The 72,089-nt window shown below is 41.2% G+C and overlaps 1 protein-coding gene and 3 long non-coding RNA genes across 4 annotated transcripts in view; 2 read left to right on the top strand and 2 right to left on the bottom strand.

Moving 5' to 3' along the window:
• The window catches only part of LOC121724467, a 36,626-nt gene extending 27,322 nt beyond the window's left edge, over positions 1 to 9,304 (top strand). Inside the window, exons 3-5 of the long non-coding RNA XR_006035212.1 lie at positions 8,656 to 8,758; positions 8,898 to 8,952; positions 9,243 to 9,304. This is a non-coding gene — a long non-coding RNA (uncharacterized LOC121724467). The remainder of the gene's footprint in view (positions 1 to 8,655; positions 8,759 to 8,897; positions 8,953 to 9,242) is intronic.
• A 135-nt stretch (positions 9,305 to 9,439) lies between these two features.
• Positions 9,440 to 10,850, bottom strand: LOC121724466. Its single transcript, XR_006035211.1, has 2 exons — positions 10,603 to 10,850; positions 9,440 to 10,117 (listed from the first exon to the last, which is right to left on the bottom strand). It is a non-coding gene; the product is annotated as an uncharacterized LOC121724466 (long non-coding RNA).
• Positions 10,851 to 50,840: 39,990 nt separating this feature from the next.
• Positions 50,841 to 63,180, bottom strand: gnrhr4 (gonadotropin releasing hormone receptor 4). Its single transcript, XM_042111119.1, has 4 exons — positions 62,885 to 63,180; positions 61,744 to 62,411; positions 55,125 to 55,326; positions 50,841 to 51,640 (listed from the first exon to the last, which is right to left on the bottom strand). Exons 2-4 carry the CDS (start codon positions 62,278 to 62,280, stop codon positions 51,120 to 51,122), a joined length of 1,260 nt encoding a protein of 419 aa, XP_041967053.1. The 5' UTR covers positions 62,281 to 62,411; positions 62,885 to 63,180; the 3' UTR covers positions 50,841 to 51,119.
• LOC121724516 lies at positions 51,837 to 52,522 on the top strand. The gene is made up of 3 exons (XR_006035221.1): positions 51,837 to 52,065; positions 52,148 to 52,221; positions 52,471 to 52,522. It is a non-coding gene; the product is annotated as an uncharacterized LOC121724516 (long non-coding RNA).
• Positions 63,181 to 72,089: the final 8,909 nt, after the last annotated feature.

Genomic DNA, 72,089 nt, shown 5'->3' with positions numbered 1-72,089 from the left:
GGAGGATTGGGATTGGGTGGGGGGCACCAACAAGGAGCACCCAAGAGCAACAGGGGCAAGGAAAAACTCCCTTACCAAGGAAGAAACCTTGGGCAGATCCACGGCTCAAGGGGCTAACCCAACTGCCAGGGGTCTTGGTGTGTGTGTTGGGGGGAGAGGGCAGTGTGCAATATGTGTGTTGGAGAAGCTTCCTCATGAGACAATGTGCTGTGTATTGGGGGGGGGGGGGGGCAGTGTGCTGTAAGTATGTTGGGGATGTGTGTTGGAGAAGCTTCCTGATGAAATAATGTGCTGTGTATGTAGGGGTGGGGGGGGGCAGGGACTTACTATTGCAAGCAGAGTACTGTATGTAATGTATGTGAGTGATGACAGTGAAGATGTGTGTGTGGGCGGGAGGGGAGTGGAGCAGTGACTGTGTGTGTGTGTGTGTGTAGTGTGTAGGTGGGTAGGTGGGGGCAGTGTGCTGTAAGTATGTAGAGGATGTGTGTTGGAGAAGATCCTGAAGACAATGTGCTGTGTATGTGGGGGGGGGGGGGGGGGGCAGTGTGCAGCAAGTATGTAGAGGAGGCTTACTGTAGCAAGCAGTGTGCTGTATGTATGTGAAGTGATGACAGTGATGATGTAAGTGTGTGTGTTGGGGAGGGGGGGGGGGTCAGGGACTTACTATTGCAAGCAGAGTACTGTATGTAATGTATGTGAGTGATGACAGTGAAGATGTGTGTGTGGGCGGGAGTGGAGCAGTGACTGTGTGTGTGTGTGTGTAGTGTGTGTGTAGTGTGCTGTAAGTATGTAGAGGATGTGTGTTGGAGAAGATCCTGAAGACAATGTGCTGTGTATGTGGGGTGGGGGGCAGTGTGCAGCAAGTATGTAGAGGAGTGCTGTATGTATGTGAAGTGATGACAGTGATGATGTAAGTGTGTGTGTTGGGGATGGGGGTGGGGTGGGGGGTGGGGGGGAAGAAAGGCTAGGCAATCAAGGACATGGGTAGATGGAGGAGAAATCAAAAATAATAAATAAAAAGTGTGCAAAAGTTGGAGAAAGTCAGATATGTGTGTGTGTGTTTTGACGTGTGATGAAATAAGAAAATAAATAAAAGGTCTGTAGCATAGGGAGAGGGATGTAAAAGTGCTAAAAGTCTTGTAGTTGTGTGTGGGGGTGTGTGTGTGGGGGGGGGGGGGGGGTCATGAGTGCTGAGGAGTGAATGAGTGCAAAGTCAGTATAGTGTGAGTTCAGAGTTCGGATGGCCTGGGGATAAAAACTTCTCCTGAGTCTCTCAGTTCTGGCTTTGTGACTACATAGGCGTCTTCACTTGTTAGTGGTCACGGCACTCGGAAAATTGCCTTGGAAAAAAAAACATAAATAGAATACTGTACGTATAAAAAAGACTAATCCCTGTCCTTGCATCTTCACTGAATGACATGGCAGTGGACATCCATTAACTTTGACATTAAAGCTTTTAAAGCCATTTGGATCCCAAAGATATCAGCACTGACATGGAAAGTGAATATGCCATGGACTGACCTTGAACCATGTCCATTATCACAAAGCCAGAAGTCAGTGAAGTGCAAAGTGTGGACCTTTACATTGATGTCAAATATCAGAATGACATATGACATGAGCAAGCAAGAGATAGAGTATCAATCTTTTTCGCTCTAAATTGGTGATGGAAACTATTAACGACACTGGTGCAAAGCTATCAGTCGTGCATTTCACACAAATCACAGACAAATATACTCATATCTCATGGGAAATGGTTATAACATTTACTTCCAAATAATCATCCTACTCTAAAATGCTTCGATTTCTTTGCAAGGCATACAGTCTACTGCAACTATGTAACTTGACATATATAACTTAAAGCTACATTGTGTACTTTTTTGAGTTAATTCTTAGCAAAAACCCATTTGTTCTTTCAAAAATATGTGCTCATTCATGTGTAATTATTTCCACCTACTAATCAAAGTATTCTCGTAAGTGTAGAATCTGCTATTCCAAATCATACACAGTAAAAGAAATGGACGAACAGACTCCGTCGTTCTAAATGGGAGGGCACCGAGTCATTTTTCAGTTGGTCCCCCCAGTACTCGCACTGAACTTGTTAGCCATCGAACTGAATCTTGTAACTCATATAGATACACAGAAATTCTTCTCACACTTCCTTCGCCTTCAAAGTCATCATAGTTAAACATTTATTTATTTATTTATGTATTATTATTAATATCATCCTCACAAGTGATATCAAGTCGTGTTAATGTTGAAACTACCACACATGATCATCTTCAAAAACAGTCATGGTAAAACAAAACAAAAAAGTTATAGCTTCTAGTCTTGAAGCTAATCTTCTTTCCACTTTTCTGACCTACGGTCAATCCAGCGAAAACCTCTGAAATGATTATCGTTAGACTACCTAACGGTAAAACTACTGTTTTTCATTAGGTTTACTTGCCTTTATGCTTTACCTTAACATAAAATGCTATTGTAGGCTACATAGCTTTGTTCACGAGTTTCCGTGCTGGCTGGACTACGCTTCTTATCCAAACAATACGGTTATCTCCCTTCAGTGCGTTAGCTTCCCTTCAACCGGACATGCTAAACATTCTTCTTACGGGAACCTAACGTTACGTACGAGGTAGTCGAGTCTTGTTTTGCCTTTTATTGTTTATGTAGATAACACAGAAGCTAAAATATCGGCACATGATATATGTTATATGAAGTTATGGGAGTTCAAAAAAATCCTAAATGAATGGGCGTTCTATGGGGTTTCAGAGAGTTGATAACCACCGCTACATCGATGCTTCTACTTCCGGGAATTCGCCTGCCCCCTTGTTCCAAACATAGACATAATATACATAGACGCCGCATTGGCTGCTGGAAACGAGAAATGCGGCCGCCATCTTGGACCGGTCATACTCCTCGTTGCGTTGCAGCAGAAGACACAAGATGCCAGTACTGTGCAGCATGTTCCTGCTCAAATCGACGAACCATCGCAAACAGGGCTCGGGGGATTTACTTTTCTCAAGTAAGATTTAACATTACCGTACTAATGGTTGTATTTTGTGAATAGAATATTACCAGAGAGTTGAGAAGGAGCAAGGATCTTTGCTGTATGAGAATCGTAGCCAGCTAGCTAGGCTGTTTACTCGGTGTTCACCTGGCTATGAACTGAGACTTAATAAGTCATATTCCATAACACTGACTTAGATTACAACTGACACAAAAAGGCTATTGTAGAAATAAATCATACTAGATTTGGCTGGCGAATTTTACACAAGTGGCACAGACTGTAGCCTATATTATTGGGCAATCGCTAGCTGCTACTTGTAGCCTAAGCGTGTTGGTAGCTTCACTATTTTCTGAATAAAGTAACTTTTCAATAGCTTAACTTCTTTATTTATCAAGTGGCTTAGCCACACAAGCTACACTTTTCTTGTCATGTGTAATTGGCACAATTTAAAGTAGCTTACTATGTAGAGAACTAGCCTACTGCTGTGTTTGTGTTAATAATACATTTGACTGGGTGGTAGTATTGTGTAGTGTTTTATTCATAGCAGAGTAACTGATAGTTTAGCTCACTACAATGTCTAAGTAGCTTGCCCAACACTGTATTATTCACATGTCATTTACCCTAACAAGAATAAGATGCCTCTCAAATTCCTTTATTCATTTTATTCATTTATTTATTTTATATCCCCCCAGAACAACTGCCTTGCTCAAGGAGACTGTGATTGAACTGAATAGTCTCCTCACATCCCTGGAACTGAGGAAGGTGCAGCTCTTCATTGCAGTATTGGAGGGCATCTGCTACACTGTGACTGAATATTTTATTTATGAGCTCCACCTTCATCACCTGCATTCACCACTCTGTGTCCCATTTTCCCATCGTCTGGTTGACTCAGTCCTCTTTTAGGGAGTTTACCCAGTTTCACTATGTACTGCTATCTTATTTGCCCACCTGCTGTCTGAAGCACTTTTTTCTTAGCCAAAGTGTACCCAAGCAATTTTAGCAAGGTGGGAACATACAAAATTACATGCACCAGTTATCGAAATCATAGAACCAACTGCATGACAGTAACCTCTGTCTCACTGAGCCTGTGAAGACACTCCCCGATTCTTTACTGATTGCAATGAACGGGGCTGATCTTAGCAGTTTCTAAAATGTTTCTTAATTCTTATTTATTTAATCTCTTCATTGGGGCTGAAAGCTTTCTGTGAACTGTAAATAACAGATGCTGTTGATGAACCCATTGACACTGTACAAGTGACAAGTCACCTTTTTGTCTTGAATTGATGAAGTTACACTTACTATGCCAAACCAATGTCTGTTTTTTAAGGATCAGAAACAAACCTACAAACTTGCACTTTACAATATTTATGGAACTTGTCTAACAAATGCTGTTGATATTGAACCCAGTTACTCCATTTCCTTTACTTATGCCACACCAATGTCTGTTCATCAAACTTTATTTTTGATGGCACTGAACTGAAAATGTTAATGGATTTTTTCTGTCAATTTAACCCATTAAAACTTGTATCAAACCAGTTTCTGTCTATGCTGTCAAACATGGATTAGTTATGTTCCCAGTGTTTATATTGGATGTCATCACTTTATAATATATCATATATGAGAATATTCTATTACTATTAAGCCCACTATGAATATTAAAATACACACAACCATGTTTCCTGTATACAGCTTTTCTACTGGAAGGTTTACAACTTATTCTGTCAATTTACCCAAGTTTGTCACTAAACCACATAGGCCTACTTGGAATACCCCTCAGATGTCTGAATGGCACTGATCTCACTTAAATGTTTATAGAACCTTTCTGTGAATAATGCTGTTGATGGAACTTTTCTGTCAACTGTGAACTATGTTTAACTCATTAAACTTGTATCAAACTAGTTTTGTCTATGCTGTCAAACATGGATTATGTTCCCAGTTTTGATATCGGACGTCAGGTCACTTTATATCATATATCAGAATATTCTATTACTGTTAAACCCACTATGAATATTAAAATACGCTAAATCATGTATCATAGCTACATGTATGACCTTTGCAGCAAAAAAAACCGAGTGAGAATCTGTTCGGTATTCAGTGAGATATGATTAATTAAGTGCGCTGACAGCTCATCTCACAGGCCAAACAGATTACACTGAGTGGAGTGGATGACCGGTCCAAGATGGCGGCTCCAAATCTCGTCAGCGCTAGTAAGGAGTAGCGGTCGATGCGGCGTCTATGTATATTATGTCTATGGTTCCAAATACATACGCGCGAGTGGCTGAATCAAAGATTGTTAAGTCGGAGCAAGATACTTAGTCGTAGTTCATGTCTATGGGTGCGAAATGGGGATCGAATCCTGTCTGCATAAAGAGGCGTGTCGAGACGTATTAATGAGCGTACGTTGCAACCGGCCAACAGCAACGGCATAAATAACCGGCGTACACCTGATATAAGGTCGATTTTCTCCGGACTGGAATGTTCAAAAATGCTAAAATGTACTTGAAATGTTCAGAAGAGTTTGAGGATTATGAAAACGTGCACGAAATTCACATTCCTAACTCTATAGAACCAAGACCTTAGCACATGTGGTGAAATTCTGAGCTATGCCCATAGACTTCAATGGAGCAGTCGCTGCCTCTGCTCTGCATCCTCGTGCGATCCGGGTTCCCGGAAGTGGCTCCTGATGAAATATCTTGCTCCGCCTTAACAATCTTTGGCTGAATCCATGTTGCGCCTCCATCTTTGAAATACATTCGCCAACGAGGGACATTCCTGGAAATTCAGCTCCGCCTTTCGTGCTTGTAGGCAACACCAGAGCCCGTTTACGGAGAGCCGGATCACTCCCTATTAACTCCATTGTACCTGCAATATGTTGCAGTTCCGCTAGGGGCGATCACGAATAAGTGCAAAAACAATGGGGGTCTATGGAGCTAGACGGCTAAATGTGTCTCTTTCACCTGGTTGTCGTTGAGAAATTGAAGATTTGATTGTGGTTTCTGCAAGCTCAATATGGATTATAGGTCAAAAGTTGAGTAGTCACGTCCTTTCGATTTCTTACAGGTTGGGTTGTTGTTGCCCACAACACACTAGCTTTCTGCTATTGAATGACGTCATTGACACATTTGAAAGGCTTTTTAGAACAAATAAGTGACTCAAAAAATATAATACTCAGTGGTTTGTATTTTCTCTGCCCCCTCTTATGACTGCAACATTCGAATTTCTGGGCAAAAAATTATATCCCGAGAAAAGTGGATTTGAGGGGTACAGCTCCATAGGCCCCCATTCATTCTGCACTTATTCGTGAGCGCCCTCATGTGGAACCAGAGAAGGAACTGCACCCAGTTCAGAAACAGGAAGTTTCCCGAGAGTGGCGGTTCTCCCCTTATTAGACATTCTCTGGCAACACTCATTGCATGATTAGTCTACTCGCGACTGCCGGTGTTACATGGCAACTGGCACCTATGTTAACTGGCTGCGTGGGTGACGTTTCACGAGTGATGACGTTTCTTTGACAGATGTGGCCGCTTGCAATTTGTCACTTTCTGATGGAAACTGGAGACGAACAAATACAAATATGCATGACATATTTAAATGTCAAAATTGTCTGTAGTACGCTACATGCACTGGACCATGAATATGCCACCAAAAACATAAATACAAATAGCCTAATAATAACTCGTGGGTATCGAACCTGCTTCCTAAATGAAACCACTTAGGCTTCATGATAACCATTTGTCTACGTACTTGCACCACGAACCAGCTAATAAGTAAAAGTGAAATTTATTTGACTTAGTCTATACAATTTGAAGAAGTCAGCTGATGATTGTAAGTTAACATGCATGGCTGATGGTATTGTCTTGCTACAGTTGCCCAAGCCAGTAGGTCTTCAAAGTATCATGGTTTTCAAACATTTCACTGACTGCTGGTCAGGCTCTCTGTGGCCACTAGTATCTGTAGCCTAAATTGAGGAAGCGTTGCTGGTCTAAAAATAAATAAATAATAATAATTAAAAAAAACGTGTAATGGGGAGGATTGAACCCATGTCGACTGCGTGAAAAAGCAATAGGCTATATAAGCATTAACCTGTTACGCCACAGGAGAAGCATGAACATGCGAATTGGGAAATAAAATATCAATAAAATATCAAACCCATGTTTACATGTCAGCAACATTAACGTTAATAGCCTATAAGCCTAAGAGTTTTGACTCTCCCTGTGCGCAAATTTTGTGTAAAATATGGACACGTTATAAGACTTCTCCTGCCCATTGCAGTGTGGGTTTCAATGCCTGTGTTTCATGAACTGAATTCTTAAAAGAATAGGCTGGACAAAAGGATACACATTTTTATTTGATTTATTTGCTGATTTATTTGCTCTACAGACACTTCAGGTAGGGGCGGCCACAGCCTAACCTCAGTGAAACGTTTGTAAAACGTAACCATGATACTTTGAAGGCCTACTAAATGGCTTGGGCAACGGTAGCATGATAACATGGTAGCCAGATAGCATGAACAGCTATATTAACTTGTTACAATTATCATAACGTTAGCTGACTTCTTTTAATCATACAACTGAAGTCACTTTCTGTGAGTACCGTCAGCTGGCTCGTGGCGCAAGTTGTTAAACGTCTAATTACCAAGCAAACAGGTCAATTTATTTATGGTTCGATACCCACGTGAAGTTAATTTAGGTGTTTGTTTTTTGGGTGGCATATTCATGGTCCACAAACCTTGGCGTGCATACAGAGGGTGTCATAATGATCCTACACTTCCAATTTCGTGCAGTTTTGATTATGTTAGGTCACAGATACCTTCAATTACAACACCTCATTTTTACTTTTTTGTGTTTAACTAGGTGGCGCTATACATGAAATGAGTGGTTATGGAATGGGTTGACATGGCCCCTTGAGATCAACATACAACAAAAAAAAGTCTTCCTAAACCCCACGGTTTTCGAGTTATTCACAGAAAACTGTGTCTGCCCTACCCTCCTTTCGTGGGGTCCAGTCCAGCGGGGGGGGTACAGATCAAAACGAAAAACGATGGTTCCATGCTATCCATGTGGGGTTACATGCCCAACAAGTTTCGTGTACCCCGGTCTTTCAGTGTCCCGGGAATCATTGACGGAAATGTGGGGATGCGAAAAAGAAAAAAAAAAAAAATCGGACTAAACCTATATGACGCCGCTTCGCTGCGCGGCGGTCATAATAACTACAATTTACAGTGCCCTTTGCCTGTGTCATAGCAGATTTATGTTACAACGTAGAATAGACAATCCTTTTTCATCGACGCGAGGAAAAGTATCCCAGACGTCATTCTAGCGTTATGGACATTAGGCCTACTAATTACTAAATTGTCTGAAAGTTTTTCACCATATGAGTGTAGCCTACACCTCAGAATGGGGGAAGGGTAGACTAGCCTAGTCCATTACACTTGTGAATGAAGCAAGGTAGACCAGCCAGCCCATTGAGACTGATCATTGAGGGTCCAAGTCATTGTCATGCAGAACAATAAAATACGGACAGAACTGCTTTGATTGAACTTTAGTCAATGCATCTACCAAAATACATCTTTCCTCACGGTCATAAAATGAATGTACTTTGTTTGTAGTTAAAGTGAGACATTCTAACATGTACTGCTCTTTTTTGTCCAGCTATGAGGGAGAACTGAGAGCAGTCACATCAACACCAATGAAGGGAAAGCCCTCTAGTATTAACTACTCCAGAGGTGTCCAGCATTTCTAGTGGGACAGACAGGTCAGTCACTGCATGAAAACAATTGTTGATTCTATGTGATTGTTGTTTGATAATAACTGAAAGTATATTTTTAATATCTTGGTGTTTACCATTTTATGTGCTGTTATATGTTGTGAAACGCTCTGCTTATTCATTTCAGATGAGCATCTTTGCGCAATTGCAGAAGCCCCTGAAATTGAGAACCTTGAACAGAGGTAACCCATCAATGCTCATAATGTCTATACCCTAACCCTACATGACATTCTCTATTGTATATTTTCATGATATAAGCATTTATATATATTTTTTACAAAGCCTACATGAGATGAGCATCGTAGAGGAGGATGTGGACGAAATTCAATGGTCTTGTTATGTGATGCACGTGCATGCCTTCATTGTAACCTTGCCTGTAACTCAGTCTAGGCAAAATAGCACTATACAGATTAGTAACAATATGTTGAACTATATAAAATGGCGTGTATGTCTAACGACACTGCATCCACAGGATCAGCTTTCCAGGAGACTGCATATTTAGAATGATGGCCCATGTTGGTTCAAATGCACCATACAAAAAGGAAGGGTTCATGTGTAAATACCATAATTTGTTAATTTCTGTAAATAAATATATTGCAAATAACATTGTTGACCATGTTACTGTCATTTGGTGTTTCAAAATGGTAAATTACCACAACTTCTTTTTTAATTATAAGTTTGTGGATGTAATGTATAAGAGGTACAGCATGAACAGTCTCTTATCAATTCTAAAAGTTTTTATTTTCATGAAAGCAAAATATAGCGATGTACCGATGTAAAATAAATTAAATACAGTTTTAAAAGGAACAGGCAGTACAAGAACACTAATACAAAACTATTTACAATAACACAACATTACAACATTATAGGAAGGTGATATAAATTCCAGAGATGTCCCTGAGGGTTAGGGAATTTATCCCTTATCCTACACACACAGCTTGGGATCACTCTTCTATTACTCTGTCCTAGAGACCCATGCTGCCAGAAAATGAAATGTCTAGGTAGCATATCTGAACTCTATTGTCATCACCTGGCTCTCTTACATGGCCTAATGCTGTAATGTCTGTGATGTACTGCCTGTGAATCTGGAGAAAACCTTCATCTAGGCAGTGCTGTGTGTAGTGAGGCAGAAGGCTCACACAGGTGGCAGGGTTTTGTCCACAGCATTTTCTCTCCTGATCGGTTGGCATGTCTCTGCAGTGTGTACAAGTACACCAAGGCATCCCTGGCACAGGTGGGGGGACGACCTGTCTGCACTGATGCATCAAACACCAGACCTGGCTGCCTCACTAGCAACTGTGCGGTGAGGTTCCTGTGCTCTTGCAGGCTCATTCCATCCACAAGTCTCTGAAGAAATAAGACACAAGAAATAAGATCGATAGGCTTGTTTAGGTAGCAAAGTTAGATTGTTAGCAGAGTAGTAGTAATAGTACTCTGTGTCATTTTTCAAGTGTTCACACAAAATGATGAATACTATGTGTATGGACAATGAAAAGGTGAAAATGTTGTGTAACATTTTCTATAGACCATAACGTAATTATGTGTCGTGATTTCACTGGCAGACAACTCGCATCATGCAGTTGACTGGCAACAGCTAGAAATTGCTACATATAAACAATGGAGATACAAACAGGCAGGGAAGCTACACCAAGCACGTAACTGAAGCGTTCCGTTCACAACGCGTAAAATCAATTTTAGAAGAATGGTCTATTTTTTTTCTGGTGTAGTGGCAGCAGACGCAACGCAAACGAACGTGCCTGGTGCAGCTTCCGAGCTAATTTCGGTGTCATTGACATTGATACTGTTCAGAGAAATATATTAAAAACACAAACCTCCGTTGCTTCTCTCCTTTGTCTTTGAAGTTCTTCCACTCTCTCCTTGTCATCTTTGGAGTCTTACTTTTTCTTTGCCTAGGAGGTCTCACCGATCCTCTGCCACAGGCTCTTGGCTTTTCTTTACCTTTCCCTCTTCCTTTACCTTTCCCTTGCACCTCCGTTGCATCGACTGATCTCTGACTCTGCTCACTGAGAAAAATAGTAGGCTACGCTGTAAACATTGCCTTTACACTATTAATCTCGCACATACAGGATAGCACTGATACTGTACTAACATTAGCATGCATTCGTTTGGGAACCTGATAGCTGATGCTAGCAATGAAATAGTAGCCTACCAAAATAACGAAAACGTAAAACTATTAGGCTATTCACTTTACATAGAGGTCATACCCAACATGTTTACTGGCTATATAACTAAATGCAATGTGTAATTGTTTTCTAAAGTAACCTCATCACTGGAAGGAACACTGGACGAAGTCATAGTACTGGAAGCCATGTTAACCTTGGCATGAAACGGTCACCGTAGGAGTTAAAGGAGAATTCCGGTGTGATATTGACCTAAAGTCAAAGATTGTTAAGGCGGAGCACAATCTTTGCTAAAGTGTATTGAAACATGATACCGAGTGTGAACGTATGTCTCATAGCCCATCTCGGCTTGTCCCCTGCACTCCAAAATCTGGCGCTAGTTAGCCGATGCTACCAACAGCTTTTTCAATAGTGGTGCTTCGGCATCGGGCTAGCCATGCAAATAAATCACTGTTTTACACCCATTTACGAGGCTCAATGTATCTCCACACTTCATTGGTAGACTTCCGAGGGCCCTGACATTTAAAACGAGACATTGAGAACTTTGAAAAAGCACTGGTAGTTTACTTACAAGACGATTTATACAGACAGTATCTTCACGAAGTTTAGCGTTTGCAGCCATCTTGAATTTAGTCACGATAAGTCCAGCGATGAGTAAGAATGAACAGGTATGATAAGGGATCAGATTCCAAAAATAATTCAGTGGAAATGCATGGATTCCAGTTTCTTCCAGTAGCAGCAACTGGATTCAAGATGGCTGCAAACGCTAAACTTCGTGAAGATACTGTCTGTATAAATCGTGCTATTTATACAGACAGTATCTTCACAGTATCCCACTCTCACTCGTGCTATATTGCTTAATTAATTGATTTAGAAGGTTTCACTGTAATATTTCACGAAATAAATGAATGTCCTTGTGATAAAAGAAAACATTTCCATGGAGTTTATTAAATCAGGGGGGCTATAAAAAGTATAACTAAAAAAGGAAATGTGGTTTGAAGGCACACAGCTTTGCATGCCTGGATCAGAGGGCATGATAATGATGCCTTTGCATGCCTGGATCAGAGGGCATGATAATGATGCCTTTCATTTCTCGCGTTCACTGGCATTTGAAGACTATTGCATCATCATTGATTCCTCCAGGCTTGAGTTTGCTCTCCTACTCTGCTGACCTCTGCTCAGTCAGTCAGCTGCATGCATCCACTCCCAATTCTGTATCTCAGTAATACACATTTGAGGAAAAAGTCTGGATGTTATATTCAGTTTTTGTGATATCAGATTCAATCAGTCACATAATTCTGTCTGCCGTCTTGGTTCGGAAATTATACTCAAATGTAGACCAAAATCCCATCATCACATTTAAAGGCAAAAAAACATGCCCATTATAGATGCTTTGGATAGCTGCAGTAATTTGATCATTAGGATTTAAGTATGATGCTCAAAAAAAAAAAAAAAAAAAAACTCCACACAACTACAACACACCTTAACTAGATGTACCACAGAGCGGTACAAAATATGACCGCCGCCCAGTCCAGCACATTTTTTCCACAAAAAGAAATCACGCTGAAAGGCCTATATGATTCTAACTGTCTCACTAAATTGCATTATCCACACTCAATTCTCGTGAATGTAAAATTCATTTTATACAACCCCACCTCCATCTTGCCTGTTCATAATTCTGAGAAATTCTTGATTGTTTGTGTTATGTTTATGTTGTGTGTGTGTGTGTGTGTGTGTGTGTGTGTGTGTGTGTGTGTGTGTGTGTGCGTGCGTGCTTGTGTGTGTGCCTGCGTATGTGCCTGTGCATGCAAGCGTACATATGTCTACTGTGTGAGTATGTGTCATACGTATGATTACTGTGAATGTATGTGTGTGTGTGTGTGTGTGTGTGTATCTGTTTGTGCACATGTGTGCACATAAAATGGGTTAACATGACCCCTGGAGGCAAACATACGGAAAATGGTCATCCTAGGGCCTACAGTTCTCAAGATATTCACAGAGAACTGTGTCTGCCCTACCCTCCTTTCGGGGGGTCCAGTCCAGCGGGGGGGCTACAGATCAAAACGAAAAACGATGGTTCCATGCTATCCATGTGGGGTTACATGCCCACCAAGTTTCGTGTACCCCGGTCTTTCAGTGTCCCGGGAATCATTGACGGAAATTTGGGCATGCGAAAAAGAAAAAAAAAAAATCTGACTAAACCTATATGACCGCGGCTTCGCTGCGCGGCGGTCATAATAAATTGCCAGTGAAGAACACTTGTGTACTTATCATCACAAACATGCCTTTGCTCTGATACACCTGCTCACTGAGGTACAGAATAAAACATGTCATATGCTAAATGCGTTTGCCATGACAGTGTAGCCTATACTATAATATCTCACTGTGTCCAGCATGACAGGTACCAATTAGTGGCAAGATACTGGACACTGACTGTCAAAGAAAACAGTGATGAACAGTGTATGACATGTTGTTATGCACAGCCTCAAAAGATGTGATGTGATTCCCATAAATTCTTTAATGTTTGTTTTGCCAAAGGCAAAAACAAAGACAATCTTGTAAAATTCCCATCATAACAGTTCTGTATACATTTATATTTTAACAATATACAGAATGAGTATGCATAGCCTATGTTATGGTTATGTTACTGTGATAGCATGATTCAAATATCTGAGTATTCTTTTAAAACAGTATGGCAGGTTTGAAAAGCAATGTAAAAACTGAAGTCACATGGTTGACTGGCTCTGAAACTAACATTTACCTCCAGGGAGGTGTTAGGTAAATTGAAAACACAGTATTTTTCTCAGATCAAAAGTTCAGGAGAGATGAAAGAAAGATAGAAAAGAATCACATTAAAGTAGGAACTGGGGAGAACATTGCTCCATGACCCTTGTACCAAGTAATATTGAGCATGTGTAATAACATATAGATTACTGGTAGATCCAGATACAGTAAGAACTCATAGGGTCACATGGTTATTTCCAGGCTGTTTTGAACATGGGAAATCACACAGGGTTCAAAAACAGGTTAAATATAAGCAATCAGAAATTTAAACATGAACAAATTATGTACCTGATGTTTTTTTTTTCTTTCCAATTAAATTATGTGTTTCGACTCCGAAATGGCTTAAAGCAAAAACAATGGTTGTTTGTCTGCCTACAGAGACTTTACACTGCACTTTTGACCCTTTACAGTTAGGTTTCTGTGCAAATCACAGCAATGAAAACTGTCCTTATCGACATTTTAAATGACATACCTTTCAATACAAATGAGGGCAAAACAGTTTTAGTACTACTGGACCTTAGTGCAGCATTTGATACTGTCGATCACAACATTTTATTGCACAGATTTGATTCTGGCAGCTATAAATTGCCTGAAGTCATACATGCATGAAATAAACCTCACATGTGCTTCTTCACAACTTACTTTTATGTTATTGACACTGTAAAACACATTAAGTTGCCCTGTATATGAAATGCACTGTTTAAATCAGTGGTCCTCAAAGTGGAGTCCACGACCCATAGCCAAGGCAATTTGAGTTCATTTTAAAGATTCATTCATCTACAAATGACGCTCCTTTTCACCCATAAAACAAGCAAATTGTGTCTATTTGCTCCCACCCATATTAACATATAACTAAAAAAAGGTTATGGAGAACCATTCCTACTGCTGCTTTGCTTGGCTTATTTGTCGGCCGGCTAACTGATGAATGTGTAGAAATGTTTGAGTCAGTCCATTTCGTGATACAAAATCCAAAATAGATAAAAGACCAAGTTACACATCTGCCACAAAACACGGAATAGTGGACCTTGCCACAACTTCAGAGACTACAAATGGCATGCTTAATCAGTATGGTTATGAGGAGGTCCTCGAAAAATCTTGTCCCCCAAAAGGGGTCCTTGGTACCAAAACAAATTAAGAATCCCTGGCCTGCCTTGCCTCATTAAGATTAAAATTCAGTATATGAAATTATTGTTGATTACTGAACATCACATTGACCAAATCCTAACTCTAACCCCTAACTCTAAACTATACCCTCTAACCAGATAGTTTGTTGATAATCTGGACCATCCAAGTAAAGTGTGGTCAACACAGTCTGGTGAAATATTATCAGATCCAACAGTGTCGGGAGAAACTTTGGCTGTCCATGGAACTAGTTAGATTCATATCTAAGATACTAACAAAACCATGTTTTTTATTGAAAAGATGAAACGCATTGAAAGACTACAAATGTACAGCAACAGCTTCTCAAGGACAGACAATCCTGCCGTACCACCTAACCAATCAATACGCCAATATTGTGTCATGCTGCTGATGCATGTTCCACCCCAGTGAACCTTGTCTTTGTGCGCATAACAGGGCTCTAAAGCTCAATTAAAGTTTAATTATTTGCTTCAAATGGATGAATAGATACATAGATAGTTGGATGCTATGAAAACTTGGCCAAGGACAGAAGTTATCCTCAAGATGTTGACTTTATAGTGATGTTAACTGTTTGTTGTGACACAATATGTAAGGGCTGAGCTACACCAGGCGCGTAACTGAAGCGTTTCGTTCGCGTTGCGTCTGCTGCAACAATTAGCTTCCATTATAATCAATTATAATCATTATAATAATTATAATCAATGCCATTTGCATTGCAGAAAACGGCCATTGCAGAAAACGGCATCATGCCAAAAGGGGCAGAAATCGCCTTAACCTCCAGGAACTTAAACGGTCCTCACTGACAGAAACCTCCTTCTCCATGGGCTTGTGGAACTGTCAATCCGCAGTCAACAAAACGGACTTCATAGCTGGCTATGCCAACCACCTTTCATTGGAACTCCTTGCTCTCACTGAGACTTGGATCAAACCAGAGAACACTGCCACCCCGGCTGCACTCTCCACTAACCTTACACTATCCCACACCCCTCGCCTATCTGGACGAGGAGGCGGGACGGGCCTGCTGATCTCCAACAAATGGAAATTCACCCCGCTACTGCCTTCAAACAAATATGTCTCATTCGAATTCCATGCCATCACAGTGATCGCCCCAGCAAAACTCTACGTGCTGGTCATCTACCGCCCTCCAGGCCAACTAGGCGACTTTATTGACGAACTTGACACTCTGCTATCCTCCATTCCTGAGCATGACTGTCCGCTTCTTGTTCTCGGTGATATGAACATCCACTTAGATGCCCCAGGCTCAGCGGACTTTTTGGCCCTGGTCCACTCCTTTGACCTCGAACTGGTTCAAAGCCCACCGACTCACAAAGCTGGCAAAGAGCTTGACTTGATTTTCACTCGGAACTGCAGCACAGATACCCTCATGGTGACACCTATCCATCTTTCTGACCACTTCTTCATCCAGTTCAACGTCAGCCTGACAGAACAGCCTCCGGCTCCTCAGCCGATGGTCACGTTCCGCCGCAACATCCGGAACCTGTCTCCAACGCACTTCTCCTCTGTGGTTGCCTCCGGTCTACCTCCACTCAACACCTTCTCCTCTCTGGAGGTCAATGAAGCCACTGACTCGCTCTGCTCCACACTGACCTCGTGTCTAGACGAGCTGTGCCCCCTTACCACAAGGCCAGCTCGATCCAAACATTCTCATCCATGGCTAAATGATACCCTCCGATCGCAGCGCACCAAACTCAGAACCGCGGAGAGGAAATGGCACAAATCCAAACTAGCTGACGACCTCAAAAACTACCAGACACTCCTGACCTCCTTCTCAGCCAGCATCACTGCTGCTAAGACTGCTTTCTACAATGACAAAATCAACAGCGCTACAGACACTCGAAAACTTTTCTCAACCTTCAAATCGCTACTCAACCCTCAGCTGCCTCCTCCTCCATCCAGCCTTACTGCAGATACCCTCGCCTCATTTTTTACAAACAAAGTGGCGGCAATCAGCAGTCAATTCTCTACATGCCCACTCAACGCATCTGACTCAGATACCGCACTCCTACAACCTCTAGGGACTGCTGGAACATCTTTTTCAGCATTCACGCCTCTCTCCGAGAGTGAAGTGTCCAGACTCCTGACATGCAGCCATCCTACCACATGCTCGCTGGACCCTATACCTACGAGCCTACTTCAGTCCATCAGCCCGACCATCGCTCCAGCTATCACACATGTGATCAATGCCTCGCTAACCTCCGGCACATTTCCAACAGCGTTCAAAATGGCCTGGGTAACACCGTTACTTAAGAAAGCTTCTCTCAACCCTGCTCAAGTCGAGAACTACCGCCCTGTCTCACTACTGCCTTTCCTATCCAAAGGCATTGAACGAGCAGTCTCCAAACAGGTCTCTGACTTCCTTTCACAGAACAACCTTCTGGATCCAAATCAGTCTGGGTTCAAAAGCGGCCACTCTACCGAAACGGCTCTGCTGTCTGTAACAGAAGCCTTAAAAGAAGCCAGGGCGACCGCTCGGTCGTCAGTACTCATTCTGCTTGACTTATCGGCTGCCTTTGACACGGTTAATCACCGTATCCTTCTCTCTATACTCGCTGACATGGGAATCTCCGGAGCTGCTCTCTCCTGGTTTGAATCCTACCTCACAGGACGCTCGTTTAACGTATCATGGCTTGGTCAGCTATCTGCACCTCACCATCTCACCACAGGGGTCCCCCAGGGCTCAGTGCTGGGCCCCCTCCTCTTTGCTATCTACACCACCTCCTTGGGACAGATTATCCGTTCGCACGGCTTCTCATACCACTGCTATGCAGACGACACACAGCTCTATCTGTCCTTTCCACCTGACGACCCCCTGGTTTCAGCACGGATCTCGGATTGCCTTTCAGACATAGCTACATGGATGAAGGCACACCACCTCCAGCTGAACCTCTCAAAGACTGAACTGCTGGTCATCCCAGCTAAACCTACCATACACCACGACATCAACATCAAATTTGACTCCCTGTCTGTTTCACCGACCAGGACTGCAAGAAATCTAGGAGTTGGTCTCGACAACCAACTAAACTTCTCAGATCATGTTGCCTCAGTCGCCCGGTCATGCCGTTTCGCACTCTACAACATACGGAAAATCAGGACTTACTTGACTCAAGATACTACCCAACTTCTGGTTCAGGCAATAGTCATCTCACGACTCGACTACTGCAATGCCCTCCTGACAGGTCTCCCAGCCTGCGCAGTGAAACCAATTCAGATGATCCAGAACGCGGCGGCGCGCCTGGTCTACAACCAACCCAAAAGGGCACATGTTACCCCGCTGCTCATCCAGCTACACTGGCTACCTATGGCGGCCCGCATCAAATTCAAGTCTCTAACGCTTGCCTACAAAGTAGTCTCCGGTTCTGCTCCCACCTACAGTGGGTCCCCGTTAAGTTTGGACGGGTTCCTTCAGGAATCACGATCCCCATTTTCTCAGCAGAAATGGCACAAACGGCAGTTGACACAAACAACCACAAGGTGTCACTTTGGAGTTCTGCCACTACTATTTTTGATGCGACTTGACTTACTGCTTCCATGATGCAGTTTCCAAGTCAGTAGAACAATCAGAGAAAGCTGAGCCATTACCAAACATATATGATAATACAATAGCGTGAGTTTATATATCTTATACCCTATTTGTCACGGTTACTTATAGATTTGATAGTGTAACGATAAGAGCATAAGAGACTTTCAGCGGGGGCACGGAAACTTAATTTGATCACGGTAGTTTAAGCTTACACTTGACAAAACATTCTAATATGAAAATGTAGATGCAATTGTTGTAAGATGGTGCAGCTCCTTTAAGAAAGCACCGTGCAAAAAAGTAGACGTGCTGGAGCGAGTCATATTCAAAATGCAAAAAATAACACCGCAGATAAAACCAATTATCCTCATTCATTGCAACCGCAGCATGCCTGCTTGCCAACGTTTAAACTAAATATATCAAAGCACCTTTTGCGTTTGAATGTAACACGAAAAAATGTTTAAACAGCTGGACAAATGATTTAGCTAATTGATTATAGCCTGTACACCAGCAATTGTTGAACATTTGGAAAAAGATCGCTCAGCTGTTGCCACAGTCATAGGCAATGTAGAAACAACATGAGAGCAGTACACACTTCCCCGAATGTGGATGTTACACTGTCATAATCTACCACCAGCCTTTTGGCAAGTTGAAAAATAGATGACTTCTGTGAAATCTCTGCTTTAAAGCAAGACCTAAATGAGAGGAGTTGTGTTGGGAATGTCGGTGCAATGTCCATGCTATAATGGTCTGACAAACGTAGGCTACTGCCTTTTCAAGCAGTTCATCATCACCGGCGAGTTGAAGGATCATAGGACGTAAAGACTCAAACACATAACAAGTTTCCCGCATGCTTGCACATCTTTGGGAGAGCTGACTGATTATGATGTCCAGAGTTGCATTAAATACCTGCACTTTTAAGTATCTCTCTGCATCGGTTAAGCGTTTATCTTCCGATAGTTCGTCAAAGTGACGCTTCACTCTTCACATTTTCAAATGTACTCTGAACCCCCATTTATTTGCGAGTGTCTGCGCTGTAGCCTTGGCCTGGTCAAAGGCACGCAGGTAGTCAGAAAGGACCGGTATAGAATTTTCCAGCAATTGCATTGCGGGGGTAGCGACGGAGGTCATAGGCCCTGGTGCGACTGCACTTGCTGCACCTACTAGGCCTAGTTACGCCACTGCGTGGAGCGCTAATGTGTCTACTGTAAATCATTCATGTGTGAAAGTCATTAGGCTGGAAGCGCTAATGTGTCTAAGCTCATTAGTCTACTTTCAATAGGCCTACTGTACAGCCTGAGAGGGGGAACATAACCTATAGCCTAGGCTACTGTAGAGTAGGCCTACAGTAGGCTACTGTAGGCTAAACAATCAGTTGTGAAAGTCTGCAACGAAAGTTTCCTAATGGAAGCGCTAACGTGTCTATTGAGCTCATTAGCCTACTTTCAATAGGCCTACTGTACAGCCTGAGAGGGGGAACATAGCCTACTGTAGAGTAAACAATCAGTTTACTTAGTTACATTTGTTTAGTTAAATCCAGTTTTCTACTCTATCTCCATTATATGCTTAGCCTATAGAAAGACATTCAAAATGTGTGAAAGTCATTAGGCTGGAAGCGTGTCTACTGTCAGTGACTAATGCGAGAAGCGGGTTCTGTGTTGTAGGCTATGCATTTTTCCGACACTTGGCTGCAAGCTCCCCTCCCCCACCCCCTTCTTTCACAAGCAGTGCAGCTTTCTGAAGCGGTGCCTTTTGAAGCTAATGTAACAAATACCACCAATATTGTTGTGTGGCAATAAAAGTATCCAGGGTTTGCGCAAGTAGCCTAAATAGGCCTATATAAATAAATTAAGGACATACAATCCTTAAAGCTTAACGTAGCCTACATGTAGATTAATGTCCCAAAACGTCAACAAGTCGTTTTATGCGCTCATTATATATGGATTTCTATGAAACGCCACGAAAACATGCGTGCGCAACCAAGAGGCAGAAAGCACCGAACAGCATAGAGCAATGCAAAAGAGCAAAAGAATAAAATGAGTTTTTGTGCTGACAACTGCACCAATTCGAAATCACGATGGTTAGAGAATGTTAAATATGTTCAATATCCCTAACGGAATGCATGTCTTCGCCAAAAATGACAATATACGATGTTATGTTAATAATGCAAATGAACGGCACACTTTGAAATATAGTCGGAAATGAGATGTTATCATCATTGAGACAACAGGGGTATACAATAAAATCCGATTGTAGCTTACAGCAGCCGACTATTTAGGTTAAGTTTATAACGTTGTGGACGGCCACCAAGCGTCTTCTGCCCCACGGCTGCGGCACAGTCTTGAGTGACCGGATTCGTTTTCCTTTGTCATATGAATGCTGTCATTTTGTTAACTTTACTGTTAAGGAGATGCTGTAGGCAAAGGCTATATTTCAACCTCGTTAGTGTCAGAACTATTCACAAGGTTTCTGGGCAGCATTTTTATGTTCTGTTAGCAAGCGAACTTCTCATGACTACCGACAAAGTAGCCTACTGCCAGCTGACGAAGCTCTCATTTTAAAACATTACTGAGAGACAGGCACTATACAATCAAGAAATCTTGCCACTGAATCCAAAACTATGTTTAACATTATGTACAAAGCTTAGGCTACAGTGGATTAGCATGTTGCAGGGGCTGCTAAAAACAGAGAAACGCACTGAAAACTCGGCCAATCACAGCCCTTGCTGTCGAATGCGCCGTCCAGTTCGACCGTTGAACGCCACAGCGGACTATGCTGCCCCCAAGCGGCTGCAGTTGTACTTACATGTCACCCAGCTGCGTGAATCACCATTATCGTGAATGAAGTGTCAATTTTTAACGGGGACCCTCTGTACTTGAATGCCCTCATACAGACTTACACTACCTCCAGACCGCTGCGCTCCTCTGACGAACGACGTCTAGCTCTACCACCGGTACGCTCAAGCCAATCCAAACTTTTCTCATCTGTTGTTCCTCGTTGGTGGAACACACTGCCAGTTCCTACAAGGGCAGGGACATCCTTTTCCACTTTCAAAAAACTCCTGAAGACCCAGCTCTTTAGAGAACATCTACTCTCATAGCAACACTTACAACAAGTCTTACTGATCCTAGCACTCACCAGCCGTTTTAAACTGACAAGTAACTGTTAAAATACAGCACTCACCGACGCACTTATTCTTACTGTACTCTAATGTGTTTTTTTAAACTGTCCTAAAATTGTGAGAATTGTTCTAAAACTTACTGTTTACCATGTTGTTAGTCGCTTTGGTTAAAAAAGCGTCAGCCAAATGTAATGTAATGTAATGTAATGTAATGTAAAGTAGCTACACCAGACATGACAGTGGGGCGTACGTTCGGAAAAAATAGACCATTCATCTAAAATGGATTTTACGCGTCGTGAACGGAACGCTTCAGTTACGCGCCTGGTGTAGCTCATACCTAAGGGATAACGACACGCTGAGGTGTCCTGTTATAGGCCAACGGAAGTAATGGACGAGGGCGAGAGGCAAAGAACTCCCCGATGCGCAGGGATGTCCATTAATTCCATATAACAGGATACCTCGAAGGCCGTTATTCCGCTTATCACTCGGTTGCCACTATAGACAATAGTCTTGCCTTTACACAGTGACGGACTGGACGGTCTGGCATTTGGGCCCACGAGGGTCGCGGCCTCTCGTGGGCCGGCATGCTTGTCGGGTTCGCGTGGCCCCTTCATCGTAAGGCCGGTTCCACATTATCTCTCAGCCCACTATCAAGTATCAATAGTGTTAAATAGCTTCAACTCAGCCATTTATCTATACTTCTTCCTCCTATGCAATGGGAAACTGATCAGTATTTATACCAGATATGAGTCTCTATACTACAGTCATGGTGACCCTCAATACTTACATCAGTCTACATTCTTTTGTAGCCTTATTCAATGAAATGTTTAAAAAGTGCATTGTTTTTAATTGAAATACAATAAATATGCCTGTGTCTTTTATGTTATTATTGGTTTACAAAAGTTATATGAAGCAATGACTTCTGGGAATTTCAAAAACGAATGCGTCTACTTCCTTCAGCACGGGGAATTGTATGCCAATCTAGCATGCCTTGATCCTCGGAATTTTCCCCTTATAAAAGCTAATAAACTGTCCCTAAATGCACTTCAAACATAAGTGAATGTCTGCTTAAATTTAGTGAAGATGCTACGGTCAAAAATCTATAGTCGGAATTGACACACCTCGCTACGCACTGGGACAGCCTGTAAAAAAAGTCTCCTCTAAACGAGTAGCCTACACAGTCAGAGCGTCGGACTTTGATGATGCCGCGGAGATAGAGGAAGATACAGAAATAAACAAAGAAACAAGAAATGTGCTACCTGCAAGAATTGTGCAATCTGTTGCTATTTCCTTCTCCAGCAGTTAAATCTCTTTACCTGTGCCTACAACAATATATGGTTAGCATATAAAACACTGTCATGTAGGCTACTCAAGTGGCATGCGAACAGAGTTTTTCCACTCTTAAATTATTCAAGAATCGCCTAAGGACACGATTGTCACAGGATAATTTGGAGGCCTTTATGCTGATGGCGACAGAGAAAGAGGTCGTAATGAACTTTGATGCTGATGACGTGATAGACAGTGTTGCGGAGAAGAGCAAGCTCCTTCGCACCTTGTTAACTGCATGACGTTATTTAAGACACGTTTGTGGAGCGGCTGCTCTGATGATCTATTCTAGGCTATTCTTTTTTCATTTTCATATTTCATATTGCATTCATCTTTTTGGAGTTGTGCATTGATATATCCATGTTCTTAGTTCAGTCTTTATGTATATTAGTAAAGTTAGAGTTCATCACCAATGGGGCTACAAACGTGCATGTTATTTCCGTGTTATAGTTTTATCTGTGTGTTGCGTGCGTGCGTGGCGTCCCCGTGTGGGCCGCTGGTTGGTGAAAATGCCAGGGCTTTGTTTGTTGTACAACTTTATTTGCCACTATAACAGCAATAGCATGGGCTTAGCTTGTTTACAGTTGATTCCATTGAAGCCTGCTTCCAGGCTCAACCGTCGTCCTACTATGGTTGTTATAGTTACCATTCATAAGCCATGATATGGAACGGTGATTAAACTTTTTTTTTTTTTTTTGGACGAGGGCGAGAGGCAAAGAACTCCCCGACGCGCAGCGAGAACTCTGGAACTCTAGATCTATGAGTGTTTTCACCCAGTTGGCAAATGTTAAGACGTTTGTAAGAGGGACTTTACGACCATCTTAGACTTGCGATGCTTTCGGGAAACCCGGCCTTGGAACAACTTCTGTATGATGGCCCTGGAACAACATTCATAAGATGGCGTTGGACCAACTTCCGTATGATGGCCATGGACCAACATTCGTAAGATGGCTCTGGACCAACAATATATGATGGCCCTGGAACAACTTCCCTATGATGACCCTGGAACAAACGAAGCAGACAAAATTATTTTACAGCTGATTGTATAAACCTAGCTTATGTAAGCTTTAACATGTAACATTTATGTAACATTCAGGGGCAAAATTACATTTGGAAAATGTGCACACCTACAGTACTAGCCACTGGCGGATTTTTATTGCCTATTAGAAAGCTAATTCATTAGCCTAAATGTATGGTCCCTTGCCTAGCAGCTAACATTGACACAAATTAACATAGCACCAAGATTACTAAATGAGCTTCAAAGCTACTTCACCTAGGCTACTGGGTCCCCTCAAAATGGATGATTCTAAAAGCATAGTCTATATGCATTGCCTATATTCAATGAATATTAAGAAACTTATTTGTTATCATAATGTTTGGTCCCTAGTCTAGCAGCTAACATTAGCACAGATAAACATGGAATCAAGTCAGTTAAATCTAAAATCTAAGGTGCATATATTTAATAAATCTGAGATTTTACACAGAACTATGCAAGGACTTAATTTGTATTGAGATAAAAGATGTGGTGACCCTTTGATTGTTTCTGGAGGGAAATTTCAATATGGCAGTAGGGGGAGCAGAAGTTGACATCACATGGCAGTGATTGGTTAAAACGTTGTTGTTCCAGGCAGGGTCAGCGGAAGGCATGGGCATCCTGGGCAATTGCCCAGGGCGCCAAACCACCAGGGGCGCTGCAGCGTGGTGAGCTATACAACATTGTCAAATAATGCCATAGACGGTCATGAGTCATGAATAAGACGTTCAAAGCCTAGTGTTGCAGAATACAGAAAGGTACACAGGTTGAAAAGTTTGCAAAGCTGTTCCAAAAACTTTTCTCCCGCATATGATGAGGGTGCTGATCTTTAGCCTGAATCGCCAGGTTGCTAGCAGTAATAAGGTAAATCTGCATCTCATGTCACCGAATCAGGAGGGCCCTGAGCTTGTTTCCCTATGGGGTGATATGAGGCAGCGACACCCAAAGTGCGATCCTAATGTCACGTTTAAATGCACACCTAACAGACGGCATTATATTTAAGAGTGTGTCCATGAGAGGACCAGGCGGGGGTGATACATGGTATGTCACCGATTTTGATGAAACTTGGCCAGTTTGAAGGGTCCACCTAAAAACTCAAAAAGCCAAAATAGTACAAAATTTGAAACAACCCAGGGGGACTTAGGCCCCCGTCCTTGTTTTAGGCCAAAAAAACTCAAAAAAGGCCCAAAATTGCATAAAATGTTGACATCCCTTCTGCTGTCAGATTTAAACACAGTAAAGTAACAATCCATGCCATCAAAGGTCCATCCAAGGTTAGTTTAAAACTGGAGTTACAAGGCGTAAGGTGTCAGTCCAGGACTGTACGTATCCACTATGTCACATGTTTTTTGGCGAATACCCAAAAAATAGCAATATTCAGACCTGAATATCTCCGATGAGCAACCTCCTTTTTTCAAAATTCTTTCTGCACATGAAAGGGCCATCTGTGGACTTCATAATCAAAAGAAAAATGCTCTGCCTTTTTATTATTTTTTTCGTGGTAACCGCCTAAATAGTGTGATCCAGCCAGTGATTTCAAATACATATCTACTTCAATGATTGGTTGAAAAATAATGCTTAGGTCATTTATGGTGGACAAATGGAGATATATTATCATCAATCATGTCTGCTGATCAAATCCAAGCTACATTTAATGTTCTGAGGTAGCTCAAAATGACATCATCGGGTGACATACACCAGTATACCCGTAGGTCTAATTTTTGCAAATGTGATATCTCCAACATATCTCAGGGCTAGAAACAGTCACTTGGACTCAAATAATAACTTTTTTAAGATTTTGATAGTCAAAGGTCAAGGTCACTGTGACCTTATGTACATCCCATTGTGGTGAATAAACCTCTAAAAATCCCTGACATAATTTCAAATGTGATACAAACATTCACACCATTGACCCTTTCTGAAACCAATCCCTACACATTCCCTTCAGTTACGGTGTGCACTCAGGTGGGAATCACCCTTACAGCTAAATCGAGTTCCCTATGTAAATGGGAAAATGTTGGAGTTCTTTTATCACTTTTGGGTGCTATAGGCTAGTTGGAACTGCTCACCTCAATGAACTATGATAAGCTATGCTAACAGTGGGTGCTTCAGACTGAGGTACTGCACGCACAGAGATGAGAAGGGTATGTATCATCTTATCTAATTCTGGCAGAGACAGTAAGATAATTTCCCAAAATGTTGGCGTGTTCCTTTAACACTTGGTTAGGAGTGCAAGTGGCCAGGGAGAGAGTGTAGCTAGTTTCGGAAAGGGCCTTTCACTCACAGATAACAAATTAATTTGAATTTGATGGTCAAAGGTCATAGGTCAAGGTCATTCTGACCTCACATACTTGTGAGGAATGCCTATAGACACACAGTCACTTACACTCAAAGATGAACTGATTAGATTTGAGTGGTCAATGTTACTGTGACCTCTAAAAAAAACAACAACATGGGCCTACTGTATTTTTACACCTTGAACACAATATCCTGGAAACACCTTGAGGGAGTTATTTCAAATTTAGCACAACTTAGGCCCTGTATAAACATACCCAGATATTTTATGTTTGGGTCTTTCGTCCACACGTAAACAGTGTTTTAGCCCACACAGATATTTTTTTTAAAACCTTCTAAAGAGAATGCTGGTTTACTTGGATCTGTGGACATCCAAAATGGAGATTTTTACAAACAAGGATATAAGTATATATACTCTTTTGATCCCGTGAGGGAAATTCGGTCTCTGCATTTATCCCAATCCGTGAATTAGTGAAACACACACACAGCACACAGTGAATACACAGTGAGGTGAAGCACACACTAATCCCGACACAGTGAGCTGCCTGCTACAGCGGCACTCGATGGTTACTTTGGGTTTTGAGTGTTCATATATATAACAAATCAGTCAGTACTCTCCTGGGCTTTACTTGTTTTGTAGCCCACTGTACCTCGATGTCCATCCATCGTAAAAACATGTCTGTAGACCCTGCTTATTAGTACAAGTTGTTTTAAAGCAGAGACTCGGGCATCCTATTCGGCAGAAATGCGTGTGCGCAAGGCTTCATGACACCAAGCGTCGAGTTCACAACTAGGATTGCCACCTGTCCAGGATTTTCCTGATTGTCCAGCATTTTCATGGTCTGTCCAGGAAAATAAAAATAAAAATCCTGGACACTGAATGTCCCGGAGTTTTGTACATGATGCGCAAAATGTGTATTTCAGTTTAATTGAAGCGTGCCTACGTCTGCACAGCCTTATTGGCTCTACAAAAATGACGTAGCATAACATGGGTGGTGGTGGTGGTGGGGGCACGCACCGTGAAGGTTCATTAGAAATGGTAAGGTGGAGACGGAGAGTGTGTGGGACAAGGAGAGACAGAGAAAGAAAAGTTTATTCCACATAAGCAAAAAAGCAGAACCTAATTATGTTTTCCCCCTTTTTTCTCAATACTGCCCCCAGGTGTCCACAACTAAAAACTGTTGAAAATATAACAAAATAATAAAGGTCTGCTATTAAATAAAGCAATTAACTAAACAAATAACTAGAAATTGTCATTCTTACTAATTTTAGCTATACAATTGTCGCTTAGAATGACGGTTTTTATCTTGGGTTAGATGTGCGAAAGGCGCCGTTGCTTACAAACAAAAAGGTCGATTGGATTGTCAAAATGTCCAGGATTTTTGTCAGACACAGGTGGCAACCCTATTCACAACACATGATTGACACGATGTCTGCACAACACACCACATGATTGGCTCAATGTATACACATGTTGACGTTTTGGCGAGGAAGGGGAGGGATATGTGTAGACAACGGTGTTACAAACTAACCCCATGCATTTCTATGGAGGATTTTTTGAGTGCTGTGTCTCCATATACACTCTGGTATAACCACCTAGCTTCATGTTAGGGTCCCACAAGAAAATGTGTCTGAAACATTGAAAACATTATAATGTACATTACTTGTGAATCTGTTTCCATTGCATGCCATATGACCAGTGGTTAAAGTGGGATTTGGCAGGTGGGGGTACTCTTAAAATCCAGTGTCGGTGCAACGGGGAAAAATGACTCACCGTTGGACAACATATTGAGTATCGTGGTGTAACAATACTTTTTGGACAAGAATTGATAGCTTCTTGGTCACCTCTGTACACGCGAAAATTAACTCCCCATTTATTTTAACGATATAATCGCAGTGTATCGTTGGTATGAAAGAATATATTTATTATTATCCAAGGTGGCGGAACTGCGTTCCTCCCACTTTAATTCCTACATATGACTGCTGTCTGCTGTGTTGGGCTAATGGAACAGTGCTAATGGAGTAATGCCAAGCTAGATTAACAGTATATATAAAAATATTTTTTAGTGAATAGTGAAATCGTTTTTTTTGTGAGGTCAGAGTAATATTGACCTTTCACCACCCAAATATAATCAGCCACAAAACCTCTGTTAGACTTTTTTTGAGGACGGTCACTGAAAGGAGCTGTAACAATTATCGGTGGCTGCTGAAAAGGCAAGCCAATGGCTATGGCACTCTCATGCTATTTGGGGTCATGTTGTAACCTGAATTGACTCTGAGACGCTGCTGCTGTGTTTCTGGAGTTGGTGCCTACATCAAGGGCTTGCGTGTCGGCTGTGTATGTTGTTGATCAGATCATAAGTGGCCACAGTAATGAAGAGGAATGACTGGAGAATTTATGATATTGCTTGGTATGTTGGTATGTTGCTGATCGGATCATAAATGGCCAGAGCAACAAACAGGAATGACTGAAGAATTTATGACAATGGTTGGTAGTTGGTATCTAAATATTTGTTGGTATTTGTTGGTGTCTGCATCAAAGGCTTGCGGTTTGACTGGGTATGTAAATGATCAGATAATAAACCACCACAGCAATGAAGAGGATTGACTGAAGAATATGTAGGTATTTGTGGGTGCCCACATCAAGGGCTTACAGCTGGTCTGGTTATGTTGCTGATTGGATCAGAAACTGTGGGAGCAAAGAAGAGAAATGACCAAAGACTTTGGTGGTACTTCTTGGTGCCCTCATTAAGGGTTGGTGTTTTGTTTGTTGTATAGTTGCTGATGGGATCATAAATGGCCACAGCAAAAAAGATGATTAAGTATAAGTATATACTCTTTTGATCCTGTGAGGGAAATTTGGTCTCTGCTTTTATCCCAATCCGTGAATTCACTCAGCACACAGTGAACACACAGTGAGGTGAAGCACACACTAATCCCGGCGCAGTGAGCTGCCGGCAACAACAGCGGCGCTCAGGGAGCAGTGAGGGGTTAGGTGCCTTGCTCAAGGGCACTTCAGCCATACTGGTCGGGGTTCGAACTGGCAACCCTCCGGTTACAAGTCCGAAGCGCTAACCAGTAGGCCACGGCTGCCCCTAATTAACTGAATTAACTGAAGAATTTGTTGGTATTTGTGGATGCCCGCATCAAGGGATTGCAGTTTGCTTGGCTGTGTTGCTGATCGGATCATAAACGGCCACAGCAAAGAAGACAAATTACCAAAAAATGTTTTGGTATTGGTTGGTAGACAACCTATCATGAGTGTGGAGGGTGCTGGGTCTGAGATGCCAGATACCACTGTTGAGCCTTCTGGAGGTCACCGATGAATGACGAAGACAAAAGTGCAAGTGAATATTTGAACCAAATTTGAAAAAACATCCCTACAGGCATTTATGATATATAATTTTCTCAAGAATGCAAGGTCCTTGACCTCAACCTCAGCAAAAGGGAGTCAAAGTGAATATTTGTATCACATATGAAATTATGTCAGGGATTTTTTTAGATTTATCCACCACAAAGGGATATACATAAGGTCACAGTGACCTTGACCTTTGACCTTTTTTGTTATTATTTGAATCCAAGTGACTGTTTCTAGCCCTGAGATATGTTGGAGATATCACATTTGCAAATATTGGACCTACGGGTATACTGGTGTATGTCACCCAATGATGTCATTTTGAGCTACCTTAAGGAATATATTGTACTCAGGACATTAAATCTAGCTTGGATTTGATTAGTAGACATGATTGATTATAATATATCTCCATTTGTCCACCATAAATGACCTAAACATTATGTTTCAACCAATCATTGAAATAGATATGTACTTGAAATCACTGGCTGGATCACACTATTTAGGCGGTTACAGCAACAAAAATAATAAAAAGACCGAGCATTTCTCTTTTGATTTATAAAGTCCACAGATGGCCCTTTCGTGTGCAGAAAGAATTTTGAAAAAGGAGGTTGCTCATCGGAGATATTCAGGTCTGAATATTGCTATTTTTTGTATATTCGCCAAAAGGCATGTGACATAGTGGATACGTGCAGTCCTGGACTGACACCAGTCACACCTTACGCCTTGTAACTCCAGTTTTAAACTAACCTTGGATGCACCTTTGATGGCATGGATTGTTACTTTGCTGTGTTTAAATCTGAGAGCAGGAGGGATGTCAACATTTTATGCAATTTTGGGTCTTTTTTTGAGGACAGGGGCCTAACTCCCCCTGGGTTGTTTCAAATTGTGTACTATTTTGGCTTTTTGAGTTTTTAGGTGGACCCTTCAAACTGTCCAAGTTTCATCAAAATCGGTGACGTAGCATGTATCGTATTTTCCGGACTATAAGTCGCTCCTGAGTATAAGTCACATCAGTAAAAAAAATGCGTCATGAACAGGAAAATAACATATATAAGTCGCACCGGACTATAAGTCGCATTTATTTAGAAATGTATTTCACAAAATCTTCCTGTTCGATTTTTCACAATATTTCACAAAATCCAAAACCAAAAACAGAGATGTGTAACTCTATGTAACTCTGAAAAAAGGTCCAAAGCGTGTTCGATTTTTCACAATATTTCACAAAATCCAAAACCAAAAACAGAGATGTGTAACTCTATGTAACTCTGAAAAAAGGTCCAAAGCGTCCAAAAAGATGAAGATGAAGGAGTGAAGGCAGCCAAGAGGAGGGCAGGAAGGTAGGCTAATTGCAAAACAAAAGATCTACTGAAAGAAAATGCCATGTGGTATAGTATATAGTATATATATATAAGTATATATACCCTTTAGATCCCGTGAGGGAAATTTGGTCTCTGCATTTATCCCAATCCGTGAATTAGTGAAACACACTCAGCACACAGTGAACACACAGTGAGGTGAAGCACACACTAATCCCGGTGCAGTGAGCTGCCTGCTACAACAACGGCACTCGGGGAGCACTGAGGGGTTAGGTGCCTTGCTCAAGGGCACTTCAGCCGCTTCCTACTGGTCGGGGTTCGAACCGGCAACCCTCCGGTTACAAGTCCGAAGCGCTAACCAGTAGGCCACGGCTGCCCCGGTACACCATTTTGGTACACCAAAATGTATCTAAAATGTGGAGAATACAATGCAATCAAGCATTTTGGGCGATGTGGAGTCACAAGCTGGCAGCAGATTAAAAATGATGCAGTTTTAGACGTGACCAAAGCAAGCCAGGTGATAGGCCTATAGGCCTGATGGTAATTGTAAAGTAATTTACAAAAGATTCACTGAACAAAAATGCTGATGTGGTACATGAACATTTAGCTAAAAATGTGGAGAATGCAAAGCAATCAAGCATTTTGGACGATATATTGGCACAAGCTGGCAGCAGAACAAATGCTCGCTGGCCACCTCCTAGAAAGCAGAGAAAAAAAGATGCACATTTAAAACCAAGGCCTAAATTTCAGCGCGGGGTTACGAGTAGGCTATTGCGCATAAATTATTACTAAGTATTAAGCATACTAATAGTCCCGCAACTCTAGCCATCATAATGCGAGAAATTCCCACACATTTTACAGTGCTGTCTGACGTTAATCTAATAATGGAGCGCCCTGAATGCGGGACTAGACTGGACGGACCATGCAACTCTGACTTCAATTAAACCCCGAGACACACACACACGCGCGCCCGCAGGACCACTGGGTGTGCCTCTCTCTTTTTGCTCTCTCTCTCTCTCTCTCTCTCTCTCTCTCTCTCGCTCTCTCAGCAGGATTTGTCACCGCTGAAGTCAAATTATAGCCTATATAGGTGCTTGGCAGATGTAGGTTATTGCTTCAGCCTCTAGCTCAGAAAGGGGCTGCGTGCGACTTGTAGCTTGATAGCAAGGTGTTGGAGACTCATGGTGTAGCAATGACTCTTCATTGGCAACAACATTAAACCAACCAACAATATAAATGATTAAGAAGAGCTCTTTTATGAGTTAAATTGAAACAAAATTATACTGGCTTTTATTTGTCCGAATCTGAGGCCCGGCTATAAATAGAATCCCGGCCATAATTTGAGGATTTAAGTATGCACATGTGTTTCAGGCATAGCGCAAGCACTAATCTCTCACTAAAAGTGCACAGGACTTGTGCATTTGAGAGCGCTCTCTCGAGGCTGTAGTCAAAGTCAAAGTCAAAGTCAAAGTCAGCTTTATTGTCAATTTCTTCACATGTTCCAGACATACAAAGAGATCGAAATTACGTTTCTCACTATCCCACGGTGAAGACAAGACATATTTTACCAATTTAAGTCCACAGACAAACATAACATTCAAGTAAACAAAAAAGTAAGTAAATAAGAGGGCACATATAATAATGAAAAAAATAAGAGCAGCAAAATTTGGTTGAAATTGTGCATAGACAGTCAATAAAATACTAGTGCAAAGTCAGGCCAATAAAAGGCTTGTGTAGTTCTGTTTGACCTAAGTAAGAAAGAAAGTGACATAGTGGTGCAAGTTATGTAAGAGCAGCAGATGTGTTGTGTTTTCAGGACAACAACAACAAGTTGTAAAGTGTACAAGTGTGCAAGTGTGCAAGTGGAGTAGTGCACGCGGCCATTGTGGGTCCAATGTCCAGGATGTTATGTAGCTGAGGGTGGAGGGGGGAGAGGAGGGAGAGAGTTCAGCATCCTTACAGCTTGGTGTATGAAGCTGTTGGTGAGTCTGGTAGTGCGGGAGCGCAGGCTTCTGTACCTCTTCCCAGAGGGCAGTAGATCGAACAGATTGTGAGCGGGGTGACTTGCATCACTCACAATTTTGGTCGCCTTGCGGGTGAGGTGGGTGGTGTAAATGTCCTTCAGGGAGGGGAGTGAAGCACCAATAATCCTTCCAGCTGTGTTCACTATGCGCTGCAGGGCTTTCCTGTTGTATTCAGTGCAGCTTCCGCCCCACACAGCGATACAGCTGGAGAGGATGCTCTCAATGGTGCCTCGGTAGAATGTGGTCATGATGGCTGGTGGAGCACTTGCTCGCCTGAGTTTCCGCAGGAAGTACAGGCGGCGCTGAGCTCTCTTCGCCAGTGATGCAGTGTTGGTGGTCCAGGAGAGGTCTTCGCTGATGTGCACCCCCAGGAATTTGGTGCTGCTCGCTCTCTCCACCACAGCACCGTCGATGGTCAGTGGCAGGTGTTGGGTGTGACCTCTCCGGAAGTCAACAACAATCTCTTTGGTCTTGCTGACGTTCAGCAGGAGGTTGTTGTCCCTGCACCACGTGGTCAGATGGTCGACCTCCAACCTGTATTGGGTCTCGTCGCCCTTGGTGATGAGACCCACCAGAGTTGTGTCGTCAGCAAATTTCACTATGTGATTGTTACTGTAGGTTGCAGTGCAGTCATGCGTCAGCAGGGTGAAGAGCAGCGGACTGAGCACGCAGCCTTGGGGGGCCCCTGTGCTCAGTGTGATGCTGCTTGAGGTATTGTTGCCAACACGTACTACTTGAGGCCTCTGACAGAGGAAGTCCAGTAGCCAGTTGCAGAGGTAGGTACTGAGTCCCAGTTTGTCAAGTTTGCTGATGAGTTGTTGTGGTATTATGGTGTTGAATGCAGAACTGAAGTCTATAAACAGCAATCTCACATATGAGTCTCTTTTTTCCAGGTGGGTGAGGGCTGGGTGGAGGGCAGAGCAGATTGCATCCTCTGTAGACCGCTTGGCTCGGTATGCAAACTGGAAGGGGTCCAGGGTGGGGGGGAGAATGGATTTGATATGTGACATGACAAGCCGCTCAAAGCACTTCATGATGATGGGTGTTCAGTGCCACAGGGCGGTAGTCGTTGAAGCAGGATGGAGCAGTTTTCTTCGGCACAGGTATGATGGTGGCAGCTTTGAAACATGATGGGACGATGGCTTGCTTCAGGGAAGTGTTAAAGATGTCTGTGAAGACATCCTTAAGCTCCCCTGCGCAGTCCTTCAGCGCACAATCTGGAATGTTGTCTGGACCTGTTGCCTTACGGGTGTTGATAGCAGCAAGTGTCCTCTTCACGCTGTCGGCAGAGAGGCACAGGGGCTGCTCATGTAGAGGGGGATGGGTCTTCTGTGGGCAGGTGCTGTTTTGTGCTTCAAAGCGAGCAAAGAAGCGGTTCAGGTTGTTGAGCAGAGGGATGTTGCTCTCACAGCTCTGTGGCGCGGGCTTGTAGTCCGTGAGGGCCTGAATGCCCTGCCATAGGCTTTGTGCGTTCCTGCTGTCTTTGAAGTGGGTGGTTATCTTGTGAGTGTATTCCTTTTTTGCTTCCTTGATGCCACGGGACAGGTTGGCTCTCGCTGTTCTCATGCCAGCTTCATCCCCAGCTCTGTAGGCTTTGTGTTGTGTTTGTAGACGGTAATGTTTCATGTAGGGTTCATGTCAGTTAATACAAAAATTAACATTTAAAAACATGTTCAATTATATCATTTTTTTCATATATAAGTCGCACCTGACTATAAGTCGCAGGACCTGCCAAACTATGAAAAAAAGTGTGACTTATAGTCCGGAAAATACGGTATCACCCCCGCCTGGTCCTCTCATGGACACACTCTTAATTGGTAGTCTGATTTCTGTATAATAGCCTGCAATAATAATATGTTTATGTTACTAGAAAGCCTAATTGCTTACAGTTTTTTTCAAATGCTTACACACTAAATCTTTGCTTGTCACACAATTTTCTAAACATGTCTTCCAAACATCATAACCCCACACCAAATCTGCAAAACCATACACTAATTCTCAGTGTTTGACTCAGTTTTCAATTGACTAAAACACATTTTTCAAAACACCACACACAATTTTCTACTTAAAGGAGAATTCCGGTGTGATATTGACCTAAAGTGTATCGAAACATGATACCGAGTGTGAACGTATGTCTCATAGCCCATCTCGGCTTGTCCCCTGCACTCCAAAATCTGGCGCTAGTTAGCCGATGCTACCAACATCTTTTTCAATAGTGGTGCTTCGGAATCGGAAGAAACTGGAATCCATGCATTTCCACTGAATTATTTTTGGAATCTGATCCCTTATCATACCTGTTCATTCTTACTCGTTGCTCGACTTATCGTGACTAAATTCAAGATGGCTGCAAACGTTAAACTTCGTGAAGATACTGTCTGTATAAATCGTCTTGTAAGTAAACTACCAGTGCTTTTTCAAAGTTCTCAATGTCTCGTTTTAAATGTCAGGGCCCTAGGAAGTCTACCAATGAAGTGTGGAGATACATTGAGCCTCGTAAATGGGTGTAAAACAGTGATTTATTTGCATGGCTAGCCCGATGCCGAAGCACCACTACTGAAAAAGTTGTTGGTAGCATCGGCTAACTAGCGCCAGATTTTGGAGTGCAGGGGACAAGTCGAGATGGGCTATGAGACATACGTTCACACTCGGTATCATGTTTCAATACACTTTAGGTCAATATCACACCGGAATTCTCCTTTAACACACAAAAATCGAACAGGAAGTAACTTGATTTCATTTTTCAAACACAACCCATCAAAATGCCACACTAAATAACCAGTGCTTCACTCTCTCTCTTCACATGTGTAAACACTCATTACTTTACTGAACACCATCCAATCATTGCCTTAGTGTAGGCCTATGAGTAGACATACTGTACTCTCTATGTAGGTATGGATTGAAATCCAATACGGTTGAAATGTTCAGAACCAATGCAGATACTTTGAAAGGAATGTTCTACAAAAAGTCGACTTCATGTACAGTAAAACTTGTCTTTTTTACTATATTTTTGTGTCTCCCCAAGTTACAGTACCATTAGCTCAATATTTTTTTCTATAGACCTATGAATACATATTTGGTTTCAATAATTCTGTGTTTTAACTTCTCTCTGTACCGTAACTTTCACTCTTGTATGGAAATACATAAAGCCTAAGAAAGACAGAAGAGCGTTAGGTTTTGAGCAACAGTGTCTATATGATGTATCCAAAATGTCATATTATGACAAAAGTGCTGTGAGGCGAATGTTTGATTTAAACATGTGTTTTTGACATTTTGAATGTAGTGTGTCATTTTGCTGGAGATTTGAGGCATTTTGCATTTTGTGTGAGCAATTGTGGGTTTTGTGTGTGGAGTTTTGAAAAATAGACACAGAGTTTTGAAAACGTGTGTAAACAATTGTAAAAAACTGTAATTGTAAGCAACCGTGTTTTCTGTGAGGCCTGATCGCATTTGCCCCGCAACATTTTATTATTTTTCTGTGCGGTCCAGTAGCGCTGGAAAGTAGCAATATTGAGCTCCCCCACAAAAGCCCAGCCCCGATCTGCCCTTCTGCGAAGATAGCACAAGTCAAAAGTGGCACATAAACATGGGGGCGACATATTCCTATTTCGCCCAGAGCGCAAGATTACCTTCCGCCGGTCCTGGTTCCAGGAACAACATTAGAAAGTTATAGCGCCTTCATGTCACATCGGAAATTCAGAAATTCCAGAGAGAGGAAAAAATACTTGAACACAAAGTTGGGTCAGGTTTTTTGCTCGGATACTCGTGCTATCATGTCACGTCACTATCATATCCTCCAACCATCACAACCTCCCTTGCAACAAGAGGAATCTCACTCTCATTACAAATAGACTAGATAATTTTTCACTAAATTAACCCTACAGATAGAAACACTCGCCCGAGACATTTTCCTTCTTGCTCAACCATAGTAAGCAGTTCCATTAGCGTATTTATGCATTTCCTGTATTTGCTTTCCGAGCTGATCTCATGAACACACTTTTTTCGGAGGTTGGGATTTTTAAAGTCGGGTCCCTCGAGTTTACTGCCGGTATGAAGGCACTAGTAATCCAGGAATCATTTCATAATTAAGACATTTTATCCAGTGTAACATAGTAAAGACAACCATTAGTTTGTGGAATTACAGTATGTGTGTGGACACATTGAAGGCTGCCATGCACCCTTTGCTTAATTCTTCACTACCACTGTCAAATAAGAGCACTGAGAACAATAGTGTTGCTTTCATTAGGACAGCCTACTAGCCCTGGCAGCAAATGTAATTCGCTGCCGCTAGGGGCGCGTCTAGATTTCTAGGCTAACAGCCTACATCAAAAGGGCATCTATCCTACTGAGACAATCCATCAAGAAAGTCTTGGGGCACTCACTTTAAACCTTATCCATTCAAAACAAGTTTTGATAGATATTTGAGTCAGCTTGGATGCTTGGATTGCCTCCAGAGACATAGAGAGTGAAGCATGGTGTATTATTTTACCAATAGTTTCTGACTATCTGTGTAACCTGAGCTTGCCTGATGACAGAAAACTACTGGTAACAAAACTACTGCATGGTATATCAAAATCTTTTTTTCTTCAGACATTGTTTTTTTCTCTCTCACACACACTCACTCACTCACTCACCCATACACACACACATATTTTAACCATTTATTTATTATTTACATACTCAAACTTATGAACCAGTGGTATACAGCAGGTCTTCACAATATCACTCAATAAGCATAATACTCAGTTATTATGGTTATAAGTAGCAACATCTCTGCCATATGTGGCGGCAGCCAAAAATAGCGGAGATTGCACAGTACAGTACCGGCACAGTTGCAGCCCTCTTATGGCCAACCTGTGTGTGTGTCTTAGGCTGCCGAATATGAAAACAAGTAGTCTGCACCTACAGTATAACCTAGCTGTGAGATGGTGTTTAGGAGAGGTTGGTATTTAATGACCTTGGTTTTAATTCCATTGTGTTGTTTCTCTCTCTCTCTTACTCTCTTTCTCTGAGGGAAGCCGAAAGCTAGTGTGAGATGTCTAAAGTGCATTATATAATCGATAATGAAGGTTCTGTATGAAGTAAGTCTGTAGGGAAACTCCAGGGAGTCATGATAGCACTCTCAAGGAATCTATGATTGATGGAAGACATTGATCTTCTCCGATCGATGCGACTCAGTGATGTGTCCAAAAAATCTCCAGGAGTGTGAACCTCTATCACAGTGGAAGACCTTTGTCATGTAGATCAATCAGGCACTGCACAAATGGCCTGTTGTGGCCCGTTACATCACCCTCACTGTATGCGTCTGCCTCCGTGAGGTTAAGCCGGTTGTATGTGGTGGGCGGACTGCTGTAGTGGACCCCATTACTCTGTCAGGCAGCGCATCACCAATGATTTTTTTACTGTCCCTCTGACAAACTTGTCATCTACATCTCAGCCTCATGTCTTTTTATTATATTCTCCCCCCCCCCCCCACACACACACATGCAATGTGGCTAGTGTCTTTTAGTCAGGTAAATTGGGCAGTACAAACTGCCAACAGTGCCATTGTTTTTTTCTATTTCTTGTTTGAGCACAACAATAATTTGTAGTTGTTTGTCAAAGGGCAAGGCTAAAATGATTTAGTTAAATGAATCAACCATGAATCAACCAAGTGCTGTGAGAGTTACAATGTTCTCCATACAAGATTATCGTAAGTTTTATTACCAACCATCCTGTATTTCCAACCTCTTACGTGTGCTGTATGTGTCACTTACTATACAAACCAAGATGGCGGATTCCTAAAGAAACGCAAGCACCCACACCATAAGTGTATCTAAATTAGCTATGTACCAACAATTACATTTTATCGTGACTCGAAGAGCTGTAAACAGTCTTGTAAGGCTGCGTGTACAAATCCGCTTGGAGCTCCAATGGAATTTTGAATTGCGACGAGAATTCTCGGGCTAACCGTTGATGTGCCGTGAGAAAGATTGGGAACAGGCACCCACCAGCCCAGCACTAAACTCCTAGCGTGGTAAACAAATCGAATATTTCAGGCAGTAAAAGTAAGAACCAAACTAGATTTTGTTTAAATCTACACACCTACGGCTACTGAAATATGTAAGGTTCATTTATCAAATGTTATTTTGAAGTATTAAAAAACATTGTTGTTTTAGAATTGAAATGGTTGGTATGTTTACGATAGTTCTGTTCATTTGGCACTTAACAGTGGCGGAACATGTCAGAGCCGGGCTGGGGGCGGGGCACATGACCGGGCCCTTTATTAAACTCATCATAACATAATTTTACAACAGGCTACACATGCCCGCAACAGCGGGTCTTACAAGCGTCAGCGCCACGGAGAGCAACTATGTAATTTTGAAGTCCATCGAACGTACATGAAGTGTAACCAAGAGAACAACAACAAAAACATTAGGCTACATGACCCCTAATAATAACACACCATTAATACGCAGCACTATTTGAAGGGCATACGACGAGCCTTGCGCTCCGCGAACTCGTCCACGATGCTCTGTGTATGTCCATTTTCTTTGCTCTTTCATTCTCTGTTGTGGTTTTTAATGATCTTTAACTTGGAGAATGAGTGCTCAGAGGTTGCAACGGTGACGGGAAGAGTCAAAAATAAAATTAGGGCGGTGCAAATCTCACTGAATGCAGAAGTTACTGCTGGGTGGTTGCATTGGCGGAGCGAGGGTGTGGTTTCGGGGGCTCAAGCCCCTAATCTCTTTTCAAAAGCCCCGAATATTTTTTTGTATGTGTTTTCAATTCCCAACTATTCTAATTTCTAATTTAACTTCCCCTCGGTTTCTCTATAAATGTTACAAAATGAAGCCTACTATTACTGAGCAAATATCCCTTACTTTCAACGCCCAATACGAGATGCGGTTTACGTCATAAAGCTGGCAGGAAAGTTCAGAGCGGCGCAGTCAGTTTAAACAGCAAGCCGGTAAGAAAAACTATTGTCAAGACATTATGCAATTAGGCTACTGTACCCCGGAATACAAAAATAAACTTAAGAAAGACAGAAAGTTTGTTGTACTGTATTCTGTAGTCTGTATTCTGTAGTCTCAATGACCGAATCAGTAGCCTAGATATACCTGTTGTCAGTTGAGTTCGTTCAATTTATTGTAGGCTAGTAGCCTAGGCAAATATGAAACGGAGATGTAACGTGGCTACCGGCGGGATTTTGAACTTGCATGTTTCATGCATTTTAGGGCAAAAAATACCATGGGATTGATGTGTTCTCCATTTGAGGAACGTAATCAATTGCGGTCGTGCACAGACAGCTCAGACACAGAGCGCATATAGGTTAGGCTACTTTCACTTTCTAGAGCGCATTTATTAGGCTACGTAAAATATGCTTCATACCAAAACAACGATCAAACATTATCAAATGTATCATGACGTGTTGTCACAAAGACTTACTCCAATTAGAAAATCGAAACCAAAATCATGTAAGTGTTCTCTCATTGACGCCTGTAGGAGACAATATCGTTGATCCAATTTTGTAAATTTGCACGTCGTAAAGTTCAATATGAGAGTTAAAATAAAGCCAGTCATACAGCAGAACATTTTATTCAATATTTTACACCTACTAAATCATCAAAGTAAATTTCAAAACTTTTCAGCAACCATGAGTCATAACTCGTCCTGACTGGGGCAACCTATAAGCCTAATACGTCCCACTCTGATGAAAATGATTGAAAAGAAACCGTTTGCATGATCTTAGCTCCTCCAGCCTTGTGCCGTGGGAGAGGCACGTCCCACCTTACCCGGAGGTGGGGGAGGGGCGCCCTCGCACCGGGCCCCTACGGGTCCCGGGCCGGGGGCGTGACGCACCCCCTCAAGCTCCGCCCCTGGCACTTAACATGCTTTTCCTGTCTGCTTCACCTTCACCTGTGTAACCTCAGAGAAAAAAACAGTGAAATAAAATAATCCTGTTTATCATCTTTACTTTACTTTACAAGATACAATCACCATGCACAGAAAAAATAAACGGAATGAAAACAGAATGATTTTCATTTTGGTTCATTCTGAGCAAAAACATTATTTTTTTGTTCCTGTTCCAGTGTTCCAAGGTCTCTCATTTAAATGGTAACTGGTTAGAACGTTATAGAAGAAGGGTTAACTAGATACTGTATACCGCAGAGCGAAATATGAAAAAAAAAATATGGCCGCTGTCCAGTCCTGCACATTCTCTCTGCAAAAATAAATCATGCTTGTCAATTTGTCTCCATCTCCTACTCCATCCCTTACTTTTGTGTATGTAAATAAGTGTATGCATAGTGTGTGTTTGTTTTGTGTATATATGTGCTTCTGTGTGAGTGTGTGTGTGTGTACAGTATATGTGTGTGGGTTCACTTGTGAGTGTGTGTGCGTGTGTGTGTGTGTGGGGGGGGGGGGGGGGGGGTAATGGTGTGTGTGTGTGTGTGTGTGTGTTTATCTGCGTGTGTCTGTGCATGTGCGTGTGCCTGCTTGCCTGCATGTGTGTGTGTTTGTTATGCGTGTGTGTGTGTGTAGCTGATATGGCCCCCCATGAACGGAATTCCACAAAACTTGGCATGCATTCAGTGTTTTTGCCTTTTCATTTTTAACTAGGTGGTGTGTTGACATGACCTCTGGAGACCAACATACAAAAATAATTTGGTCATCCTAATGCGTCTTACATACTCGCCACTCCCGACTGGTAGCGCGACAATGTGACGGAAAAATGATGTAAATCTCTCTGGTGCGCCAGGATTTTGGCCAGTCTGTTTTTTTCAGCTGAGCGCACCAAACCGGAAACCGGAAGATGGACTAGTTCAAGGGCAAGCGAGAGTTGTAGTTCAGAGGACTGTTTTGTTACAGTCTTGAATTTGTAATAGTTTGCTGGAGAAGTTAACAAAGTTACCAGCAAGAGTCACAACACATGGAATTAAGAGGAGAGAATAGAAAATATGTATTCTCAACCAAAGGATATCTACTAAGACCTGAACAAAATCTCTTTCCACTTTAGGAAATTACACAAACTCAGCCAGCTGCTAGGGGGTCATCCCAATGTTCCCCGGGTCCTATGTTCCCCGCTCGGGGTTAGGGTTAGGGTTATGGTTAGGGTTTTAAAACCCTAACCCAGCTAGCCAGCTAACTAAAATGTTAAAATTATTAAAATTTCCCTCGGGATGACTAAAGTATCTATCTATCTATATATCCATCTATCTATCTATCTATCTGCACACACCTTGGAAACATAATGGTAGTTGTGAATAGCAGCAACCGAAGTCTGAAGTACCATCACAAAGGCTAGCTAGTGGTTTTTACTGCCATTGACGCCAATGCTACTGACTGCTTCTTCTACTGTGTAACATAGGTAGCAATAGCCTTTTCACACAGCAACACCTCTGTTTAGGAGAATATTGCAACTAGTGTCGCACGCGCACGAGTATAAATGGTTACGCCGCTCCCGTGACGTCACATTGTCACGCTACAGGTCGGGAATGGCGAATATGCAGACGCCTTTAGCCCTACGCTTCTCGAGATATTCACAGAAAATTGTGTCCGGCCATCTACATACCAGTTGGTGTAGTCATTAACTCTAGGAAACAATAAAAACTAGAAAATATGACCGCCGCTCAGTCCTAAATAAAAATCAGATTAATGAATTTGTCTCCATCTTCTACTCCATCCCCCACTCTTGAAACTTTTGTGTATGCTTGTGTGGAATGTGTGTTTGCGGGCCGCACACAAAGTAGCTTACTGGCGCTGCAAAGGTGAATAGATTTGTAGCACTTGCCAAAAAATTTGTAGCATTGTTATAAAACCTTTAAAATATCTAAACAATCACAAGTAGGGCAGTTCATCACAGTCCATCCATTGCAACTGGACTGATGAAAGGTACACCTTTAGGCTACATTGTATTTGGGAAAAGCAGAAAGTAGCAGCATAATGAATTTATTTATTTATTATTAAACAAAACAATCCCTGTCAGTTCCATGCAGTTTTCAACAGCTATCAAGAAGAGAGGTCATGTCATGGATTTTTGTGAATGTTTCTTCTTCTACATATGCATAAGTTTAGTCATCTAGTTCATATGATATTCAGCTTTATTGTCAATGCACAAATTAAATACCAGTAGTCTAAAACAAAATGCCGTTTTACCCAGTGGTGCAAATAACTGACATGTCCAAAAGGGCCTTCATGAAATGCGTTGCTAGACTGTTCATACACATTTTAACGGGCAAAGTTGAAGAGCTACTGTCCGTTATTGTTTGTACAAATAATATGCTGATTCATGTTCCCTTGCATTTTGCAACTATGAGGTCCATGGTTAGCTTTCGCCAGACCAAGCTCAATCTTTTAAGAAATCGAAAAGGAATCGCCGGCAGATCAGGCTGAGTTCACCCAGCCTAGTCCATTGTTGGCAGGGATGGATTACTGCACGGGCCTACCGGGCCCAGGCCCAGGGGCCCAAGCGGTCAGGGGACCCTGAAGCCCAAGCCTTTGCATAGAATCATTGCCTCAATATCAACAAACCAGGATGTAGGCTATGAATCTGATTGAATTTAGTATTGGCCATCCCCAAAATGCACCAGAATACAGGAAATCACATCAAACAAATTAAACAAATTCTGGGGGAGGACCCCCAAACCCCCCCTCCTACACGGCAATTAGTGGGGGGCCCTTAATACATCTGGGCCCAGGGGCCCGAAAGTTCATAATCCGCCCATGATTGTAGGCGCCCGATAGAAATATTGTTTAATTTTGCAATTGAGATATCCATGCACTGGCAAAACTGTATTGGACCTGTGTAACGTTGGTACTAAATCATCCATCGCAAAGAATGATTTTTGTAGCACGTGCAACAAATATGTGTAGGTACAGCCCTCTCAACGTGCCCTCTAAAACATTTGGTTTAAATTGAGATGTAGATCACGGGTGCGTTAATAAATCTACATTGCAGCTAGTTGACACAAATTATTCACTTTGACGAATTTATGTAGTTTCAGTCCTAGTTACTTTACTTTGAGCCATGCTCTTCCTTACTTGAATCACCTTTGAAAATAGAGGATTGAAGTAGCCTATATGGGTGTTTGGGAATGAACGTAGACTCAGATGCTTTTTGAAACTTTGAGCTAAATGTCCCAGCCCGGTGTTTAGGATGCATCATCAGGTTATCTTTCAGGTAGCCTATATTTTCCATTAGAAAACCATCATGTAGCTCCTGTTAGTAGCCTAGGTTATGGGTATAAGCAAATCAGATGACAGTCGAAAGATGCAATTAGTGCTGTTATCAATGTTCTTGGTAGCCTATAACCGCATTTATGGTTTTCTACAAATACATCAATAATCAAATTGGCCTCTATCACTCAACCAATGCTAACGGTAACATTATTTTACCTACTCTAGGCTATTGATATAACTTAAGATTAACGTAGCCTACCTGCAGTAAAAACCAAGCATGTCCGATAAACATTCGCAGATTTATTTCGGCTTCAAGAAGAAATGGGAATTACATGTCATGCAGAAATCATCCTACCCTTATTAGACGTTCTCAGTGGTAAACTACAGTCTTGTCCTTGTAGGAAGCGTGTCTTCCTAACCCACTTTAGATTAACTTCCAACGAAATTACGTCTCACTGCAACGATGCGCCATCTGGTGGACAAACGACTACGTGATGCCAATACTGGAAATGCAGCCAAATTATTATTATGACCGCTTTTTTTGGTTTTTTTCGTCATCTACTTCCTGAATTTTTGGTCAACGATACCCGGGACACCGAACCACCGGGGCACATGAAATTTGGTGGGTATGTAGCCCCACTAGACTTTTACGGAAAAATTTCGTTTCGTCCCCGTCAAAACTCTGACTAAACCTATATGACCGCCACTTCGCTGTGCGGTGGTCATAATAATGTTCCTTTACAAATTGATTCATGGCTAGTGGCGGAATAGCCTATAGGTGTTTTTTTGCGCAACAGTCTAAAAGATAAAATCAAAACACATTATATATCGAGGTTAACTGTTAAAAACACTGTGCATGAATTCAGGCATGGGGCGAGATTTGAAAGTAAGTAATCAGACAATTATGTAATATTAGATCTTCAAAAATGTCTTATAGTCTTGAAAATAGTGTTACTCCCGATTCCCGAACAAGTTAAATTGATTTAACTTTTTTCCTCGTTATTCGTTACGTTCATCTAAAAATTGTGTTTTTGTTTTCGTTCTTTGTTTTTTCTAATCCTTGAAAAAAAGAAAGAAATTTGAACAGAACTGAAAAGCAATGCTAAAACTGTTGGTTTGCTTCACAAGACCACCACTGCTTCAATTTAGCTGTGCAACAAACAGAAGATGAGAATCTGTAACTAATGTGTTAGTCTGCTGGTAGCTCTGCACAACACACATTATATACAAGATGTGAGAAGAACCTATTCATTTCACATTACATAACTCTCAATCTGCATTGTTTGCGGCCAGGGGGCATGTTTCCATGAGATGGGGTGGTTCCCCCATTGGAAATGCACAGTTATTTTAATTCTGTCTTTCTGCCTTTGAAGGGTTTTTTTCTCATCTTTTGTTCCCCAGTGGTGTACTTTTGCCAGAGGATTTGCATGGCTATTGTTATTTCCATTTTGCCGGAGGTTCCTCATGTCCCTGTTAATTTCCAACCACCAGTTGACTGTGCTGCCTGTAGATTTGTTACTGTCAATCAGTTAAATATATTATTCCCCATGTGAATTACCCATTGATCATGTTTTGAACATAATTGGCTAATGAACATAATTGGCTAAACTCTCAAGCATGCTTCACTTGCTATCATCACCCTACTAACTTAGCCCTTCCACTTCCTGGGCACCATAATGTCCAAGGACTTCAAATAGGACCTGAACATCAGCTCCCTATCAAAGAAATGCCCTCTGGACATGTACTTCTTGAAGCAGTTCTCCCAATCTGCTGAAAGCCATAACCGTGGTGAACCTCAACACTACCTGAGTCCACCCTGACAAAACCCCGGACAGAAAAAGTCCCCTCGGGTACTACACCCCATGTGGTGCATGACGGCTCACTTCATGACTCTGTGATTGGATAGAGAACTTAAATACCTGATTGGATAGCCAAACCTGAGCATCACCATTGGCTATTCAATAAGGAAGCGTCAATTCTGTCTCAAAACTACTTCTAGCTCTGTAAAAATGATTTGTACGCGCAGCAGAGATTTTTAACTGCAGAATAGATTTGTAATTTAAAGACATTGTAGCAGTGGAAAGATCGGTACATGGTACTGAAATTTGTTTTATTATTATTATTATTATTATTATTATTATTTTGTTTTTAATTGTTTTTCATGACATACACATACAATACATGTGAGACACTTTTGAACCCCGAGGTGGCGCAAAAGTCTGTGTACCTGCAGAAAACATTTGTAACTGTAGGACTGCGTTATTTATGTAGAACATTGATTTGGAACTGTACAATATATTTCTAATGGTAAAATATGTATAGTGATTTGCTCCATACCTATAGAATAAAATTTGTAAGTGTAGTGCATATTTGTAATACTGACAATTACTTCATCACTACTACATCATTTTCACAGTTGCAAATAATTTCTACAGTTTCATCAGTAATAAAACATCCAGCACACAGACTCCTGTGCCACACCATGAACAGCTGTCTGATGCCTCATATTAACATAATATCAATACAACCTTGCAATGTGTGCATGTGTTTTGTGTAGTGGTAAATTGTTGTCTCCTCCCCCTTTGTATTTTGCCACCACACAATCAATATGTCAAACCTACTTATGTCAATAAACCAATGTTGTATTAGCCTGTGATTCTAGCATCCCACGGTGCTAAATACACATCCCCTAGGACCAATACATTCTTTATGATTCTCCCCCTATAAGTTCCGTAGTTGTTACCATGCCTACAGTATGGAGTCCTCTTGTTTTCCCTGTTGTATTCTTCTTTGGATATGTTGTTATGTCCCAGGGTTCTCCAGATTCCAATCAAGGTTCTTCCCTTTTGATGCTGGTTGTTTTGGTCCAATGCAGAGGTGCATCTGTCAAGGTGATCAGTATCCAGCCTAAGAGCTCACATCTTTGTGGTGGGTCTTGATTGTGATGACATCCAATTGTGACTTTAAGCTTCATTCTAACTCTGACTAGCTGTTGCCTATTTGCACATTTCACATTCTTTTCACAAAGCATGAAAGCAGGTGACAGCCGAATGGTGTTCTATGTGCAACCAGCGTAATTGCTTTGATAGCATGTTTCTCGGCTTGTCTTCTTTCATTCTGTTTAAATTATACCTTTAGTGTCTATAATTGTATTCTCAGCTTTTTATGGCATTTGCTGGGAAACATAGTGGCAATTCAGTGCTTTTGTTAATTATGCCTATGCATTTATGGGAAGGTCAAGAGAAAGGTGGGAGCTTTGGGTGCACATGGGAGAAGTGTTATATAGCATTTGATTAAGTATTCTGGCATGTATGAAAGCAGCACACATGTTTTATGATGAAAATGTTTCGCCCTTTACAGTAGAAGCAGCCCTGCTTCTTTGTACCATATTTAGAGCAACCTTAACTATTGTTTGCCTTTTTAATGTAATTATGTTTTGTAGGTTTGTTTCATATGTTTTGGCAAGTCTGTGTACTTTAATACTTGTTTGTGCATTGAACAATGCCTAGCAGGACCTGAACTTTACAGCCACTGTAACCTCTTTCTTGACCCTTTTGAATACGAGTGCAGCAGAATACTCCAGCCATGTGTTAGGTGACTCATACCACACAAGACCAAAGTCTTATTATCCTGAGCTCTCCCCTCAGGACATTTCCTGTATTGTTTATGCCATCTTACACAACATGTCAGCTCTGCATGTACACTGCACTTCTAATTAGGATGCCAAACTTTCCTCTTTTATGATCTTGGAGATGATGGATCTGAGTCCCAAACCATGTATTGTATATAATTCCATGTGTCCATATACTGTAATTTAGCTGGTAAAGAGATGGTGATTAGGTGACCATGGTCTCTTTAATCATCTCTTTCACCAAAAATGTTACGTGAGCCTTGGGAGAGTATGCTGACAGTGAAAATATTAAGTTTCCTGTCATCTCCAGAATAATCCACTTATAATGGTCCACACAATGATACCCCTTTTAGTATTTAGTACAAAGGGGGACAGAAGCACAGAGTGTTTCTGCTCCTGAATTACATTTCAAGTACAGTAAATATATTCTTATCAACTTGGTCTTCAGGGCACTTTCAGGCCTACCAGTATTCATGGCAATTATATGACAAATGGCATACCCAGCAGAAAAAGAGATTACATTCTAGCAGCAGCATTCATCTGTTCACACTAAGCCTGGGCAGCTACAGTGGAGAGATGGTGAAGACTGTATCTGCTGAGTTCAGTCACCTTCTGCTCAGTCAGATATTCTAAGCTGAGTTGTGACAGAAAAATAAAATATCAGGGCAAATAAAATATCATGACCAGCATTACATATCAGTCACACAACCTCACATACACATATCCACAGAAAAATAAGACTGTCACGATGATTGTGAATCTGAATGTGTCTCTTTATAAGAATTGCAATCAAGAGCATACATTTGTAAATAAAATAACTTAAGATAATATTGATACCATGTAGCTATAAAATGCATAAGCAAGCTGTGAGATGAAGGAACCAAGTTGTGCTACTCTAATCATAATGGATCGCTTGACAGGGCAGATTGATCTGACATTTCACATACAATGTTTTTTTCTTTCAAAATCCATATCGACCCGATCTGGCAAAATGAGCCACAGTAACCCAAAGTTCAAGTTGACATTTGCAATAGAAGGAGGACACATAAGCTTTAAAATGATGGTCAAAATCATATCTTGAATTGTTGTCAAGATACAGAATTTTGAATGATGGCCTCCCGCCATCTTTTTCTAATTGAAAAACTGAGAAAATCACATTTGAAGTTACAGGTTACAGGCAGGTAGGATGATCACTTGATGCATCATTTTTGTAACTTTACATTCTTGACTATGAAACTAAAGGACATTTATTTTTAAAGAATACATCTTCTTTAATATAGCACCAAATCTATATTTTCAATGGTTTTTGAAATAATCAGCCTGTATAACATGCGACTTCCGACTAATTTTGCCAGATCGGGTCATATATGGTGCACATTGTGCTTTATGTGAGACACACAGAAGGGACAGCTTTTCTTATGTTTATATCCCCTTATAGCAGCATTTAATGTATTTAGCATGGCATTATTCGTTTTGGATAAAATACAATTTAATAACTCAAATAAAAAATACTTAAAAGCACAGATCACTTGGAATAAATCAAGTGATTTCACACAGTCAGTAAAGTCACAATGAATGTCATGCATATACTATATACTGTATAGCCTCAAACTTGTTCATTTACAATAATACAATTACATAAATTAGCTCTACAATTTACAGATAACTTTGTTCAGTAACATGCGGCATCAATAATATGCTAACATACATCAAAATATATCAAATTTGTGAAACACAAAAATAGACGTGTCAAATCCAAATATATATTATTTCTCATTGTATATGCCTGGAGACTGAAGATGCATCTGATGTCCAGTGGTTTTTTTTTCAAGCATATCTATCTAAGTGTTGAATAGAATGGACCGAATAGACTGTGAGGGGAGAGAGAGGACAGAGCAAAAAAACAGCAGAGAGATCTTGAGATAAAAAATTTGAGGACATTAAGGACTCTCACTCTATCCCCTCACGTACACCAACAGGTTTTTATCATTTTTTGCAGCCAAGGCTTCCTCGCCACTGGACATCTGTTCTGTGCAACGCCGAGGGAACACAGGAGTGTGGCTACAGTGAATTTGTACGAGGCACAGCTCACAGATAGAGAAATAGCACTAAGACCTTCACCCACACCAAGACTCTGCACTGATAGAGGTTGCCACTTGTAAGAACATCATACTGACAAATGACACATTTTACAACAGCTAACATACCTGAACCTCTGTTTTCACGGTACAGCAATAATATTACAGTTGCCAACAAGATCTCACTGCGCTGAAAATGAGCAATACCTTTCCTGAGATGCCATACACAGAAAAACAAATAAACAAACAATGAAAGATTCATTTTAGAATAGGATCGCACTATTCTCAAAACTGTACCCAAGAAATAACATTAAATACCAAGACATATGCTATAATTATATCTGAAAATATGCAGCATTGTTATGCATCCCCACAGGGACTTAAAGTGAGGTAGGCGAATTGCCAGTTAATCTGTTAATCTGTCAATAATGTTAATGTGTCCCTCGAATCCTGAACTCCGGAGATAGGGAGATGAGACGGCAGAAATGTAGTGCTGCCAGTAAACATAAAGGAATTCCTCTATAAATTGTTTGCATTCATTTGCATCACTAATGCACCAAACGTTTGTATCTTGCTTGCATGCTCGCAGCAACAGGAAATATATTCTGATTTGAAGTAGTCAGTGGAGGTGATGGCATTTTATGTGCTATATACGTTGGGGTCACAAAAGTGCAGCTGTTCTTCAGGAGTTAGAGGAAAGATTGATTTTTCCCCTTGTTTTTTTATTTTACTTGGACTTGTACAAATGTACAAATGAAGTGCTTGACAGGAACTACCGTCTGAGAGTGTGCAAGCTATACTGCTGAAGGTGGACGGAAACTTGAAGTTGAAACTTGGCCCCTGCACATCACGACAGGAAACCCCTTGAAGCCAGGGATGGATTACTGCACGGGCCTACCGGAGCCAGGCCCAGGGGCCCAAGGGGTCACGGGGCCCTGAAGCCCAAGCCATTGCATGGAATCATTGCCTCAATATCAACAAATCAGGATATAGGCTATGAATCTGATTGAATTTAGTATTGGCCATCCCCAAAATGCACCAGAATACAGGAAATCACATCAAACAAATTAAACAATTTCTGGGGGAGGACCCCCAAACCCCCCCTCCCACATATGCGACAATTAGTGGGGGGCTCTTAATACATCTGGGCCCAGGGGCCTGAAAGTTCATAATCCGTCCATGCTTGAAGCATACTGACACTAACGACAACAGTAGCAATGCTTACATTCTCTTTTTTACAAAAAGCAGCCTGATCCATTTTGAATAACAATAGTCAATTTGGACAATTTGATCATACTCAGTTTATCCCAGTTATTCCATTTTCCACAGTCTAGGACACAACACTAAATATGTATGAAAATATTCTCGGAGATTGTTTCTCCTCAAACGAAAGGGCCAAGGTCGCATTCATCATATCCCACTCTCTGGACTTAAACAGTTTGGATCTCCTAGGTCTGTGTCTGCAGTGAGACAATTGTTAGGTGGTTCCTGTGTCTTGCACTGTTGACGCTCTATGCTCTGAGGTCGGCTGCCAGTCTGACTGTTCTGAGCGAGCTTCTTCATGCGGAAAGGCGATGGTGAGCACTTAAACGAGCCGGTCATCATTGAGTTGTTATCAGACTCATTCAGCGCCACCGCTTCATGGCAATATCGCTTCAGTCTCTTGCGGAAGTGGATTGTGAACAAGCCGTATGTGATTGGGTCCAAGCAAGCGTTGAATAGCCCGAATATGAAGAGGATGTGAGTCATTGAGTGGGACACGGTCTCCTCCAAGTCGTCAGGGAAGAACCAGTACCACAGGCCCAGTAGATAGTACGGCGTCCAGCATACGATGAAAGAGGTCACGATGACAATGCTCATCTTTAACGCTCTCATGCGCGCCTTTGGGATGTAGTTGTTGGAACGCCGGAGATGAACCTCTTTGGAGGACACTAAAGAGGAAACAGTGAAATTAAATAATATTTGTTTCATATTTCAGCACTGTAATCACCTCCCAGATATTATATTCTACAATTCACTAAATGAACGTGAAAATTGAAAAGGCACTGAAGCACTGTCACATAAATTAACTGTAGCCCAGTGCATAAAGGTGCTAGTAATCAAGGATCTTTGGGGTTAACTTCTAAAAGCCAGCTGGCCAATGAGAGCGCGACCCCTGCGTCTCCACAGCAACCACAGAAAAACTTTTGAATGAAATCAAACGAAAGACACGAACCAACACGAACTAACACGAACCAACGAGAATAATCTATCAATAAGAACTCAATAAGAAGAGAAAAGAAACCTGAACGAGAACATAAACCTGACCGGAGGGAAAACGATTGACAGGACTAACGTTAAATCGAATGGATTGAAGGTACATATTTAACTGAAATATCTACAAGATTAGAACAAGACTAAATACATAAATAGTAATGTAGTCATAATTATGATCGTAGACATCCAGAAGACAAAACTTAAAACAGAACTGCAACTTTCTGAACTGCCTGTACTGCATCGAATGCTGGCTTCGGTGAGTTTGTTTTTTCCGTTAAAAGTTTATGCTAAGCTAGGTTTGCTACTAGAGCTACTGCTGGTGCAGCACCATAAAAGCCTAATGCTAGCTTGAACTCCGGTAATGTTTAATAAACCTTTTAACATAGACCAGTTTCATATCATTTATTTATTGATTTAATTTATTTGATGTGACTATTTATTGGATGTTTTGTACTTTGAGACCTGGATACATGATTGTTTCTGGCCTGTATATTTAGATCTACAGGTCAGGTTTTTTTTTATAGTGGATAAAAGATCTGAATTGATGGCGAGCCTCCCAGACAGTGTTGCCAGATGCCAGCAAGGTTTTCCAGCCCAAAACCTCGTCAAAAATGCACAAAAAACCGCCCAAATTAGCTTTTGCTTGTTTCTCATTTAAACCATAGACTGTATATATACAGTCTATGATTTAAACACATTGAAATCATTAACAAGCTTTAAAATGACTTAGATTTTTCGACTTAGCCTATCCAATTTCAGAAACAACATTCAATCAAATTAACGCAAAAGTAGGCTACACGGACGTCAGACTATTATTCTATAAGCTTATGTTACGGAAAATAATGCAATAGGCTAAACATAGACTATTAATCTGTCTGTTTAGTGTCAATAGACGCTTGGAACAAAAGCATTCAGTAGGCTAGCCTAACATAAAAACATTGAGTGGATATATGAACATACAAAATAGCCTAATGCACAACATTTCAATTATTTATAATAGCAACATGACACATGCATATTCATGTATAACAGTAGATGAAAATCGCATTGATTATAGAACAGGGGTGTCGACTCTTTGCAGAGGCAGTGCGTTCATAACTGGTGGGCCAACTGTAGGCTACACAAAAAATATTTTCATAGGCCTACCCCAAATGTAGGCTAAAGGCTTGAGTTAAACTTGAGTCTGACACCTGTGATTTAGAACAATTAATTAATAGCCTACCTAGGCGCTATATATTCCCTGAGACAGGCAGTTAGGCCTAGAGTTTTCATGAAAATCGCGCTGAATAGGCTATTTAGGACAGTGCACTCTTTGCAGAAGCAGTGCGTCCATGCATGGCAACTACACGCAAAAAATATTTTCATACGCCAGATATAGGCTAAAGGCAAACTTGAGTTTGACACCTGTAATTTAGAACAATTAGTATGCCTACCTGACAGGCAGTTAATCCTAGTTTTCATGAAAGTCGCGTTGAACGAACAGGGGTGTCAGTGCACTCTTTGCAGAAGCAGAACGTTCATGCATGGGCCATCTCTACACAAAAAACATAGGCCTATGGCCCTAGGCCCTTCGTGAAAATCGCTTTGAGCAATTGTTATTAGGCCTAAAAATAATTAAAAAGTTCTAGTAGGCCTAGGCTTTGTCAAACTTCCTCAACAACTGTCGGGCTGGACGGAACGTGGGCCGTAGTCCTATGTCAAGCCATTCGCGCAAGACCTGCGCACATCCATCAACCCTGAAAGAAGGGGTAAGTCCATCCTGTCTCGTAGGTAATCTTTCAGCAGTGTGCACACTCATGAAAGAGATTGACTGTAATGACAAAATGCTCTTTGCCCACTTTGGCATATTGACATTGTCAGTCAGCTAGCTAAGTTTGAAAACCCCGCGAGCTGTGTGTTTGAATGGCGGTCTGCGCCAGAGTACAAAACCATTCAGGATTTATTTAAGGAGAAATCGAACATGCGTTTTGTTTCATTCGTCCCTCCAGACCGGGATAAATGAAACGACATGGGGGACGAAAGAAACATACAGCTTAAACTTCCCACAACTTCAATATTTGACAACATCATGAATGGTACTTGAAATATGTGTTAATTTGGATAAATTACTGCTGGGCTTTACTGTCTGCTGTGAATATCAACAACTAATTGCGGTCATTGTGAAGCGCATATCTCGCGGTTAAATACCATGCACTATGCCATTTATATGGCTAGAATGTTTCGATACATAAGGTGACGTGAGCTGAGAGTGTCTGTTGTGAGTTTAGGGGGGCACGTCAGCCAGAGGGTGTGTGAGTGAGTGAGTGAGAGACTGCTGCCTGCTGACCAGAGACGGTCGCTGGAAGAAGGGTCTGAAGTGCCTTTGTTTCGGCTACAAAAACCCGCCGAACTGATCCGAAACCAGCCCAATTTTTATACACCCGCCCAAACCCATTTTTGCCCGCAAAATAGATTGCAAAACCGCCCAATCTGGCAACCCTGCTCCCAGAATCCCGAATCTGAACTTCCCTTCACCTTTCATTTCCCTTCACACCACTGTGGTAGGACTGTAAGACTGACCCAGACTGACCTTTTGACTATTCCCTGACTTAACCTCCTGATAACTTCTGAATGAACTGAATTAATTGATTGTGACACATTGATCGTTGATATTGATAATACATTTTGTTGAATTGATACACATACATACTATAATACACTGAATATTTATTGTATATATTTTTATTTTCTTGTACCATTGAAAGATCACATTGAATATTTTAGAACTTAGGTAAGATAAGGGTGCACCCGAATATAGAACCGTATATAGAACATCTGATATTGTTATTTATTGCACTGCACTTTGTATTCTATTTATTTCAATCTATTCATTGTACTTATTGTTATTTATACCATTTTATTCATTCACTCCTTTTACTTATTAAATGTCATCATTATTCTAACATTAACTTTAGCTTGTTGCATCCATCTACCTCCAGTAGTCTTATCTAGAAACTTCTGATTCTGGTCCAAGTAACTAGACATAACCTAGAATATAGTAAATTGAGCCGAGTGCTACATAACCACTTAAGCGGTGCTTTTGTATCATTACTGTAAGCATACCATGCTGCAACTAATTGATTCCATTTTTTATTCCACCCTGATGTAGCTTCAACTTACTGTTTCCTTTTGCTATTCGCCATATTTCCCGCAGGATGCGTGTGTAGCAGACAATCATGATGACCAGGGGAAGGAGGAAGAGACACACAAACGTGAACATGTTGTAGAGAGTTTCCTCCCAGTGTTGGAGGAAGCTGCCCCGGGTTGTACACTGTGTGAAGTTTGCCGGGAAGGTGATGGTGACGCTGTGAAAGATGAACATCTGTTGGGAAACACAGCAGTCATGACTATCTTATCACCCACTCATTTCTGAACCACACATTTTAAAAACATGTCTCAATTCCCACAAGTGCATAGACTCCATAAAGTGCATGAAACTACATGAAAGCATTTAGGATGGTAAATACATGTACACCAAGGTCATTTTTGCTCTCCATAAAAACGCAATTGGCAGTAGATGATTATTAATGTGTTTCTACAGATAGAGCACTAGCACACAAGTCATTACTATTTTAAGGTTCTGCTCTCCGAGTATGTGTGAGTACTGTCAGGTCAGCTATGCAGTACTCACTCTTTGTTGATAAGAACAGACATCAGCATGAACATGATTACCAGGGTGGTATTACTGTGACAATTGTGTTTCTGACAAGAGACTGAGAGTGAATCATGGATGTCACAGTTGCCTTTGCATCCCTCTGGGTAAGGAGTCACTGGGTCATCCCATCAGAGAGATAAAAATGACTATGAACAGATCCACTAATTAGAGATGCAATGTTGCAAACCAGAGATGCAAACCATATATGAATACAAATAAGAAAAATAACAGCAATGGCAATAAACAGCAATGGCAATAAAGTCATTTGACAGTTAAAGGTGCAGCCTTTGACTTACTTGTAAATCAGCTGCAAAATAAATCCATGTGAAATGTAACATAAATACAACAATATAAAAACACATATATAGCCTCTGGAAGTCCAATTATTCAGTAGGCCTATTCTATTTTTTTTTTCAAAAAGGCTACTTTGAAAGGAATATTGGTAGTCGTAAAAGGAGACTGCTCCTAGTATGATCATAATAAGATGAAAAGATGCCTTCTACACTCCTGTTCTCTATTTATGAACACATAAGGCAGATTTCCCGACAGCATTTATGTTAAAAACCAACATGTGTAATGTATAGAAGACAGACTGCCATACACAATACTTCGATTTAATCTACCACAAATCAGAAAAAGTTGGGACGTTGTGTAAATTGTGAATAAAATCAGAATGTAATAATCTGCAAATCTCTTGAACTCATATTTAGTTTCAAAAAGTACATAGACAACATATCAAATGTTTAAAATGACAAATTTGACCATTTCATGGAAAAAATATGTTAATTTTGAATTTGATATCAGCAACAAGTTTCCGAAAAGTGCTAACAAAATGCTGGAAAAGATGTGTAATGATAAAGAAAACAAAAGGAGGAATGTTTCACAACTAAGTAGAGCATCCCAGAGAGGCAGGGTCTCTTAAGATGTACAGTAGGGGTATTCATCCCTCTGCGTAAACCTGTGTGCACAAATGATGAAACAATGTAATTTGAATGCTTCTTAACATGAAATTGTGAAGTATTTGGGGAGTTCATCATCTATAGAACATAATATTATTAAAACATTCAGAAAATCCAGAGAAATCTTTGCGAACAAGGGAAAGAGCTAAAAAATAAATTGGATGGCCATTATTTTTATAAAACATGGACTCATCTGGGCTAAAGAGGATAAGACATATCCAAGCATCCAACTCCAACTTGTTTTGGTCCTCAATTCGAAACCCAACATCTATGACGGTGTAGAGGTGCAGTTCCTACAGCATGGGCATTTTGCACATCTGGCAGGGCACAATCAATTCGGAATGATGTATACAGGTTTTCAGCAACATATACTGCCATCCAGGCAATGCTTTTTTCCAGGGAAGACCTTGAATATTCAGGAGAAATTTGCCAAAATGAATTCTGCACATATTTAAACAGTATTTCTCCATAGAGGAAGAGACCAGGTGCTAAAATGGCCTGTCTGCAGTCCAGACCTGTCAAATTAGGTCCATCATGGAATGGAATATCGGGCAGCAATGGGATAACATTTAATTCTCAAAACTCTAGCAACTGGTCTTCTCTAAACATTTACAGAATTGTGTTAAATGAAGAGGTGAAGCAGCACAGTGGTAAACATTCCCTGTCCCAACTTTTTTTGAAACATGTTGCTAACATGAAATTGAAAATTATCATATATTTTCCATGAAATAGTCAACATTTTCATTTTCAACATTTGACTTGTATATTATCACATTCTGTTTTCATTTGCATTTTACACAACGTCCCAACTTTTTCTGATTTGGTGTTGTACATGCTGTGGAAGAATGCACAAATCTCAGATTTATAAAAATAATTGGCTATATGTTTGGGATGTTTCCATGTATATATACTTTTTGACAGTCTCCCATTGCACAATAATGTTTAAAATCCCACCCATTTCATTTTTGTTCCTTATAATGCAATGCTTTCTGTTATGGACGTAATTTAAAACATAACGATCAGACACCATTAGTGACATCCAAAGGTTAATTACAGGATGTCCTCAGTATACAATAACTTGAAGAGAACAAGTGTGCAGGACAAATCACCTGCCAACATTGATTAATAAATCTGAATTGATGGCACATGCCCAGAACTCAACAGATAATTCTAAAATAATATGACCACATGTACTAGAAAATAAAGCAGGCTTCCCTATTTCTGTCCATCCCCTATACACCTTGCACTGTAGATCACAAGTGCTCCATGCTCTCCCTTTGTTAAGCCTTTGTTACTTATTAATGCTTTGTTCATCATTAGTAATTTCTAATTTATCATCAGTAAAGCATTTGTCCACACAGTTATAAATAGTTTGTTCATAGTACTGTAAATAAGCCTATATCTTAAATATGTTTATTACACGGCTCTTCACAAGGCAAGTAGAACGCTCCATTGGCTTGAATGGGATTTCCCAAATTCTACGGTAAAATATTTTCATGTAATTACCGCTGCAATCATATAATTACTGCTGTCAATGACAACGGGTTTTGTGCTTCTGATACGTCTTTCATATCACTACGCAAGGACTGGAACTTCATTCAAAAGTGAAAGCAGACGGTTGATCAGCTGTGTTCTAAAGAATGTTTGATTCAAGTTCAGTGTGTGTTGTTGCAAACTATTCGTTTCTCAGCAAATGCCACGATGAATGGTAACAAATAGGCTATGTAGGCTAAAGTCATATTGTGGGGAGTTTATTGTTTCGTTTGGGCAAGTAGCCGTGTAATAAGCGGGATAATGTATAGAACGCCGGTCATTATTAAGAAAATAAGTCCCTTCAGGGCGGAACAATTAACATAGGAACAATGCTTTACAAATGATGAACAAAGCATTTTGTAATAGTTTGCAACTGGTTTATAATAAGAAAATGATTTCATTATAAGTGGTTGTTTCATTACTTATTAGTATAAATCATGTACTTACAAACATATTTTTGGATAGGCTTATTTACTGTGAACAAACCATTTATAATTGTGTGAACAAATGCTGTACTGATGATAAACTATGTATGAACAAGAAATTACTAATATGAACAAACTATTAACTAATAAGTAACAAAGGCTTAATAAATGATGAATTGTGTGTAGTTATTATAAAGTGTTACCGAAATATTTTCTAAAGCCACACTAAACCAATTATATTCACTAAAAAGTCACACATGTGTGTATATATGTGCCTCTGTGTGTCTGTGTCTGTCTGTGTGCATGTGTGTGTGTTTATGCATCTGTGTCTGTTTCCCTGTGTTTCAGTAATGTGCGGTCTATTTTATCTGTTCAATATGTCCTACACATTTCCTTTTAGAAGAAACAGTTGCAGTTCTTAGATGTAGGTTCTGGAATTAACATGTAGAATTAGAAGATGAATGCAAGAATATGTTTGAAAACAATACTAAACATAGTATACTCTCAGTGTTTCTCAAAGTGTGGTCCGGGGACCACTAGTGGTCCGCAAGCTATCCCAAGTGGTCTGCGAGCAGACGTGGTAAAATATAATATCTAGATGAGTTGTTTGCAATATTGAACCAACTTGTATGTAAATTCAAACAGTTCTGCAACATGCCTACTGTATGTAAGCTACGCCAGTATAAATCATATGAATCCTCTGACACAATAAGCAAGGTGAGTAGGCCTATTATAATATACTGTTGAAGTACGTCTACTCTTCTTTTTTTTAGCTAGGTGGTCCGTGAGGTTTATTTTATGGGTAAGGCTATTTGCACCCCTGGTACAATTAGCAGTGTATGCTATTCGTACCCTGGTGCAATTAGAAGTGAATTCTATTCGTACCCCGGTGCACACAGCAATGTGTCCTATTAGTACCCCGTCTGGTACAAATATCAATGTATGCTATTCGTACCCCGGTGCACACAGCAATGTGTCCTATTAGTACCCCATCTGATACAAATATCAGTGTATGCTATTCGTACCCCGGTGCACACAGCAATGTGTTCTAGTAATACCCTGTCTGGTACAAATATCAGTGTATGCTATTTGCACCCCTGTGATTTATTCTGGCATATTGATCACACAATGTAATAATAATAATAAAAACAAGCAACATGTTTTTTTGTTGTTACGTAACAGGGTGTGAATAGCTCAACTGTGTAATAGACACTCTAAATAAGGTATGCTGTTTGCATCAGTGTATAGTTAGAAGGGGATGCTATTCTTACCCTAGTGTATATAGTACTGTATGGTATTTACACCCTGGTGCATGAACTAGCTAATTGTTGCAATCAAAACTTCCGTTTGAGAACTGATTTCTTCTTCAAATTGCCGCCTTCTCTCCAGAGACGTTGGTACACATGCACACTCACTCTGCCAAAACGCATCACACAGGAATCGAACCCCAGTTTCCCATATGTTATCCCATGTCTGTGACCACTGCACTATCCTCTTCCACAAGTACATGGAATATATGTTATAGTTATAGCCTTATAGTTTATAGGCCTGAACATCATATTCATGAAATTTCTGTTAACTAACAAACTGACGGTTGTATGTGTTCACTGAACCAAGAGTATGAAAATAAAACTTTTCAATCTAAAACTTAATCTGAACAGATATTTGTGCAGAAACCTTTCAGAATTCTTCACTTTCTGCTGACGAAAAAATGAATGTCTGCCATGTTTTTTGTGCACGTGAGCAACGTCTTTTTGTTGTTATGTCACAGGTGTGAATAGCTCAGCTATGTGGCCAAGGCTATTCGTACCAGGGGTGTAAATAGACACTCCGTTTTAAGATTAGTTAAGTGGTCCTTGGTCTGAAAAAGTTTGAGAAACACTGCTCTATCCTAACAATAAGTTTAAATACATCCACAAACAGCGATAATGCATGGGGTCCAAGCAACTACTGATTTGTGTCAGCTGCAAAGCCCCCTATGGACAGAATTTCATTTGGTGTCCATCCATAGCCATTTACTGCTTCTCATATGTCAATTGAGAGTGAGTCTGTAATGGTTTTATTGACTTACGACTTCCAGGGCATTACCAGCAGTGAAATTAAACTGCATTAAACTCTTACCAAATCATTTCAGAATTGTAGCAAACATGTCTTTCTTAAATGCAGTTGTTTACACGTACATATCTGATTAACCCGGTCGCCATCAGCGCAGCCATTGGTGGTGCACAGCTCTATCTGTCATCGTATAAAACCCTCCCCATGTCGGATAAACAACTGTGATTGGATCCTGGGTTTTGGGCGTCAATGGGATTCTTTCCAGACGGACTTTCAGAGCCATTTCTAATTTGCTAACAGGTTTGTCTGGGTTCACCCATGCTTGTGCGTCCAAAGACTCTAATTCAGCATGTCAAATTTAAACTTAAAAAATGTATATATCTTTAGTGTAGGCTATTTATTAGATGATATTGGAACAAACAAGAGATGGTGAAATATGTCAGTTGTAGTGTCCAACAAAGAACAGAATTGGATGTGTGTCTAAATAATGTGCTAGTGATGTAGCAAGTAAAATATAATGAACCTTGTGGAAATTTGTGTGCCACTGGTTTACAACTGACTTACTGGAACTGCTGACCGAAAAATAAAAAGAGAAGGGGAAAAGGACAAAAAACTTTGACAAATCCTATATGACTACGCTGTGCGTATCAGCGGCCATGATAAAAAAAACTGTGGTAATGCATAATATCTCCATAAATCTCCATAGCCTGTAACATTCAGATGTGAATATGTGTAATCTCTGCATACATTTCACATCCCTGCTCAATTATCTCCTCAGGAATCTTAAAACACCCTTGAGTACACTATACTTATATCAGACATTTATAATCAATTACAGGAAATATCTGCTATGAATTAAAGAGATTTGAGAGTTGAGATTCAAGCAAAAATGTTAGCAAAGAAGTAAATCATCAGTGCCTGTATCAGGTAGCTGTTTGAGAAGAAAAAATTCCTTTTTTACAAGTGCCTAATACAGTTCTCTCTGGACATAATTAGAGTTTATTCTCTGTGACCCAACTTGAAACAAGGATTGGAGTGTTTTCAATGTGAAATCAGAAGTCCACATGCCCATGGTAGTGAGGAGAAGAACACAAATCTTTATTCTCCCTTACCTGTGGGATAGACAGAATCACACTCATGGTCCACGCAATGATCAACATGATTTTGTTCTTCCTCTTGGCCTCACTGATAGCCAGTGGGTTCAGGATGGCAGATTGTCGGTCGAGGCTGATGACAACAGTGACAAAGGCGCAGGAGTACATTGCGACAAGTTTCATGAACATGAGGAACCGACAGGCCACGTCCCCAGCCAGCCACTGGACAGTGATGTTCCACACTGCGTCGACAGGCATCACGATGAATGTCACCAGCAGATCCGCCACAGTAAGATTTATAATGAGGATTCGGACATGAGACCTCCGCTTGTTGTTGGTACTAGCCTCCCACAGCACGGCGAGATTACAGACTGCCGACACCGCGCACAAAGTAAAGGTAGTTATCACTCTGATTTTGGCTGCAGTGGAAAAAGTAGGCAACCGGAGAAAGTGATCTGCCACTGCGCTTCTGTTGCACAGCGGGGATTCGCAGCTTGTGTTCTGCACAAGCTGGTCAAACATGACTGTGGAGATGTTAGTACAATTGTCATTCATATCTGATGTGAAGGTGACAGAAGTGTTGGAAGATCCGTCTCCATTCGAGCAAGAGCTCGTTTATTCGACTAAAAATGAATGTCACTTTTTGAAGACATATTTTCCGACATCTGTGAGGGGTTATAAACCATCTATAGAAAATGAGAATGAGCACAGATATTGAATATTTATATGGAATTTGTATTTGTTTGACTTTTAAGATGAAGCCTTGATAATGTAAGCGACGTTCACAATACTGACTAGGCTAAAATCACACTAGACGCATACTAAATTATCCTCATCATATAATATTTTCGCTGGATATTTTCCGAGAACAACACTCTTTCCTGCCAGTCCGGAAAACATAGACTGTAAATGGGCAATTCAATCGACGATACAGCATGATGGCATGTGAAACTGATTGTTATGCGAGACAAGTCCATCACTACACAAAATCTCAACATGCTATAGATGAATTCATATAAGGCTAAACTGAGATGCTTGTAGGCAACTCATCTCTGAAGTATACTTAGTAAAATAGTTTAGCAAACTACGGAAAACATAAGATACCTAGTTGAAACCTGCCAAATAGACCATAAAATAGACCAAACAGTCTATAGCCTACCATTGTCGTGTGTCCTGTAGAGTGTAGACAATTTCATGTTTATGTGATAATCCGTGTTAAAGTAGGCTATCCAATCGATCAACAAGAACAACAACAAAAGTAAAAGAAACGAAAATCTTCAAAACGCAGTTGCATATTCGATTCGATCACTGTGCCACTACAGGTAAAGCAAGGTGCAGCAAGGATGTAGCCTAACTCTTTCAGCTCAAATATCCGATCCCTCATCTAAGTAGTCTACCCTTGAACGTCAGAGAACGTCACACGCCCCCTACACAACCCACGACTGACTGCTCTGTCTTTCTCATACCTCTTAGCATGATGTGGCCTTAGCCCGTAATGATGAATGAAGGCATAATGACCCCTTGTCAATTGATAATCAGAGTTAATTGCTAAAATGAGAAGCCTAATGTGGAGTGGGCTTCAACATGATAATGTAGGCTAATTGGCTTAGGCAGAGTGTCTGAGAAGACATGCAAAGATGAGTTGCAAGCATCTCAGTTTTAGCCTTATTATTATCTTTCCTTTCTTGTTTGCTCTGTTTCATTTACTGTAACCCACTTTATGTTGGTGTTAGCCAGGCCTCTCTCTCGCTCTTAATAATAATAATAATAATAATAATAATAATAATAATAATAATAATACGTTTATTTGATATAGCGCCTTTCTCAAACCCAAGGTCGCTTTACATAGTAGGAAGGCAGGGAAACACAATAACAAACAAACAAAACAATACAACAAAGACAAGTTATCTGTATGGAACTATGTGTTGGGTGTGGAGGAGAAGTGATCATTAAACAGAAAGGTCTTGCGATGTGCTTTGAAGAAAGGAAGAGAAGGACAGACACGAAGAGGTTGGGGGAGGGAGTTCCAGAGTTTGGGGGCCAAAGCACTGAAGGACCTGCCACCCAGGGTGGAGAGTCTGGAGCGGGTGATAGCCAAGAGGTTCCAGAGTTTAGGGGCCAAAGCACTGAAGGACATATTTTAGAATGGAACTGTCTCTGCCAGATCTTTCTCTCTCTAGCCATCAGTCATACTGCCTGCTAGTCTAGCTAGCCTGTCAGACTGGCAGTCATACCATCATTTCCTTGTCAGTTACCCACATTGTACCAACATTTGTATCCCTTTCTGTTATCAAAATGTTACTCGTTGACAACCTGTAATTCAGCAAGGTAGGTGTACAGCATGAAGGTCTGTCACAATCATGACGTTATAGTACAGCAGCTAAGGCCAGATTTTTACCTGAATCGTTCAGTTTTTGCAGAAAGCACAAAACTTGGTACAGTTATAGTACTACCCCTAGTGATCAAAAATTGAAATGGACCCCCTAGTGGCCCCTATCTTGACTTCAAATATGGCCACCAAAATATGCCCTTTTTTCTACATTTATAATGCTATGCTGCTTTTAACACATAATATGACGTGTCTATAGCCATCTTTCAGCATTATGAAATACATAAAGTGACAATCATGCATAATTAAAATGGCAGACATGTTGGATTTTAAGGAAGTAGCCATAAATTCTGACATTGAGTCAAAAACTGTGGTGCATTTAGGCTATGTCTGAAGTTTTGACTGTGTGACTAAACCCTGCACTTGCCTGGGCTCAATCCTTCTAATCTAACATATGCTGCCTTTTGGGAAATTAGCTATTTTGTCTTCTATCCTAGACTTAGATAAATTAGTTCATACACCCAGTCAGAGTTAGATAAATTAGTGCATAACCCAGTCCAACACATCCCACTGTTAGCTCCCTTCTGACACATTAGGACTAGTGAACCAGCACTCTGGGGTTTTAGGACACTGGCTAGTGCATTCAGGGCCCAGTCCTTGGGTGCTTCGTGGTGGAAACACCAAAAGCTCAAGACAGGTAAAGTTGAGTATCGTCCGCATAGCTGTGATAATCAAATTCATGGGAGTGAATGGTCTCACCCAAGGAAGTGGTGTAAATAGAGAAAAGTAGGGACCCACAGTCATGTGACTGTGATACCTGTCCCTGCCAAGACATGCTGAAAGAATGCCCTTTAAGGTAGGATTTAAACCAGTCAAGGGCTTTCCTAGAAATCCAAGTTCAGATAGTGTAGAAAAGAGAATGTCATGGTTAACAGTATCGAAGGCTGCACATAAGTCTAGTAGAATGAATACTAATGACTTAGCAACTTAGATGAGGACTTAGCTACTCTCAATGCTTCGGTCACAGACAGAAAAGCAGTTTCAGTAGAATGACTCTTGAAAACAGACTGCATAGGGTCTAGTAGGTTGTTCTGATATAGTAAGTCCAAGACTTGCTTGAAGACCACTTTCTCCAGAAACAAGAAAGGAAGAAGAGAGATAGGTCTGTAAAAACAGGAATGGTTTTAGAGGTGGTGGCAAATGATACATTTTCCATCTTTATCCTTCTTGACTGATTTTTCACTAGTTTCACATTTGGCTAGGGTCAGTGTCCAACTCCTCCAGAATGGCACACCAATACGTTCCATTGCCAGAAGGATTGCTGTGTCTCCCAGGCAGCGCAGTCTCAATATTCTAGGAGACAGTTGCTCTAGGAGAGCTTGGCAGGATGGTAGAGGGTCTTTAACCCAGCAGCAGGACCAGTATCTGCTCCTTTGTGAAACAACAAACAGTAGGAGCCCTACAAAATGACCTCTCCAGGCCGCTGGTGTGAATGTCTCTGACCACACTGTCAGAAACAGACTTCATGAAGGTGGCCTGAGGGCCGATGGCCTCTAGAAGGACCTATGCTCACTGTCCAGCACCGTGCAGCATAATTGGTATTTTCCATAGAATACAAAATTGGTAGGTTCGCCACTGACGCCCTGTGCTTTTCTCAAATGAGACCAGGTTCACCCTGAGCACATCTGACGTCTGAAGATGTCTTGGAGAATGTAATGCTGCCTGCAACATCATTCAGGTTTGGTGTGGGCCAGTGATGGTCTGAGGAGGGATATCCTTGGAAGGACGCACAGACCTCGGCACCCTCACTGCTCTTAGGCATCAGGATGAAAACTTCAGACCAATTGTCTGACTCTATTGGTGCAGTGGGCCCTGGGTTCCTCCTGGTGCACAACAATGGCTGGACACATGTGCAGGCAGTTCCTGGAAGATGAAGGCATTGATACAACAATGGCTGGACACATGTGCAGGCAGTTCCTGGAAGATGAAGGCATTGACTGTTCCCCCACACTCCCCTGACTTAAATCCTATTGAACACCTCTGGGACATTATGTTTTTGTCCATCCAACACCGCCAGGTTGCACCACAGACTGTCAAGGAGCTCAGTGATGGCCATGTCCACATCTGGGAGCAGGACACCATCTGCCGTTTCATTTGGAGCATGCCCCGACGCCATCTAGCATGTCAGTGCCGTACGAACTACTGAGTACCATCATGAGTTGCTGCAATGAAATTCAAGCAAAATGGACTAGCTTGCCACATAATTTTTTCACTTAGATTTCCGGGGGGGTCTTTGAATTCAGTCCTCTGATAATTTTCATTCCCAAATAACGAAGTGGCATCCTTTCATTCCTAACATATTACCCAGTCCATATCAGTTTGTATCCTGCCACATCATTTTTTCACTTAGATTTCCGGGGGGTGTCTTTGAATTCAGTCCTCTGATAATTTTCATTCCCAAATAACGAAGTGGCATCCTTTCATTCCTAACATATTACCCAGTCCATATCAGTTTGTATCCTACCTCACAGGACGTATCATGGCTTGGACAGCTGTCTGCACCTCACCCACAGGGGTCTCCCAGGGCTCAGTACTAGGTGCCCTTCTCTTTGCTATCCACACTTTCTTTGGGACAGATTATCCGTTCGCACAGCTTCTCATACCACTGCTATGCAGATGACACACAGCTCTATCTGTTCTTTCCACCTGATGACCCATTGGTCTCGGCACGAATCTCTGATTGCCTCTCAGGCATATCTACATGGATGAAGGCACACCACCTCCAGCTAAACCTCTCAAAAACCGAACTGCTGCTCCTCCCAGCTAAACCTACCATACATCATGACATCAACATCAAAATTGACACCCTGTCTGTTGCACCTACCAGGGCTGCAAGAAATTTAGGAGTCGTTCTCGACAACCAACTAAGCTTCTCCGATCATGTTGCCTCAGTCGCCTAGTCATGCCGTTTCACACTCACAACATATGGAAAATCACGACTTGTCTCAAGATGCTACCCAACTCACAGTGAAACCCCTTCAGATGATCCAGAATGCGGCGGCGCACCTGGTCTACAACCAACATAAAAGGGCACGTTACCCCACTGCTCATCCAGCTACACTGGCTACCTATGGCCGTCCGTTTCAAATTCATGTCTCTAATGCTTGCCTACAAAGTAGTCTCCAGTTCTGCTCCCACCTACTCGAATGCCCTCATACGGCATATATGCTACCTCCTGACCGTTGCACTCCTCAGATGAACGACGTCTAGCTCTGCCACCGGTACGCTCGGGTCAATCCAAACTTGATGGAAGGCGCTACCAGTTCCTACTAGAGCAGGGGCATCCATCTTAACAACACTCCTAAAGACCCAGCTCTTCAGAGAATATCTCCTCTCGTAGCACTACTTACAACTAGCTAATTCTAGCACTTACCACCTGACTAGAACTGACACTTGACTGTATAAAAACAGCACTCACTGATGCACTTTTTCCTATTGTACTCTACCTTTTTGAATTGTTTTAAATTGTTCTAGAATTGTTGAGAGAATTGTTTTAAAAGCTTTAAACTGTTTACCAGGTTGTAAGTCGCTTTGGCTAAAAATGCGTCAGCCAAATGTAATGTAATGTAGATATCCAGCATAATGTGTTTTTCCCCATTGAGATCTGAAGTGTATCGTTTTTTTTAAAGCAGTGTATAGTAAGAGTTAAGGTTTGCTCCGAAAGAGAAGAAGGTAGAATAAAGAATTTATTGATGATGTAGGTAGTTACTTCCATTGACCAAAATATAGAATAATTGGCTTATTTTCTTGCACATGGTGGCCATATTGGAATCTTACCAGATTATACTTGATGCCTCGTGTATTATAGAGGTTGTCATGTGATAAAATTACAATTTCAGTCATGAATAACAATAGAGATCAATAGAGTCTATATTTTCACATTTAGTATCCGCCATATTGGATTTCAAAATGGCCAACATCAGGTTTGCTTGGAATTCATGTCAATAGCCTCCTTGACCCTAAAAATTAAGTGTTAGAACTTAAAAGACTTTTTTATCTTGTTTAATTTTGAAGTTGTATCAACAATTCTATTAAGAATGGTAGCCATATTTGAATTCAAGATGGCGGCCACTAGGGGGGCGCTATGTGTTGGGGTCCATTTCAATTTTTGATCACTAGGGGTAGTAGTATAACTGTGCCAAGTTTCATGCTTTCTGCAAAAACTGAACGATTCCGGTGCTAAGCCGCTGTACTATTAGTGTTTCTTGGTTGCCTATACAATGGCACTCCAACAGGGGTCCAAACTAATAATATTAAGAAGTGAGTGGGACTCAGACTTCTCCCACCCTGATATAATGTCTCTGATGCCCATTGTAACATTGAAACAGGCACAATAGTATGCATAATATTTTGCCTTATTTTCCAGCAGCTCAATGGCCAAGGGATGGCCAGGCCCAGGGATGGATTACTGCACGGGCCTACCGGGCCCAGGCCCAGGGGCCCATGGGGTCAGGGGGCCCTGAAGCCCAAGCTTTTGCATGGAATCATTGCCTCAATATCAACAAATCAGGATGTAGGCTATGAATCTGATTGAATGTAGTATTGGCCATCCCCAAAATACAGCAAATCACATCAAACAAATTAAAAAAATTCTGGGGGAGGACCCCCAAACCCCCCCTCCCACATATGCGACAATTAGTGGGGGGCCCTTAATACATCTGGGCCCAGGGGCCCAAAAGTTCATAATCTGCCCATGGCCAGGCCAATATGCATTATTCAAAGCAAATGAAGTGCACACCAAGGACTGTTTGTGAGGTGCTGGTGTAACCTGCGTTGTGTTGAACCTGCGCGATTCAGCCCTGCACACTCCCGGACTCGAACCCGCGAACAGTAGCACCTCGGATCGGGAGGCGAGCGCGCTAACAATTGAGCCAATAGCCCAGGCTACTGGCTCGCATGCCAGCAGCACTCTTGAGGCGTCGGGGAGTGAGGTTTACCAACGTTCCACAAGCACAGCTAAGCTAGCTGGCATCCGTTACACTGGCCACTAATAAATTATCTACTAGTCTATTAGTCAACTATCTATTCTAACTAATCTATTAGTCAACTAATGCACTCATATCTACCTCCTGAACCAACACCACCAACTCAAACCATCCTAATGCCCATTCTAGACGGCAACCACCGCTAGATAGGCGGTAGATAGGCTAGATAGTCCAGATAGGGACAACACAGTTTGTGTTGTTTCTTTTTTTATATATTTATGTGTTGAAATAACACAACTCGCATTGTTAGGGACAACACACTCGAGTGTACTCGAGTGCAAACATCTCCTCAAAATTTGCTAACTGCCTGTTCCCTGAATATACTGTAAAAAAAATGCTGTCTGGACCATGAAACATAACAAACTTTTCCAGTCATTCACAGACGAGATGTACGTTCAGGAGAGTTTCAGTTGCACGGGAGGGAGCGAGATGGAGGGGGCGGGAGGGGCGAGCTAGCTCTCTGTTTTATTTGAAAGTTAACAGAAGTGACGTTACATAACCGATCAAGAAAAACATGGAGCCATTGTTTACTCAACAATATGCACCCAGGGCCCATGCTTAATCTCCATCTCCTGAAAGAAATATATTTCAAGGAGTATCATATATAAAATATATATTTGTATCCATCTGTAGGGATGTAATTTTAACTGGATAGAGAATGGAACACATTCCTGAAGACGTACTGCTCATCACAAGTCATCAGAGAAAGTTCATTATGTCAGGTTGCATTACTGTAACATACTTTTTTGGTTATCAAAAAATCATGCAAAGAGAGAAATCATTGTATCTCCAAACTCTTATATTCTAGGTTGTACATAGCACTGAGAGCAACTTATACCTTTAATAAGTACAGTATATGCAAAGCATACTAATAAGACCCATTATGAAGTTTGGGTATACTGTCTGTCAGTACAATGTTCCTGTTGCAAGGTTTGAGTTTGATCTAGTTTAGGCTCAGGGTTGGTGCTATAGCCTTTGGGGGAAATGCAATCATTATGACAGTGTAACTGTCAGGAGCTAGAGGATTAGATTTCCTGGTACACAAAAGCAAACAGACAAACAGAAAACATTTCAAACAACCTCTATTTTAAAAAAGCATATTTTTGGTGTAGAAGTATTGCTAATTTAAGGAGATAGTAGATGGTGATAGCTCCAGGCATGTTGTACACAACTTTGAGTCCTAAGATGAATGTCCCCATCCTCTCAGCTCAATAAAAACTCCAAGGATTTACATTCCAGCCCCTGAAAATCCTCTGCAAGCCTCTGTACATATTTGACAAAATATTCAAAGGTTCAAAGCAAGGGCACAATGCCAATGCTGTACTGTTTGTCATAATGCACTGCAAAAAAAACATTGAACAAACAAAAGATATGGAAGCGCACATTCACCTCGGGGGACATTTATGAGTGAAGAGGAGTCAGAGCATTCAGGAGATGACGAGCTGAATCAGACATCAAACAGAATGAAACGTCACTGTAGCCCTCATCTTTCTCACCTTTCCCTCTTGTCAGATGCTGGGGTGGAATGCACAACTCGCTGGGTCCTCTGACTGCCTGCTCCAGTGCTCTCTGCACGGAAGGCAGAAAGGCACAGGGATCGTGAGAAGGATTATCGGGCAGATGAAGTAGTGGGCTGCGCTGAGGTGAACAGTTTGTTTGTGCTATTTTTTGTGCTGGAATAGGAGCACACAAAATAACTGACCTGAAACAAACATGTTGATGGCAAAAAAAGAAAGAAAGAAAATAAATAATCTACATACATCATACAACATTTTCTGATATTTGGCAAGAATATTTTTGCTGCCTTAACCATCTCACTGAATGTTTATGCATGACTAGTGAGAGTATTGATATCAGAATTATTATTTTATGTCATGATGTTTCCTATTCCACACATAATGTCCGCATGTACTGCATCATATCTGAATCAAGGGTCAGACATCCGTTTGGAAAAGATCTGCATTCATGGGCGACGGAGGCTTTTTTTTTTTTAAAGTGGTGGGACATTTGGGGGGCGGGGGGGGGGGGGGGGGGGGTATTCTGCATTGATGCATCCCCTGCGTCAGTAGTTATCTGCTCTGGATTGCCAGATTGGCACCAATCAGGGTCTGATTCAGGTCCACATGTTACATCTGATCAATATCATTTTTTAGATATTTGAAAGGATACTCAAACCCTGATTATTTGCTGTCTCTCCCTTGACGAGTATCATTGTACATAAAACTCAGTTCCTGAGTTTTCCAATACCATTGCCTGTCTGGGTCTTCATTAATTTGTGGTTTCAAAATGACAGCTCTTTCACCACTCTCGAAAGGACTGGCTCAAGTCTCGACCTGGCATAATCGAGATCACAAGTCTCGACCTGGCATAATCGAGATCACATGTCTGGTAGACTACTAGATAGTATTCTCTTTTATCTGTCCACACATGTATCTTTACTACATTTATGTGTTCCAGGTATTTTGATAAAAGTAGTTTGTTCGGAAGACTTCAGCTGACATCTTCAGTAATTCACAACTGACAGAATTAGGGGAAATGTGTGTGCAGCCTGTAATGACCAACTTACTGAGAGCAGCTGTGCCAATGAGTGAACTAAAGACTGGCTTCAAAAGAGATAATTGCAATGATATTTAAAAAAGAAATGCTTTCACTCATTTCCCAACATGCAATAGTTTTTTATACAATTCACAAATACTTTGTAGAGAATTGGAATTTTTAATTCTATCTTTTTCACTCACAGGACTCACAGGAGGGTCTATAGCATATAAAAATAATTACATAAAACCATCTCAAAGCAAAAGTAAATGTGAATCATACATAATAAGAGCATGGCAGATAATCAAAATCAATTAATCAATCAATCAATCAATCAATCAACCCACCATCAATGCTATATATTCTCTCTCTAGTGTTTTCTAAGCCTGGATGAACACTGTACACAGCTCTTTCTAGGGCTGTTTAAAGCCTCTATGACGCTGTTCTCTGATTCA

This window comes from Alosa sapidissima, chromosome 11 (assembly GCF_018492685.1).
Source record: "Alosa sapidissima isolate fAloSap1 chromosome 11, fAloSap1.pri, whole genome shotgun sequence".
Lineage (NCBI taxonomy): Eukaryota > Metazoa > Chordata > Actinopteri > Clupeiformes > Clupeidae > Alosa > Alosa sapidissima.
Note: the sequence above shows the minus strand (reverse complement) of the source record. Positions and strands in the feature narration are given on the sequence as shown.

What these genes read in the sequence shown, in the direction of transcription:
- gnrhr4 (XM_042111119.1), bottom strand. Translation starts at nt 62,280, where the DNA reads ATGAATGACAATTGTACTAACATCTCCACAGTCATGTTTGACCAGCTT. An exon ending in TGATTCTGTCTATCCCACAG is followed by an intron (nt 55,327 to 61,743) that starts GTAAGGGAGAAT and finishes GTTTCCCAACAG; the next exon opens with ATGTTCATCTTTCACAGCGT. An exon ending in GCGAATAGCAAAAGGAAACA is followed by an intron (nt 51,641 to 55,124) that starts GTAAGTTGAAGC and finishes TTTCCTCTTTAG; the next exon opens with TGTCCTCCAAAGAGGTTCAT.